At 47.8% G+C, this 68,842-nt stretch overlaps 5 protein-coding genes across 7 annotated transcripts in view; all 5 read right to left on the bottom strand.

The window, feature by feature from the left end:
• Nucleotides 1-3,409, bottom strand: part of LOC129203648 (lymphocyte antigen 6E-like) — a 5,125-nt gene extending 1,716 nt beyond the window's left edge. The window contains exons 1-2 of the mRNA XM_054818455.1: nt 3,358-3,409; nt 1-17 (exon numbers count right to left, since the gene is read on the bottom strand). The exon at nt 1-17 is cut by the window's left edge and continues 103 nt beyond it. Of these exons, the coding sequence (XP_054674430.1) occupies nt 1-17; nt 3,358-3,409 (69 nt within the window). The remainder of the gene's footprint in view (nt 18-3,357) is intronic.
• Nucleotides 3,410-8,152: 4,743 nt separating this feature from the next.
• Nucleotides 8,153-14,026, bottom strand: LOC129203355 (lymphocyte antigen 6E-like). Of its 2 annotated transcripts, none has more exons than XM_054817731.1 (3): nt 13,636-14,026; nt 9,730-9,849; nt 8,153-8,879 (listed from the first exon to the last, which is right to left on the bottom strand). In XM_054817731.1, exons 1-3 carry the CDS (start codon nt 13,685-13,687, stop codon nt 8,671-8,673), a joined length of 381 nt encoding a protein of 126 aa, XP_054673706.1. In that variant the 5' UTR covers nt 13,688-14,026; the 3' UTR covers nt 8,153-8,670. The 2 variants fall into 2 exon arrangements, with proteins under 2 accessions (XP_054673706.1, XP_054673707.1); XM_054817732.1 differs by lacking the exon at nt 13,636-14,026 and adding an exon at nt 10,096-11,575.
• A 3,162-nt stretch (nt 14,027-17,188) lies between these two features.
• Nucleotides 17,189-23,400, bottom strand: LOC129203354 (lymphocyte antigen 6E-like). Of its 2 annotated transcripts, none has more exons than XM_054817729.1 (3): nt 21,389-23,400; nt 18,334-18,453; nt 17,189-17,747 (listed from the first exon to the last, which is right to left on the bottom strand). In XM_054817729.1, exons 1-3 carry the CDS (start codon nt 21,525-21,527, stop codon nt 17,539-17,541), a joined length of 468 nt encoding a protein of 155 aa, XP_054673704.1. In that variant the 5' UTR covers nt 21,528-23,400; the 3' UTR covers nt 17,189-17,538. The 2 variants fall into 2 exon arrangements, with proteins under 2 accessions (XP_054673704.1, XP_054673705.1); XM_054817730.1 differs by having other exon boundaries at nt 17,192-17,747; nt 21,008-23,399.
• A 12,181-nt stretch (nt 23,401-35,581) lies between these two features.
• On the bottom strand, nt 35,582-39,037 carry LOC129202321 (lymphocyte antigen 6E-like). Its single transcript, XM_054814881.1, has 3 exons — nt 38,723-39,037; nt 36,447-36,566; nt 35,582-35,869 (listed from the first exon to the last, which is right to left on the bottom strand). The coding sequence occupies exons 1-3, from the start codon at nt 38,772-38,774 to the stop codon at nt 35,712-35,714; spliced, it is 330 nt and encodes a 109-aa protein (XP_054670856.1). The 5' UTR covers nt 38,775-39,037; the 3' UTR covers nt 35,582-35,711.
• Nucleotides 39,038-43,796: 4,759 nt separating this feature from the next.
• Nucleotides 43,797-68,603, bottom strand: TOP1MT (DNA topoisomerase I mitochondrial). The gene is made up of 17 exons (XM_054814880.1): nt 68,340-68,603; nt 67,045-67,160; nt 64,834-64,955; nt 63,952-64,074; nt 63,249-63,436; nt 62,371-62,515; nt 61,399-61,542; nt 60,677-60,862; nt 59,970-60,038; nt 58,816-58,930; nt 57,440-57,567; nt 56,644-56,738; nt 55,543-55,692; nt 52,625-55,123; nt 45,295-45,596; nt 44,516-44,635; nt 43,797-44,227 (listed from the first exon to the last, which is right to left on the bottom strand). Exons 1-14 carry the CDS (start codon nt 68,435-68,437, stop codon nt 55,021-55,023), a joined length of 1,782 nt encoding a protein of 593 aa, XP_054670855.1. The 5' UTR covers nt 68,438-68,603; the 3' UTR covers nt 43,797-44,227; nt 44,516-44,635; nt 45,295-45,596; nt 52,625-55,020.
• Nucleotides 68,604-68,842: the final 239 nt, after the last annotated feature.

Here is a 68,842-nt window from a genome sequence, read left to right as displayed (position 1 = left end):
GCACATAAATGGGTAAGCTAGGGGGGGAAAAAAAAAAAAAGAAAAACCACATTACATGGTTTAGGAACCACAATACCTACAATCCAGATACCTCCATTTTCCTTGTTATAGCCTGATGAATGCTTGTGTGTGAATGACCAGTGACTTTCTTTATCCCTTGACCCATGGCAGCAATGTTAAATCCCTCTCTGTCTCATATGTCTCTGACTGCGAAGTGTTATTGATCTGTTTGCAGTCTCTGGCAGCAGTAGATGTGAGTGGAATCCAAGGATTTGGGGTCTTTTATGATGGAGATTATTGCCGAGCAATAGCTTCTCTGTCCTGAGAGTCCTGCCACGTGAATTGCCAATTACTGCTCAGTCACTTCTCCTGGGCAAGCCTAAGCAGGGCTAGCCAGGGAGAACTTGAGGATGCCCGGAGCATTTTGAGGAGGTAGACAATGCCCAGTGTCCTACTTCCCTTTCGTCTGGCTCGGAAGGTACTGTCACGTATCCTGTCTTGTGATCAAATGCTACTAACTGAACTGGCCTAACCTCCATCCTAGGAAGTCTGGCGAGGGTAGTCAGATGCTCTGTCAAACTTCTGCATGGTACCGTAAGGTAGAGAATAAATGGGAAGTCTTAACCAAAAGTATGGTTTAAGTGTTAAATGCGGATTTGGTGGGATAATTCATACATCTGCAATGCAGATATAGAAGATAACTGGCAGGAAGGGCAGGCAGCGATGAGATGCCTTGTCTGTCAACAATGTACCACTTGTCCACAAATCCAGAAGGTGGTAGGTAGACCTCTGGAAAGTAATGATAAAAAGGAAGAGCAAAAACACAGTCTGGATGAGAAACCACACCAAAGTGTCTGCAGAACATTCCCCAGCTAGGCAGATTAATTGTTTTATAGGTTTTATGGTGGTTGGGTTCTGAGCTTGTGAAATCACCCGGAGTATGTGTTTTTGTGTATAAGAGAGGGGATGAGTTACTTTAAAAACACAGACGTTTTTGGAAAGGGAAGCAAGCACAGTGCAGAATGCTTGCTAAGTTCCTGGTAAGTCTGGGGACGGTCTGTCAGTATGGGAAGGGCAGAAAGCAACTTGAGGACACATTCCTATGAGTGCAGTTTTTCCCGATAAGAAGTTGGAAGCAAGGAAGTGGAAGGGCAACATAGGTCAGAGAGTCCATTAAATGAGAAGTTCCTGATAGGGAAGGGAAGGGAACGGAAGAGGAAAATTATCACCTGTTGATGCTGAGAGGGCCATAACATTGTGTGGCTTTTTTGCTATGTTCATCACTAGAAAAGCTGAATCTTCATTTCAAGGGTAGAGGAGATGCAATAAGGTTTTACCAACATTTTTGGCACAATCTTGATTGACGTTGTTGTGAGCAAGCCCAGGAAACACAAGCTAGTGAAAATGCAACAGAATAGGTGTGAAGCCAGACGTGAGAACACACTCACAGGGTAGTTCACAACGGTTATTGATCAAACCAGCTGGAGCAGTGCAACTCGTAAGTTCTCCAGAGCTCTGCTGTGGGCTCAGGTCCGTACAGCATCATCCCTAGTGACAGTAGGGATGGGATAGAGGTTGCACATCACATTTTCAGATGATGCCAAGGACAAAACAGCTGAAAACATACTGTAAGTGGAGTTCTAAGTGATTTTGATAGATGGATGTAATAAAAGAACAGAAAAACAGAATGGATGCAGTTCAATAAAGAGAAATATATTACACTAAGATAAAAATTAGCCACTTAAATGTAGGATGAGGAACAACTGGTTGAGTTACAATTAAGAACTGCAGTGTAAACAGCGGGAGTCAACCGTGTCACACTATAGCAATGAAAACAAACGTCACCCAAGGGAGCACAGGCAGCAATGTCATGTGCAAGATATGCAAAGTGGCCTTTCCACTCTGGCAAGGCCTCAGCTGGAACACCGATGACCAAATCTGTATGTGGCACTTCAAAAAATATGTGAAGCATTTGGAGAGAGACCAAAGGAGAGGGAGGAGAAATGGTCAGATACCTTGAAAATATGTCCTCTTAGAAAAGGTTAGAAGCATTTAGTTTGTTTAATAAAAATGATAAAATTCTGAGGAAAGACACAATAACCTTCTTCATGCAAGCAAAAGCATGCTGCAAAGAAGAAAAGAAACCGTTCTACACATCCTATGGTGAAAACACAGGAGAACTGTACAAAAAGAGATTTTAAGAGATGTTGAGACTAACTTTTTAAAGGCATGAGGGTCTGAGCAGTTCCAGGCTCTAGAATCTTCTTTGTTGAAAACATTCAAGGACACATTAGACAAACATCTGCCTGGTTTGGTCCAGCATTAGAGGAGGAAAAGGATCATGACCTTTTAAGATTTCTTCTGAACATAGTATATCTGCAATGGTGAGTTCATGGAAGCAAATGGCAACTGACCTTCAGTGGGCTTTGAGATCAACAGTTTTGATCAAAAGTTGCTTATTAGAGTCTTTAATGGGAGCCCAGATATGTGAGAAGGATCAAATAATGGTTGTCTCCAAGATTTCCTTTGTCCCTTTCTCTTTTTGAGAACTGAATACCCCTTTCCCCACCCCAAAACTGGCCCAAGCTTCTGATCTTCCAGGCATGTTGCAGAACCATCTGACCAAAAAAAAAAAAAAAGTAGGAGTAGGGGGTTGATACATCAGAGAGCAAGAATTAATTAGATGCCTCTTTCTCAACCCCTGCTAGATATGTATCACGGTTTCTGGGAAACCGTCAGGCGTGGGGGAAATATTGGCAATCTGGTCATTATTCCTAATGTGCAAATAGAGATGTAGCAACACATGTATCCATCCCAGAAGAAGGACACACACTCAGAGTACCTCAGACTTCCCTTTGGGAGAAGGGTGCTTCTAACATGACACACGCACAGAAAAGTTCTCTGATTTAATCTATAAAAAGTCTCACTGGTGCATTTCCTAGGGAGCAAGACACATGGCAAACCACGTGGCTTGCTACAATGGAGGAGGCAGCAGTACAGAAAAATCTGTAAAATATTCCAAACCAATATGGATTAAAAAAATATGTTCTGTTATGCTTTCTGACACTTCCAACTTGCATCATTTGGGAACATCCTATGGACCACTACAGGGATATAACCTGGCATCCAGCACTGTACACTTAGAGCTCTATCACTCGGTACTGCCTGCTGGAAAGCAGAATTAGTTTATCAGGATCTTATTTCTGCAGCAAATCATTAATCGAGGTGCAAAAGGAGTTGGTGGCAGCATGGCTGCAGCATTGGAATACTGCAAAGTTGGTGACAGCCCTCTAAATTTTTGCCACACAGAAAGTATTCACCATCTTATCTTAACTAGTAGCAGCATTAGATGCTCACCTTGCTCCACACACAGGACAGCAGCCAGCAAGGTGCCAAGAGTAACCTTCATCTCCACCAGATCCTCTCAGCCGGACTGGGGAGACGTTTGGAGGGCAGGTTATATACCTTTTGAACAGCAGCAGTTTTACAGGTTCCAGATGGCTCGCGGGTGGACATGAAATCAAACCAAGGGTGTGTAATGTGCATGTGGGAGTTCTCCATGCTGGAGCCCATGGAACAGGCTGGCACCTTGGGGAAAAACCCTTTTAGCTTCATATTTCTTGCTCTTCCAGTCGTATGAGTGATGGGAAATGAGGATCTGCTCCCTTCTCCTCCAAGTTTTTTCTTTTCCTTCCTCCCAGCAGAAGCAGCAGCTGCACTGATGAAATAGCGGAGCCCGGAGGCACGGGAAGATAGTCCTAGCAGTGCATTTTTCTAATCCCTTTGGACAGTCAGCGCGTGATGTACCAGGGTTCATACCGTTCATTTTCTTTAATTATTCCACAGTACCAGCAGCTCAGACTCTGAACTGGCCTACGCTAGTTTACCTCCTATAAAATCAGTGTATTTTACACTAAATGAAATTAGCTAATGGTTAATTAAAGAGAAGATTTTCCTCAAATTTTCATCTTAGTCTTCATTTCTTTATCAGTTTTCCATTACCTGTAGTTAATGCCTCTGCTTGCTCTTTTCTTGGTTGTAATTCTCAAATACCTTATACACTTTTTATTTAGTGAAGTTTTGCTTCTATTTCAGGGATCCTTTAGAGGGTCTGCTTTCCTCCACGCCCAACAGTTTCTGGAAATCAGACCTCCATTTACGATACTACAAATTGGCACCCTGGAATTGCTTCTCTACTTTGAAAAAAGCCATTTCTCAAACTGTCTCTTTTTCAATCTTTCCTCTTAAATCAATCCTTTTTCTTCTGTTCTTCGGTGTTGCTCTCTGAATTTCTTGAAATCTTGTTCTGACATTCTGGGAAATAGACCCTAATACAAGATGCATCTTTTAAGAGCTTGAGCTGCCATCTCAGTGGAGCTTCCTCCAAAGTGAAATTAGTCCTGGACAGCAGGTAGCAGAACGTGCTGAAGAAAAAGTTGCCAAAACCCCCTTTTGCTGGCAATTATGAAATAACTTAACAGGCAGTTCCCTAGAAATAGCCACTAGTAGGGTATTTTTGTCTGGTTCTAATATGAATCATTCCAACACTGGAGGATTTCCTTATCCATGTGAGTTTCTGACGCTTTTTCAGGCCCTCCTAAACTGCTCCTAGAATGACATCATCAGGTGGTGATTTCCAGAGTTGTTCAAGCCCGATGTCAAAATAGACATCCCTGCTCTTAGTTTTGGAGGTTTGTGAGGTCAGCAGGGGACATGCTGGTGATGACCAAATCAGGCCTTCTGCTTTGCAGAGGGCAATTTGGTTTACTGAGCAAGTGTGTTATAAACAGCTTGTTCATCATAATTAGTGGGTGTGTCTTGCTGGTGTTTTGCAATAAGGGTAAAAGGAAGCAACCGTTTTTTTCCTTTTTTTTTTGGTCCTATTAATTATCCCATAGACTTCTGTTATGTATATTCCTTTTCCCTTCCTCCATGAATGAAAGAGTGCTCTAATTATTGCCATATCCCCCCCCACGCCCCCCACCCATGTTGACTTTAACAACATCCCTTTGTTCCTACGTGAACCTTCATGCAATAGGACGTTGGCTCAGTGCAAGTCAGCTTCGAAAGAGCAGTGAGGCTAAAACATCCCCAGCGCACAACAAATGTGTACTAAGGAGAGAAATCTGAGTAGGAAACAAGCTCTTCTATGTCAAACAGTTTATCTGAGAGCTGTCCCCAGGACATTAATGTCTTTGCTAGTACCTAGATGTACTGTAATGCTGGAGCATGCCCTCTTCCCAGCATCTGGAGAGAGGTAATTTTGCAGCACAGTGATTGGGTCGCAGTGATTCCTTCTTTCTCAAAAGGAAAGATTACGAAACCCAAAAGCAGTCAGAGGCAACGCTTAAGCAGCCAGCGTGGGGAGGGTGTCTCCTGCTGCCTAACATCACAGCCTTCAGCCTGGAGCAGGCAAGCCGGGGAAGTAAGTGAGAAGTAAGATTGCAAAAATCCCAAGGAAGCTGAATCACCGCTGTAGAGTAGTCTCATCGCTACCCATTCAGGAAAACTAAAATGGACCTCAAAATTGAGCCGTGAGTTGGCTGTAAGACAACAGAGCAGCAGTTAATTTTGAAAAAAGGATGCTTTTGTCACTTTCCAAGGCTTCCAGAAGCTTTTTAGACCCAGTGAAGACCTTGCTTTGATCTTTTGCATCCATCTTGTGTCTTGCTTTGTCATTGATTCAGTGGGTGTTAATCGGATCTGGGCAAATAAGCATAATAAGGGAAGAAATTTCACGTTGTGAGGGAAAAAAACCAAATTATTTGAGGAGAGCAGGAGGCAGGTCCTTCAGAATCAGTGGTGATAGAACACTGAGTGAGGGAAAAGTAGGGCCAAAGTTAAACCACCTCCTCCAGCTGCCTAATTTAGGCAGGGCAAGGTCCCCTTGGCTGATTCATGTCCTGGTGCAGTGACTCAGAGCACTGAAAACTCAGCTCTTAGATAATCCACACAGAGGGCGCCAGCTACCTCCCAGAAGCCATCCAAACTATTTGAGTGAGATGCCCATTTTCTTCCTGAGAGCCCTCCAGGCATCCCAGATGTCTCTGCAGGGCAGCTTGCCACTCTCATGCAAGGAGCATGCAACCACGGGAGCCAACAAATAAGAAACCCTGGGCGGAGGGATGTGGAATTAGGCAGCAGCATCTGCGTGGGAGATGTCATATCAGGATTTCTCAGGAAGGCTGGCAGAGAGGAGTCTCCTCTTACACAACACCCGTTGCCAAGGGAGGGTTCACTAAGGGAACTTTCATGGTTTTGGGACCTCCTGTGCCTGAGGGCAATTGCTGCTCCCACCTCCAGATAAGGACCGTTTTATGTAACTTGAGATGTGGGTCAATCTTTGGCTCACATGTATGGGCTGTGTTGCTGGGCAGTGGGGAATGCAAAACCTGTGGGATCATGGAGAAACCAGGCAAGAGGGAGGCAGGCTGGGGCCCATGGATGGAGCTGCTCCCTTAGGGATGGACCTCCTGGCTTCCCAGTGCTGTTCATAACTTCTCCATGCAACAGCCATAAGCAGACCATGAAACACTCCCCGGCAGAAGCAGGGTCTACTACCATGTGCTTTCACCCCTTTGCCCACACATTTTTATACCTTCCTTCACATGTCAGGTTCCCTCCCAGCCCAAAACGGAGGCACCTGCCAAGTTCAGGTAGCACAAATCATGACCTGATTTTAAGCCTGGGTGCCAAGAGGAGGTCTGTATTCACACGCGCAGCAGGACAAGACCTGGGTTGGTACTAGCCCCAGCTTGGCCTTTGCCTCTGCCAGCCAGCATTGTCCCTAAGAAGTCCTGAACCTGTGGATAGCAAAGGCTGAAGACTACTTCAAATAGTTCAGTTGTTACCACCTTACTGTCTGGGTGTGGGGCAGAGCATGACCATCCACGGCCACAGACCAGTTCTTTGCTCATTGGAGGTGTTCAAAATGTGTGTGCCACTTGAATATCTCTAAATCTGGTAGGAGGGGAAGAAAAGCGAAGAGAGTAGATTGGACAGAAAAATGGAGCCAGCTCAGCTGTGGGATGGCAGTGCAATAGAAACCATGGGGACAACGGAGAGTCTCGTGGCTAAAGACGGAGTATCCTTGGCCAACCTTGCATTTGCACTGAGGAGAAAAAAATGAGCTGAGGGTCTAGCAAGAATATACAGGTTGGAGGCAGGGTAAAGAAGTTAACAAGGAAGGCTGGGAGAGAAAACAGCCAGGGAGTGCATAGCTGGGGGTTGGATATGGATGGAAGGGTGGACGAGAAGGGATGGGGTGAGCTGGAGCCTTGAGACCACATTTTCTTTGCAAACCTGTTATAAAGATCTGGCTGTTTCTGAGTGTTGCTATTCCTCTGCTCTCAGCAAATACCCGGCAGAGTGAGCAAAGCATGTGGCTGCTCTCCCTGTGCAATGAGTCTATGGAGAGAAAACCAGCTGGGTGAGCTGCGCCCAACTAATTATCCTGGGAGATCTTTGTTGGGGTAATCCTAGTGGAGAGGTGCTTCAGCTCAGGAGAAAGCATTTCACCCTCCTGTGACTCACTTCGGAAGGGTTTGAGTGAGCAAATCCCTCATTCCTAGCTAAGATTATCCACAGGGAAGGTCAGTGCAGGGGGAATGAGTTCCTTCAATTTTAACCCCGATAGGAAACTTGACTAGCAAACATAAAAGATTTATTTTGAAAGTTAATATTTTGTTATAGATGAAGCTGAAATTTCCATGGTAGAAACTGCCTGTCTTTTCTGATGATTTTCCTTTAAGCACCATGCGGGATACTTTTTTCCCCTTTCAAAATAATCCGTAATGCTTATAAAGCAATTTCCACTGGAAGATCTTAAATCAGTTTAAAGAAAACTTAATGCTCAAGATCCCTTCATGTTGGGTCCCGCCTTGTCCCCTCTGTTTGCCTGCTGGAGAGCTCAACAGCCATTTCCTTTCAGCCAGCTGACCCAGAAGAGAAATTGAAAGCAAGTTAAATAGAATACAGTTTACTCTGAAATGAAGTCACAAAATGACACGTCTGCCAATGCAGGAAAAAAAAAAAAACAAACAACAAACAAAATCTGGGGAGACGTTTCCTGGGTTTCCTGAAGTGAATGCAAAGCAATTGCAATATATTTCAGCATTATTTCAATTTGACTTGCAGACTAATGTCTCCGCTTTTGTTGCTGCTAACATGGATGCATCCTGCCACTAGACCCAATGTACCATACCACACAGTCACACAATAGAATAAAATAACAATTTATTGTGCCCAGTTTCTGTTTAACAACTGTAATATTAAAGGCTTCCTCAGAGCAAAATAATACAGGGCATAAAATGGTATAAAGGGAAAAAAGGCACAAGAGAATGGCAGGGACAAAATGAAGTGTGTGTGTGTGGGTAATGCATCGAGTTTTATAAAGGCGAATAGTAGGAGAGATGGTGACCGTATGGTGCCCTTCTGCATGTGCAGGACTCCACGTCATGCCTTTCTCTTCCGAACACCATTTTGAGGTAGGGCTGCGCTCTTACGCACTGTCATCAGAGCACAGAAAGAGCAAAGATACTTGCTGATGGGATGTGACCTTTCAGGTAGGAGAAAGAAGACATCACTCACACTATACGGATGAGAGTTTGATCCCTTGCAATGCAAGGCCAAGCAGCTCCTTTACCAACCCCAACCCCCTCCCCAGCCCCTTTAAAAACCCAGCCGGAGGATGCAGGCGAGACTGGCCAAGACGCCCAGAGCTATCATAGTGAAGCTGGTTTTCACACTGCTGGCACCACTGATGTTGCACAAGGAAGTCTCGCAGCAGCTGGTAGCAACACCGGCTATGCCGATATTCAGGTCAATTGTTGGGCAAAATGCAGAACATTTCTTGGTAATACGCTGGCTACGGTCCTTGCCTGAAGTGGGAGAGAGAGAGAGAAAACAGGAGGAAAAGTCAGGTTTTTTATCTTGTATATTTTTTACAGGCTTCAATGATAGACTGGCTGTGCAATACCCAGTGGGGAATATGTTGTTCTGTACTTAATGCTGTTGGTTTTCCCTCGGGCTTGGTCACATTGCATCATTATTTGTGTATATGTGACCTATGGAGACCATCTCCAGGCCTTATGACTCCTCTGCTGTTTTCAGGGCCAGTTGAGTGCAACCTAGAGCAAGAATTTGGCGATCTTTTCTTTACTATGAGGGTGGTGAGGCACTGGAACAGGTTGCCCAGAGAAGCTGTGGATGCCCCTGGCTCCCTGGCAGTGTTCAAGGCCAGGTTGGATGGGGCTTTGGGCAACCTGGTCTGGTGGAGGGTGTCCCCGCCCATGGCAGGGGGTTGGAACTAGATGGGCTTTGAGGTCCCTTCCAACCCAAACCAGTCTGGGATTCTATGAAGATTGCAAGACATCATCGTCACCATGCCTTGAGACTGCTCCTTCCACAGTACCTGACCCTTTCCAATTCCACTACCTTGTGAGCATGTATTTGAGCTTGGAGATGAGACAAGGGGTGTGTGCAGACAAATTCTCTTTTTTTGAATGCCTCCCTTTCCTGAGTGTGTTTAATCAGCAGTGCAGTATTGTTACGATATATTACAACAGAGACGGGCTATGCTGAGTTCCCACCTGCTGCAAGATTTGCTTTCTCTGGGCTGTGATCCTCCTTTATTCTTCCGCCACACCTCATGGTGGGAGGAAGGGTCTTCAGTCAGCCTGACCTGAACCCCCACTTGTTATCAGAGCCTTAAAAAAGCTTCAGACTTACCAAGTCCCGTGGTAGAATAGGTTGTGAGACAGTACTTCTCATGCTCAGAGCATGTGGTTGTACTGAGACAGTTTATGTTGGAATCTGCATCTTTGCATGTGAAACATATCAAGGAGAAAGCTGCAAAAGAAGCACACAACACCCATCAATCCCCTCTAGAAATATCCATAGGAGCATGAAACTCTTTGTGCTGCTCCAGATGGAGCATCTGCCAAGCTCAGCGGCCACAGGCAGACACCTCCTGGGTGTATGAAACTCAGCCCCAGAAACTGTCCTGGACCCAAATTACTTTAAGCTCAGATTCCTGACACTGATGTGGTTTGCTCATTTAGTAACCCTCAAGGGATGTCCCTTCTGGATACTTACTTGAATCCATTTAAACATCTGGCATCCGCAGTGTGCTTTTGGAAAGATCTCCCCAGTCTATTTCCACCTGCAGCATGGAGCTCTTGTGGTTTCTTTCCAACCTGGCTCCTCCAAGCCCCAGTTGCTGGCCACTAGTTCTTGTATGGAAAGAGACCAGCTGATTCCTGTCCACACTCATCCTCTTCAAGTCATCTGAAGAGTCCTGGCCTACATACCCTTCCTCAGACCACACACACCAAGAGTGAACTATTTTAAAAATTTTTTCAAACACAAAAAGGGAGAGACACACCTGAGAGTAACTTCTTTTTTTTTGCTGCATGCCCCCCCAACATATCTCAAATTAGGGACAAGCGACCTAGATCTGTGCTTGCTGGGAAGATGGATGCTTGAGTTTGGCTGATTCATTTTCAGACCATTCTTGGGCAATCCTGGACCTGTAGAAGACAGGGCTCTACAAACCACCCCCTTGGCTGCAGCAGACTCCTTTTTACAGCCGTCTGTGGGCAATGACTGCCTAACACTACAAAATGTGGACATCTGTAAGACCGTGCGTCTGCAAAGCGCTGCGCTAATATGAATGAATGAAAACAGCTTGCACTCAAGTAAGCTAAAGCAGTCATTCATAGCAAAGGGATCCTTGGGGAAGGTTTCTTTCCATGATAAGGGGAATATCCTGCTCATCTGTTTATCTGGAGCAAACACTCCGGCAATAATGTCACCCTTAGACTTATTCTCATTTCCAGGATATCCCTATCTATGGCCAGTTAATACCCGTCTCATTCTTGTACCAACACTCTCCTTTAGCTTTGCCTTCCTTGCTCTTCATCTCCCTCACTCTTCTTCTTTACCCAAGCTTCTTTGCCCTTGTTAGTGCCTTTGCCAGCAATGTCTCAACCTCACTGCTGCCCTTGTTTGACCTTAGACAAGTTCATCTTGCCTAAACAGGCTCTCTGCTCCCTAGTGTCCTACTAGCCGAGACCTGGCCCCAGCTCAGACCGTGACCCCGGTGACCTGGCTCACTGTATTTCATAAGCCACAAAAATGCCTTTTAGGACACTATTCGTCCTTCTCTGTCTCTGTAGGAACTGCCTTCTCTCCCCCACTTCAGCTAACAGCCCCTTCTCCCTTTCCATGGCCACCCAGCACTGACCTTCACTTTCCTCTTGTGGTCTGTAGTCCTCACGGTTCCTACTCTCCCTCTGTTGTCTCCCATTGAAGAGCAGCTAGCAGAGGACACAGAGTCTGGGCAACTGGGCTTGCAGTGACTTAGATCTCATCTCCCTCACCATGCTCAACACCATTATGATTTTAAAAGAGCCTCAAATGTGGCACCCAGCTCGCTCCAACTTGATACCAAGACTATTGCAATTTGCTTCCTACTTTGGTCATGGTCATTTCCATCTCCAGACCCTCTTGGCTGTCCTGCCAGGCTCGCTCTTGCATTCAGTATTCTCCTGACACTGCAGGCTACATTTTTTTTTTTTTTTCCCAAGTCTGGGACCCTCCTTTAGACCATCTGCACTCAAAGTGGTGTGGCTACATTCTCTTTTCTTGTGCAAACTTCAGATAGGCACATTTCTTCTCCACCCCACTGGGAACCACCCTTTCATCCCAGAATAACCATACACTAGAGCAGAGTCCCCAAACTGGGTTTTCCAGACATGTAACCCATTTTATTCTTTAATTAACACAACTGGGTTTTCCAGTCATGTAACTCATTTTATTCCTTAATTAATGCAGCTTCTTTAATCAAGATCATTCCAAGAAAAACTTCCTGAATCTACGCAGGAAAGAGTGGAGCTTATTGCATGCCCAAGTCCTGTTTCATCCCAACCTCCCAAAGCTGCTAATTTCAGAGTCTAGTTGCCCTGAGACCCTTCTAGCCAGGGGAGAGGGCAAGCACCTTTCAGGGGTGATTTTTCCAACCTCTTTTTTTGCTCGGAGGTTTGTCTCTCACTCACATTTACTACAGAGGACTCTTGGAGGTACGTGGGCTCCTAACTGAGTGGCTCAGTTAAGACCCTGAAGTCAGGTGGGATAATTTTGATCCTCTGTCCTGGTAAGAACAACAATTGTTCATGCTACTGAAAACCAATTCTGATTTTATTGTGTCTGTTGAGGTATCTGTTGCAATGAGGGCTGAGCGGGGAAGGGAACAATATTTCTTTAGATGCAAACCTGGGGTTAAACCAGGCTGTGAGGGTTAAACCAGGAGGCTGAGACCTCCTTTGGAGGTCTCCCATCTGTGCCTAGCAAGATGTCTGCTCTAACACAAAAATAACATTCCTCAAGGAAGATTTTTCACGTGAATAATTCGAGACACCTAGGTAAACAACTTACACGTGTAAAGCATTAGCAAATTCAAGTACCGGTGGAAGCAGGATTTACACCATTAAAATCAGTCAGGTTCAGGATTAATTGGAACAGCAACCAGCCTTCTGGCTAGATTACACAGTGAAGCAGTGCTGCGTATGTGTTAATTTTCACCAACTCCTTTGATAAGTTTGCTGTCTCATTACGTGACATCTTTAAAAAAATGTGATTACAGTTGATAAGCTGCAGGAAAGGAACATTTTATTGCCCTCAACTTTCTCAAGTTGAGCACAATGATTTAGCACATGCCAAGTTTAAAGCCTGTGAAGTCCCACAGTAAGAACATTTACAGCCTCAAATTAAGTGTGAGCCTAAATGCTCTGCTAGACCAGGACCAGAATGGCCAGTAATTTGCAGGTAAAGCCCTACAGCAGAAACTGAGAAAGATTCAGTTTGCGATAAGCAAAAGCCCCCCAAGCTGAGGAAATCAACTGTTCCCCTGGAATAGCAGAGCATCTTCCAGAGGCACAGGCAGTGGTCCTTGGCAGAGCCCAGCCAGGCAGAGTTAAAGTTCAGGTTCCCACTGCATCCTTCCCCCCCCAGAAATAAACCATCCGGTTATCAGAATAAGAATGGGACTCTGCATCACCATCCCAGACCTGGGATCAACATTGGCAAAGTTGCACATCAAAGCAACAAGCCGCAAGAAAGAAATGGGAGCCAGAATTGCATCTTCTTGTGGCATGACCGTCTCTACCAATTTAGGTAATGATGATTTGTAACTGCAACCAATAAACAAGCAAGCAAAAACAAAAAAAAAAAAAAATCAGGCTGTAGTTAGTTATATGTCACATTTGCAGCTTTATTGTATATATTGCCCTTTGCCTGTCCAGTTCTGTACATCCCTCAACGACTCCCCCTTCTCACAGAGCTGCACCAAGGGCTCTGAGCTGCCTACACTGAGCCTCTCCAAGGGCTGGGCTGGGACTACACGAATCAGGTGAGGTGGGTATCTCATCCCCCACTTCAGCTTCTCAGCATCCTTCCAGCTTCTGGTGGGGATACATCCCCTGGTTTTTTATCCTGAGGACTGGAATATTCTCTAGAGCCTAATGACCCTTCAGCTTTACCATTCGTGTTGCAAAATCCCCTTGTCATCCTGCAATATCAAAGACATGCCCCAACTCTGAGGGTCTTGCTAGTGCAAAGTGATCCTTGGAGACTCACCACTCTCCGTGCACAAGGCTATGACGAGCAGGACAAGAAGAGAAGTCTTCATCCTTTATAGGTCTTGCAGCCTCCAAAACAAGCAGGACTCACCCAGGGCAGGTTTTATACCTCTGCTGTGTTTGCTTTGCTGCTAGGATAATAACTATAGGGTTGCTGTGTCAGATGGTGGGTAATTAAGAATAACATGTCAGTGCTTATATGTGAAAGTATGCTTAGCTGGAACTCTAAATGGGCGTGTGTTCTCCCCCCACTTCTTTTCCTAGTTGTTTCACAATGCAGCTTGTTGGTTTGGTGTGAAGTATGCAACAGTTTCTAATTCTGGATAAGTGGAGGAAAAGCAAAACACAAAAACAAAACAGTGTCCATTTGAGAAGAGGAATTTTTTTTTTTTTTTTTTTCTTTTCTCCAGGCCAGCTTGGGTCTGAGAGCAGGCTGCATGCTTGAAGATCCTGTCCTCACACACTGTTTTAGTGCATATGGAAACTGATTGAATTTGAAATTGAAATTGGGATTGAAACTTCTACAAAATGTCTCCCAGGATTGTCAATGCAGCTAGATCAGAAGAGCGCTATCCTTCCACTGCGTTTCATAGGGGACCAGACATCATTTTCTGTGGGCTTTTTTAAGACTGCAGTTCGAAATCATAAATGTTTCTGTTCAAAAATTGGATATTTTATATGAGGGAAAATGTTATCTTATTAGAAAATAAATTCCACTGGGCAATGAAAATGGCCACTTAAATTAAAAAATAGAAATAACACCCACCCCCATCACATTGAACAAGCTGTGAATTTTTTCACAAATTACAAAAAATAAATGTCAGGGAGAAAAAAACAAACCAGTTAAAGCATGGAGAATGAGGAATTGCCTGATCAAGGATCTCAACTCATTAAGTCTTGAGAAAAAAAATATAATTATATCCAGCCAAAATTACGTGAAATGCCAAATAGGAGTACTCCACTGGGTTTCCATACGGTGCTCTTTATTCCTCCTTTTTTATCATGTTTCATACTATCTCCCCGTATAAAATCAGAATCTTTCCCATCTTCTGATTGCTGCTGCCTTTTCCTCCCACCGTTGTCTTTCTGCCATCTCGTCATGGGGATGGAGGCAGAGTCCCAGAAATGGTCCAGCTGGATCCCTTTCACGTGACATCCAGAGCTGCGGGAGCAACCTGCGTGCCCCAAGCCTCTGCCAGCGACTCTGCCCCTTGCTGCTCTCCATCTGTTTCATTTCCCTTTTTTCTTAGTCTCAAAGTAGTTCAGATTTCCATCTCCCATTAAATATTTGGGCTTCCAGTATAACCCACCTACAGTCATCATCTCACCAAAAAAAGACGTGCCCAGTTCTTGAGGTGATGTAACTCTTTCCAGCACCTCTAAATTGAACGTATAAATATTGTTAGTATGGAGACCTGCGTGACTAAGGTGAGGAAATTTCTGCTTTCTCAATAGGTAGAGCATGAAACTCAGTTGGAACAGAGGTGGTAATTAACCAACAAAGCTCAAAGGAGGGGCGTTGTTTGGCTTCATAAGGCCAATGCCTTTGTAAGGCACCAGGCAGGAGGAAAACAGAAGCTGTCACCTTCCGTGCCAGGCAGTGCAACCCTCCCTTCTGAAATATTTTATTCTTCCCAATCCAGGAGGGATTTGAAGTGTCTTTCTTGGTAAATCAACTTCTATTACTGACTATTGGAGGTAAGAGCAGAAAAGGGGTCTCTAGTCACAAGGCGATGCCATTCTGCAGCCCGTACATTGCGCTGCAGAGGCAGCCCACATTCAGATTTATTTCAGCCAACAGCATCCATTAACAGGTACAGAAATAGAAGCTCAGCTAGGCACTTTTTTTTTTTTTCCTCTCCCTTGCAGTCTCATCCAAGCAAAAACTAAAATATCTCTTGTCTCCCACAAGCTGCTGAGATTTCGAGATGGCAAGGCTGTATTTCTTAAAGGAGTTATTGCAGGATTTCTGACAGCCAAGATTTTCCATTAGATGGTCCTGCACTCTTCCAACTGGTCCCATATGTCCCTCTGATATTAATGTTACCTTCATCCCTCACCAGCGCTGGGTGAGAGAGATTGAAAACAACCCGTGGGGGTAGAAAAGACACAGATGATCAGGGCACCAGAGGGGCCAAGGCAAAGGAGAAGATAATATCACAGTTTACGACTGATACGAAGTTATGAACTTCAAGAAGATTTTGGAAAGAGTAGCAGGGGATTTAAGTGGGGGTGGAGGATGGGGCGGAAAGACTTATTTCCCTTGACAGAGTTGCTGAGTGGAGAAGGAAGGAGAGTGTTTCGTTCATCTTGTTCTAAACCTAGTTGAAATGGTCATGTGAGAAGGACAAACTTTTTTTTTTTTTTGTGAAAAGATGTAGTTTTCATGAAACAAAAGCTGAAATTTAAAAGTAACTGTGAAACTCAGGTATTTTTACTAAATGTGGATTTTTAAGCTGGCCAAAAGCTTTGAGAATCATTTCAGAAATTATTGCAATTAACATATAGGAAAAGTGATGGGGAGAGTGGTTAAAAAGAAGTGAAAAAACCCCACAAGTTTCTGTTGGTCCCTCAGCACAGAAACGCTACAACACAACCATTCTTCAGTTAGCCCATCTCGTATTTAAACACACACCAGAACACCGTCCTCGCCCAGAAATTAGATCTTTACGGGATGACTAAACGTAATCCCATCTTCACAGCCTTCGACCAGCGCTGCAGTTTCTCCCCGTCGCACAGAAACACATGCACTTTGCAGCCTGTCTTGAGCTCTGGTGGAGCAGGACTCCCCTCAAATCCATCTGGGCTACAAACATGAGGGCTTTTTTCCAGGTGCCACTTCTATACAAGCCCTCCCGAAACACAGTGCTGCACTTGTAAGCTGCTCAGCCAGGAATTCTGCACGGTCCAGCTCCAAGAGCGCATGTGTTTTGCCCGTCTTAGCTATAGCTTTGTTCCTCCAAGAGCTTCAGAGGACCTCCAACCCATTTCCTCCATCCCCAACCCTGGAAATGCAGCAGGAAAGGGAAAGAGCAGAGACGTCCCCACCAGATCAGACACCCATCGCCTCTGCCAGGCTCCTTCTTCCCATTTCCCCTGTCCCTGCAGGGAAGTCATGAGCAATCACTCAGACAACGGCATCTTCTCCAAGCAGGCACGGAGGGTCCCCTTTCTATGAGGACAGGTTCCAGGAGCACCATCCTCATCTTGGACATCTCCAGCATCTTGATGTGGCGCCTTTACCTATTTTAAAAGCTGAAACCAACAAACCGGCAGAGATCACACGAGAACTTTGCAGCATAGCCAGAAGCACAGCCAATACCTGCCAGACCCCCAGTCCTGTGCGTTAGCAGTTACAAAACAATTCTCCCTGTTGCTTGTGATGGGAACAACACAAATATCTTTGACCTTTCCAGATTGACACCTTCATTCGTTAGCGCTGAGTGATCAGGCAGATCATCTGGCTGGTGCTGGATGCATCTGAGTCAATTGAAAAAGGCAACCAGGAGAAGACTCCCAGGTGCTAAAAAGAAGAATTCAATGTGAAGCAGAGATTCAGACTGCAGCCCTTTCTGGCAGGGCTGTTTTCTCAGGCTGATCTTAGTGTGGGTATAGCAAACACACTCTAGAATATCATAAATCTTTATTTTGTCTGACAGTTGTCACACACATGCTATCAAAAGAGCTTTCCCCAGGGAAAATTAGTACAAAACAGCAAATGATACAGGGGAAAAAATAGGAGCTACACTGCCATGCCATTTTGTGGGTGGGATCTGAAGCAATGTCTTGGAAGAAACAGGGTAGCATAGACCCTGTTAGAGACACTTGACAGAGCATGTTGGTTTCTTAGTTGGGGAATACCTTGTAGGTTCTTGGTTGTCACATCTTCTCCCACCCCTCATCACAATCCTGCCCTGATGACACAGATCAAACTGGCCATAATTCCCAGGAACATCACGGCGTAGCTGATTTTTATGCTGTTGGCACCACTGAAATTGCACAGGGAGGTACTACAGCATTTGGTGGAATAAGCCGCCACACCGAAGTTCACGTTCGTCTCAGGACAGTCTGCAGAACATTTCTTGGTGATGCGGTGTCCCACGTCATTTCCTGGATGGAGAATAGACAAGAAAGGAGAGCTGTGATTTAAGATTCTTCTGCAAGAGCTGACCAGAGGAGGATAGGAGGAGGTATATTGCTCTATGCTTAATTTGCATTGCAGCAGTAACAGCTATCAGCAGATTTGGTGAGTGCTGGGTGAGTATCCACACAACCTGGATCAAATGCATGACACTAAAAAGCCATTGAAAGAAATCCACACCATGCTTCCTGTAGAACAGCGAAAAATCACTGCCAATGCATTTTTGGTTTCTAAAACCACATAACTTACATCCAACCCCTTCCATCCTCCATCACAAAGCATGTGTGTGAGCTCTTGCATCAAGCAGCAGGGTCTGCTCGTGAAAATCTGTGTGCTCCAACCAGCCCTGCAACAAGGTGGTGAGGAACATACCCCAGGTGCTGGATCACAGGGCACTGCAGAGGGATTCACACGTTATATTTTGTGATCCTTAAACATCAGTGATCAACAACTACTGCCCTCAAAAAACTATTGCTCATGAGTGTCTCTGGGGAAAAAAAAGAAAGAAAAAGGCAAAAAAAAAACCCCTCTCCTTGATGTGTTGCTGGTACTCACCTAACCCAGCAGAGCTGTATGTGGTTATACAGTATTTCTCATGGTCTTCACACTTGTAGGTTTTAAGACAGTTCCAGTTGGAGTGCTCATTGTCGCACGTGTAGCAAAACAGCGAGGAAACTGGAAAGAGTGCATATGACACACATTAGTGGTTTCCAGCAATGCCCTCCTGGGAAGAAAGCGTCAAAAGCCATGTCCCTTCATGGAAAATAGCAGGTGAAAAGTATGTTACAAACAAGTCTTCATGACAAGTGAAATAAGATGTTGGTTTTGATTAATGAGGCTGAAAAGGCAAACAAGCAGAACAGAACAAGTTTTCTTTCTTTACTTGAGGTTTTCAGTGATTAATCCTGAAAAACAGATTTTTTTTCAGTCTGAGCAGCCCTCTCAGGTGACCTTTCTTTCTCCCCAGGGTCAGCATTGGCCTGGTTGACAGCCAACCTGCAAAAGCAGAGCTCACGATCTGCCCAGCTGGGTCTAGTCTAGTTCTGGCAAGGAGAGGATGAACTGGCACTGTTCTCAGGTGAGAGCTTAGGTTTTTTTAGCATTTTCAGACTGCATCTGCAAAACACTCTATAGACATGAATTAATTAAAGCCTATGACACCCCTGTGTGTTAAATTACTGAGCACAGACCCATATTAAAGGGAGTTCCCTGGGAGAGGTTGATCTGGACAATGGAGAGATTATTTCTACCAGCGCCTGGAACAACATGTTCTCACTGATATTATTAGCAGGGCTGAGCCAGGTCTATTACAAAGTTAGGAGGAGGTAGGATATGTATTTCTGAACAAATCTGAAGTAAATTGAGTCAAACTCCCAGGAAGCCTAGCTGGCCATGCTAGAAACACAGGCACGTTGCCATCTCGTTCCCTGGAGGTGGATTCACAGTTGATGGAATCTGTTTCCCTCCTGTTCAGAGTCCCATGAAACGCTCCTCATTTCTGAGCAGGGGTGGCAGAGGCAGTTGAGCTGCTCTCGGGACAGCTTGCTCCATTGCCACCAGTGGTGGAGAGCTCCTGGTTGAAGGTGACCAAATTGCAAATCAAGGCAGGGGTCCTCCATTAGGCTGAAACATCCCTGGTTCAGTTCCTCCTGGCTTTCTCAATGCAGGGAGGTTCTTATTTCTGCTCAGAATAGCCCCTTTCAATTGAATTTGAACCTGTTTTTCACAAGAAAACTCCTCCCAGGGACTCTCCAAAGCCCAGCTGCTCAGCTGATTCAAATTCATCTCTGAAGTTGAACCTGCCCATGGCGCTTGGTTAGATAATTCCAGAAGCAGTTTTAAAAGAGAATTAAAAGCCATTTTAGGCCATTTTAACTACTCTAGGTAGGAGAAGAAAAAGATCTCCCCTCTGTGATGTGGGGAGCTCAGGTGCCTTGGGTACAACTCTGGAGCCAGCTCTGGGTGCCTCACCGTGTAACTGTTCATCTTGCTCTAAAACCTACCCAGATGGTCTTTTCTAATGCCAGGTGTTGCAAGCACAGGTGTTCTCCATAACAGCAGATAAAATCATCCCTGTTGCATCCTGGTTTTAACTTCTCTTTAGCCTACTATTCAGCGCTTGCTGTTTCTCCATCAGTTGGATAAAGTTAAGACTCTCACCTCTCCTCTGGAGATCCCCCAACATGAGCTGTGGGCTACCCTCCTTTTGCAGACCATGCCAGAGCAATCCAAAACATGGCACCTAGCAAGTGTTGTTGCATTTCACAGACCCTGTAGCTCTCTCTCATCTGCTTTTCTGCCAAATGTCACAAAGGCGTTCAGACCACTTCCTGCTGCAGATGGAGCCGAGCACGTGCGCGAAAGCAACTGAAATGCTCTTGTGTTCACTGACTGATGCAAGGAAAATCCCTCCCAGTCAGGAAACAATAACATCTTAAATCATTATAGCTGTTATAAAGCCTTGCCTGCTCCTGGCCTCCACCCTCCATTAGTTCTAGTTTTGCAAATGCAGCCAGAAATAGCCTTAACGGTGCAAAAAGGCTTGCAGTACTCCTCGGGATTGCAAATACATGCACAGAGCCAATGTTTCCAACTGGATGTTTCTCCACAATTATCTAGTTATATCTGCAACCTCCTTTTGACAGAGGACAAGCACAAAGCATTGCGGATCCCATTATAAACACACTCACAGACATTTAAAAAAGCTCTTCAAACCTATGAGCAAAGAGCTCTTAGGCTTTCAAATATCTGCCAGCAACCTAGTTTCTTAATTGTAATGTCATTGTGGGAAATAAAGTGAAATGCTGACAGAAGATGCGGTGTCAACGCCAGCTCTGTTACCTTTATCAACAACTCCTGAAGTTTCATTCAGGAACAAAAATAAAACCGAAAGGCAAAACTGTGAGCCCAGCTTAATTCCTATTAGCATTTCTCAGTTCACACGTCTGTCTTCAGATGTGAGTGGTCAGAGCTTGTTACTTGAGGGTGTGAGAAACCAGAGCAGTGAGCTCATCTTCTTTGGGCTATGGACATCTCGGCAGAACTCACCCAAAATCTAAGACTCAACCACACTAAATATTGCTTGATGCAGCTGATGCCAAAGAAAAACTGCAATACCAAGATTCAACCAATTGCAAAAAGAGTTGTCAAATCTTCTTGTCCCTGCATTATCTCTATTTTTTTTTTTCCCTGAAATATTCATCCTCTCCCAGCCTCCATATCTCCTTACCTTGCTCAGCACACAGGACTGCCACCAGCAGGACAATCAGAAAAGCCTTCATGATCGTCGTGCCCTCAGAGACTGAACAATGTGGCAAGGTGCACCACGGGAAGGTTTTATACTGGGACTGCGTTTACTTTGACTTCCTTTGATTACAGTAATTTGAGGTTTGGGGAGTGACAGCACATAAGATGTGATCAGTGATGGGTGTGTTTGTGCGTAGGAATTTATTACGAGGCTCCAGGTAGCAATTTCTTTTATATCTCATTCAGATCCAATCTTTTTTTTTTTTTTTTTTTTTTCCCCCCAAGGTCTACTCCTGCTGACCATGTCTGCATTGCTAATTTGGGGAACAATTTATCTGACTCAAACACAGGAGTCTTTTCTTACTCTGTTGGGCTGAACTGTGCAAAACTTGGAGCAAAGCAGAGGCAGCTGTGCTTGTCCGGGGTGGCTCATCGTTTGCAAGATCATAGCTGTCACCTGGCATCCTCCATCCTTTCTGTCTGCCATGATATGAGAGCTTCATATCTGTGGGAAGTGGGAGAGGAGGCAAAAAAGAGGATTTTCGCTGGATTGTCTGCAGTCATTCAGAATGACCTCACTTGTACTAAGAAAAGTGCTTTAAGCAGAAAACCAGCTTGTATCATCCCTGCAGTGACACTATTTGTGCCTGGAGACTGTCACTCAGCGGCTCCCATGGGCCAGGCGGGGATGGGATCTGATGCTTTTGTTTTGCTCTCCTTCTCTGTCCTCCAGAAGCATCCAAGGTTTCCAAGCGATGATGTTTGTTGCTACCTGTAGACCAACTCTGGACTCTGTCAGGTTTTTCCAGTCTCTCATGACCTTTCCAGTCCTTCCAGGTTCCCCCTTTCTGCTCCCACAACCGCTTTGCCACCTCTTGCCAAATGACTGAGGATGCAGCAGAGACAGAAAGTGCGTGGAAACGGCTGCAGGAGTTAAACTATGAGTGGGAGTGAAAATTACTGAGAAATGAAACAAGTCCTGGTCAAGAAGACATCTCAGCAGACCAGGACCCTTTGTCTTTAGAGAGAGAAATGACCATGGGTAGTTCAGAGTCAAGGTTTGTAAGGTCACAAATGATGTGGAAACAGAATAAACAACATCCAATTGCTCTTGCTTTTCCCCAAATTTCTCCCCAAGGACCTGGTTCATAGGCTCTTCCTCTGATCACCTGTCTGTAAGATCCTGGGCAGATGTCCCCATGCTCAACCTCTGTGACAAGTCTTCTGCTTCCAGTCATTCTTCCTTTGCCCAGTTCTTCCTTTTCTACAGCAGCTTTGGCCCCCAACGATTTCTGTCTGTGCCTGTGCCCAGAGCAGGGTGGACAGGATGAGCATCCAGTTTTCAAAGTCTTCCACTGTGTTCCCTGGATTTGCCCTGACCTTGAGCATGAATCTTTAATTACCTCCTCTTTTAACAAGGATGCGAGAGACCCACGTGACAGCTAATGTAGCAACGACACTTCGGAAATAATCTGTGAAAAAGCCACACTCGCTGAACGAGACTTTGTATAAATTCATGCATGAATGACATCAGACAGGAAATGTGATCTGCTAGAGCATGGGGGTTTCCCATCCCGCTCAGGGGGTTAGGGTGAGGTTAACTTTTTATTTCTCTGCACGGTAATCAGGGAGTAACGACAATTACTCTAGAGGTTCAAACAAATCACAAATTTACTTAAAACTCAGCGGAACTACAAAAGAGAGAGGCTTGGCAAAAGGTATAACAATACTCAAAACTTAGCAGAACTGTGAAAGGTAATGGTTTAGCAAAACTTATCATAGAATCAGAGAATCACAAAATGGTTAGGGTTGGAAGGGACCTTAAAGATCATCTAGTTCCAACCCCCCTGCTGCGGGCAGGGATGCAAACTTGTGACAATATTACCCTAATGTGCCAAAAATTAAGTTAGAGACAAAGAGAGGAAAAGAAAGAGAGAAAGAAAGAGAGAGAAAAGAGAAAAGATATCACCACCCTTGGATCCAGCAATGTTCTCTGCTCGTAGTTGTAGTCTTCAGGTGGTGGGCGCGCGCCGAAAACTTATGTTTCCCCTTTTTATAACCCAATGTGCTCACCCCATAGGCGGGGGTCTGTCATCACTGCGCAGGTTCAGTATGTGCTCAGCAATGTTCAGAAATGTTCTGGAAATGAGTTGGTGGGTTGTGGGGGTCCTGGGGGTCTCACTGCCCTGCCCCCACCCTTCAGGGCTGACCAAGTGAGTGGTGATCCGTCACAGGCACATGGTGCACAGGGCACAGATGGTCATTGTTTACGTGTTTCAGGAATAGAGGAGTGGTCTCACAAGACATTATCCTGCCTCCGCAGGCTCCATTCTTGGTCAACACTCCCTGGTCATCATCAGCCCATCCCTGTCCATGTCAAGATGGGTGTTTGCGACATCCACTTGTTATCAGGGCCTTACAGGGGGGAAATAGTTGGCATTAGTCCATGTGGGTTTTTTACGTATAATAGCCAGGCTTCTCTCAGCCAGCTGGAGAAATGGAAACCAAAACTTCATTCCCTTCCATCCACATCACAAATCCAAACATGAAACGGAATTATTGCACTGAATTCAGTTCATCTTGGAGCCAACCGAGCAGAAAAATGCAGCTCCTCAGCAGGAGGAAGGGAGCAATGCATGAACACAGCAACACAATAAGAAAGAAGAAAGGCTTTGAAATTAAAACAAATAAATGAACAGTAAATAAATGACACTGTTAAAGCAAAGTGCAGCTGAATAGAGAATCTGCAAGTGAGAAATGAGCTATAGGAAGTGGAAATGTGAGAAAGCATTTAAATAGATTAGAGAGAGGGAAGGTTAATAATAATAAACAAGATTAATATTTCACCCAGAACTGGAAAGAGAAAAGGAGGGAGCTGAGAAATATTAGCACAAAACAAAATAAATCAAACAAACACACAAAGCTTGGGGGGAAATAATTAAAGACAGGCAAAGTGAGGGTAAAGAAATAAGATGGGATGGGAGGGAAGTATCGATGCTTCACCATTTCTCCTATGGTGGCGTTACTTAGCGCCACGCAAAATGTACATGTTGTGATGTGCAGACACTGTTCAGGTATTAACCACAACCTTTCAAGGTCTGAGGAGCGTTTTCTACAGCTCCACAAATCCCAGTTTAACCAGCCACTGGAGTCAGACTGCAGGGTCTCCTGTGGCACCTGGATGGGGAAGGCATCTGGGGCATCACCTGGCCCCTATCCCTCTGTCCCTGAAAGAGAAGACTGAAAAAGCTTTGGGGATCAGGCTGGGGTCTGGCCAGGTCCCAAAACCAGGCTATTCTTGTGTGCTGTTGATATTTCAGTCACGCTCAGGGCCAACGCAAGGGCTCTGGGCTCCAACCAGCACCACGGAGGTGGAGTGGGGGACGGGGCTCTTTTGAAGCAGAGCATCCCACTTTTTTCAAGGAAGGGAAGAAGAAAGCTGGAAGAAAAGCCAGGGAAAAGACAACTGGGGTAGTGGGAAGTGCGGATGGTGTCAGGAGACTTCAGGGAATGCAGCATGGAGGTGTTCAATCTACTTTCCCAGGGATATTAAAAAAAAAGAGAGAGGAGGGCAGCAGGGTGAATCTTGCTGCAGAAATTGGGCTAGGTGGGTGTTAACGAAGGGTATTAAACAGTTAACAGAGCCTGCAAGCTTTAAGGAAGAAACCTTAACCCACTTTGAGGTTGGCAGCCGACAGCATGTGTTTGTGCCAGACCTTGGGAGCGCATTGTGCAAGGCCTGTCCCTTTTGTGTAACTGGAGCCAGACAAAGTGTGTTTTCAACCCGTGATGGAACAGCGAGGTGGAGCAAACTGCCAGGTCCGGGGATGTTTTAATGTCAGCTCTCCCCACTTTCTCCCTTTTTCTTTCTAGAGAGCGGCTCAAATCTCAGCTCTCCTCCGTGGTGCATGGAGGAAACTCTCTGTTTCAGCTCAGGGTTGTAAACTGCAGGCTCAACATGGAAAGGAGAGGCCATGGGATAAGGTGAGAAGGCAGCAGCCATGGGTAGTGCTCCCAGTGTCCCTGAGTCATGTCCCTGGTCTGGTCATGTCCTCTCCTCTTTCCTTGGCAGGTCAGGGAAGGCTGGGTTGCAATGGCAACAGGGTTAGGTGAAGGGTTGGAAGGGAGGAGATCATGGGATCCGGAAACCCCAGGAAAAAAGGAAGACCTGCATGTGGTATTTTGCCTTTTCCACCTAAGGCCTGACTGTTGCAGGCAGCCTGCTCCGTTCTTCCCTTTCCCAAAGCGCATCTGGGTCTGTAGCTGAGTTGGTAGGCTCCAAACAGCAGGACAGAGCTCCTCAGGTCAGATAACAGCCAGCAAACCTGCAGCTAGGAAGGACAGGGGTATTCCAGATCCACCATGTCTGCCTGAAATACAAGGTCGTCTGGGTAGACTTCCATCTCAGCATGACAGCTGTGGTGGTCACCAGGAGCCTTGCTATCGGTCACAATGGGTGAGGAACCTGAGTCCTTTGGGGCCACATCTACCAGTCAACAGGGAACCAAAGCCATTTTGCCACATCCCCTTAACCTCCAAGGTCCTAAGAGATAATTGAGTCCCATCAGCTTGGAGGCTTATGGGGAGATATCAAACAACACCATCATGCATGGAGTCAACCACCGTGATTGACATGTCCGCCAATGCCCTGCCTGAAGGGCCAAATCCAGACTAGCTCACCAAACAGGGCACAAGCCCAGCCCCACGCCATCCATGCCATCAGATCATCAACATGGCTTGGGCACACCCCAACCAGCATTGTCTCAAATAGTGCTCTGACATGGGGCTGCTCCTTGGAAGCAATTTGGCTGTAACCACCCTGTTTGCAGAGGAAAGAGGTTAGACTTATGGACATGAATCATCATTCTTGGATCCAGGGCCAAGGTTTATTATTCTGTGGTGGCATCTCTTCAGCCAGGAGGGGATATATTGGAAACCTGCAGAGTCTGAAGGAAAAAGGGCAGTGAGGAAGGGTGGTTGGGAGGAGGAAGAAGAGGTGAGAAAGAAAAACCCATTACCCTCTTGAGATTCCCCCAAAAGAATTAATGCCAGTCCTCACCAAGGAAAATGTCACTGGCCACAACTGTGTTTGGGGAGAAATGGTCCTTATAGGTTTATTTAAGTTTGCACTTGTAACACAGCTCAGTTGATAATTCCCAAAACTGTCACTGCTTTTTCACTGTAAGTGGGAATTTCCCCTTGTCTGAGGTCCAGCCCTCCTCATCCTCTTTCATGACATGAGCAGACAACACGCAGGCACTAAAAGGGAACCGTCCCCTGTGCCGCATGTTCATGCTGGTCCTGACAAGCGACGCTCCGGTCTTTCTTTGGAAATCTTGGGCTGGAACAAGCATCTGAGCTATGCCAGTACAAACACCTATGAAAGGCCGATCAAATCCTTTGCTGCAGAAGATTTTGGCCAACATCTACAGGAAGAAAAGTAGGTGACAGCTCTTATGTTTGTCTTCACAAGTGTCTTTCTGATCACTGTGGGGTTTTTGTGTTTGTTTGTTTTGTGGTTTTTTAAATTGAACTTTAAATTCCTGGAGTTACATGGTGGTGTAGAGAGCAGTTATTTGAACCTGCCAGGCCAGTGATATGCAAGAAAAACTCATAAAGGACACAACTGTGGTAGCACTTGGCCTTGTGAGAGCCTCCACAGCCATCCACAGGGACACCAAGAAAGCCTTAGTCTAGTTATCTATTTTACTTCTGTAAGAAAAAAAATTTTCCATGTCTACTCATTATAAAGGGTAGACATGCACACCTCGCCCCAGAAGGCAAAGAAACAGTCATGGGTTTAAAAATTGCATTTTTATTTTTTATTATTTTTTTTTAATTTGCTTTAGGTTCTTGACTCATCTTTTGCATGATGGGTATTTCAGGCCTGGAAGTGATCTTCTGTGCTGAAACCCAATAGCTGAAATTTCCAAGGTTAGGTGAAAGCTGAGAGTAAAATGAGAAAAACACATTTCTCTCTGTCTATGGAAAAGCTGTGACGAGCTCCATAGACAACCTCTCTACTCTTAATTTGTTTTAGGGGCTCTGGGTCTGATTTTTTTTCCAAGTAGACCCCAGCTGAGAGTGGAAAAACTCATCACGAGTGGAAAAACTCAGCACATGCGTGGGAAGATCAGGATGCTCCTGTTTCTCTCCTGACCCACTCCTGCTGACCCAGCCAGGTACAGCATCAAAACCCCAGTTGCGTGGTGAGAACAAGAGCTTGGGCCATCCCTCGTTACGTCTAGAAACTTGTCACACCTCAAGTAATAGCTGAAACCTCCGCAACTGCAGCCAAGGAGGGGAAGGAGACCAGGGCTGTCCCTGGAGGAGGAGAGCCCACGGCAGGCAGAGGAGCTGCAGATCAAGGAATTATCCTGGCTGAAACAATCCCAGCCTGACGGGTGTGTTCAGCAGGGCAGAGAAACAAACAGTACGACATCTGGGAATGCGATCGTATCCCTCACTGGGCAAGCAGAAGGGTATTTTCCCAGGAGGGCTAGCCAAAAATTCAAGTCTGTGTTTGGTTGTTTCGTTGGGGTTTTTTTTTAATTATTATTATCTTGGAAAAGCATGGTTTTGCTGGGGTGCATTTGCACTGGTGGTCGAGCAGAAGGAGGGAAAGGCATTGGTCCACCTCAAGAGCATCTCTGCACACTGCAGCTGGGCTTTGGCTCCTCTCACCCCATCCCCACTGCTTGTGGGGTATGGTGAGAGCAGCTCACATGCCGTGATCGATCCCATCCACCAGCAGCCCAGCCCCCTCCGAACCCAGCTTGCCAACCACTCAGCTCAAACAAGGGCTTGTAAACCTCACAGATGACAGCCTGGGAGGGGCATGGGAACCAAAAGCCACCCACGCTGATACAGGGAGCAATACCAGGGTGGAAAAGCCACCCTGGCTTTGCAGACACCCTCCTACTTGCCACAGAAAGGGTATGGTAGGAACAACTCACCCCATCTTGATTGCACACGCTGTATACCAGCTTTCACCCACTCCCAACTTGTTAAAATGTCAGGAAAAAGACAACCATGCCTTGAAGGGACTTTAAAATGTTTCAGCAAAGGCTCCCAAAGCCTCCAAATTGAGTCTGAGTGAGGAGAGGCATGCCCAAAGTCACAGGCGTGGGAGAGCGGTGACTTTTGCTCCACAGCCTGCAGCAGCTGTGGTCGCTGCTCCTGCCAGCTTGGCTTTACAACCCAACCACTGCTGCAGGAGCAGAGCAGGGGACAGGAAACAGCCTCTCTAATAGGAAAAGAGGCCCACGAAGATTTCCTTCCTCTGAAAGCAAAATCAAGGAACGTGCCCTCCCATTTCTGGGCTGTAAACACAGCGTTTGGCGTCAAACCCTGGTTTTGCTCACAGTCGCCATCTCCTGTCTCCCCACGTGGAGGAAAACCCACTTTTGTTCAATATCTGAAAGGGAGATAGGATGAAGGAAGTGCCAACAGAAACAAATCTGGGGTGGGCTTAGCACCAGGAGACCTGTTCTGCCGCCAAAACCTTAACCCCTGTCCTCCAGGCGTGGCTCATAGCAGGCATAACAGGGCATCTCTGACACGTACACAGCACCAAGTAATGCCACTAGTGTCACTTCCACAGCCAAAATCCAGCCATGACATCACCGGCGCCCTCACTGCCACCTGGTCCTGGTGGTGGGATGGATCCTGCCCACCCACTTCAACCTCATTTCCCTGGGGAAGGGTGGACAGGAAAGAGAGGATGCAACACGCCATCCTGAACAAGCAATCCTTCCACGTGCCAGAGTCAGGCATTGCTTCCTTTGGGTTTCTCACGCCAGTTGTAGAGCACGGTGGGGTCCTGGACAGACCCGCAAAGAACTATGATAACAAAAAAGATCTGTAAGCCTACTTCTGCACCAGTAAATAAGTCAAGGATAGGGCACAGGCTCGCACAATTGCCCACTATCGACACTTAGCCATGCCAAGAAACACCTCCCAGACCACGCTCAGGAGACATCCCAGGGCCAAGGGGCCACTTGGATGTGACCACCCTGTTTTGGGGATGGAAAGGGTGCCACAAGCATGCTATACTGCGTGGCCCCAGGGCTGGAGCCCTGTACTGTTTACCTGTCTGGATGGAGCCTCTCCCTGTAGCATTTAGCCTCAGGAGCTTGGTTTCACCTCCTGCCAACGCCTTCGGTGCAGCATTTAGCATGGAGGGTCTGGAGTGGGAGGTGAGATGATTACCTGCGGGGAGGCTGCTGTGACAGCCTCCGACCCAGCTCCCTCTTGCTCCAAATAAGAGGAAGGGTCCATATGGGCAGGACCATTTCAGTAATGCCTGGGAGATGCTGAGAACCACTCCTGCTGGTTTCCTTGGCAGCAGGACAGCATCTCGGGCAGCACTGCGTTTCTGCCACCACGCCTTGGCAATGGTGGGTATTTTTGGAAAGGAAATATGGTCAGACCTAAAAATTCATCAAGCTCTGCTTGCCCTGAATCCTTCAGCCCCGCAGCAGGCAGCAAACCTTGGGGAGAACATATGTCTCCAGATACATCCAGCCCAGCAGCAAGGTCCACGTGCCCAGGGAAAGCTTTGCACCGCTCTAAGCATGGGGAAAGGAGACACAGAGCAGCCTGGGGAGGTTTTCCTGCTGTGGGGAGGGAGTAAAGCACCACCCTCCCTTCTCACCACTGCTGACATCCAGCTGGGAGCTAGGTGATGAGCGGACAATCCAGTTTCCCAGCTTTTGCAGGGCAGGGCACATCCTCAAGCCGCCTCCTTGCTCTCCTGTCTGCTGAGCATGGTCTGTGCTGTGCTCAGCCCTCCTTCTTACCCACGCCAGTGCTGGGGACAAGGGCAGCCCGCCTGCTGCAGGGAGAGGCAGGTCAGCAGCAGCGTGTAGCCCTCCTGCTGCCTTTAAATGCTTTCTGAGCACACGGGGCTTTGCATCTCAACCTGGCATTGGGCTCATTCCAGGGACCAAGTCTTGGCCCTGGAGCTCCTCTGTTTCAACTTTCATGAGCCTCAAAATTGAAGAAGGGGTCCTGGACCCCATCTGACCTGCTGAGCAGCCTCAGCCCGTCATGAGACCTGTCACCTTGCTGACAACAACTCAGGCAGTGACCAAGCGGCCAATGCACCGTGCAATGCCCACACCCTTACCTTCACCTCTGTGTCTACAACCATCCATTGCAAAAGCTCCTGTGTGATGGGGAAGTGGGAGAGAGATGTCTTTCTGTGCTGTTTGCATGCCCAGCTCCTAACAGAGCTCCTAACAAAAGCTCCTCAGCTCCACAGTGAGTCAAAGAACAGCATTTCTGGAGGAGTGAGTGACGTGGGAGCAGCTCTGGCTTTGCCACGACAGGTTTCTGCATCGCATTATGGAGAGGATGAGTGTTCACACCGTTTACAGCAGCACAGCGCTGCAGGGGCCTGGGAGAGGCAAGCTCTGTGGACAGACATCTGCAGTGAGTGGGCAGGTGACCCTTCCTGGTCCCAGTGTAAGGACATCCCTGGACCAGCTGGGCAAAGCATCACCAAGATACTGAGTGCTGAGATGCAAAGAACCCTCCAGGTCAGGGCGAGAAGCCCTGCGTTGTTAATTCCATCTTAATTACATGAATCAGAGACACCAAACGACTCTCCTGAGGTCAGACATGGGGAAGTGGTGGTAGAGCTTGTTTTGAAGTCTCACCTACACCACCTTCTCCCCAAAGACCTTCACGGACTTCTTCCCTTCTCTACTTTCATACGGTTGCTTAATGCATCAAGCAGTGAGTTGAAGACAGGGTTAAAACCCACGGGTGAGGAGGAAAAAGGTGGAATTTCCATTATCTGTGTGCATGGGAGGTTGCAGGTGCCAGTCTTTCTTTTTTGGCTGTGACCATTTATGGGAGGGACGGAGGGAATTAGCAGAATTTAGTATTAGAGGGGCGGGAAGACGTTCAAGGAGTCATTGCAAAGAGGGAACATGTAGGAAAATCAGAAAGAGAGGACAGAGTCACCCATAATGGGACAGAAAGGTGCAACCCCATCCGATTTGATCCCCTCTTCACTCCCCAGGACCTCATAGGTGCCAAGAAAATAAGGTTCCCTGCACGCTGCCCAGGCCCAGCCCAACATCAGCCTAGCAATCTGAGGGACTCCCAAGCGCACCGCACCTGTAGGAGAGGGAGGGGCAGAGGGTCGCACCCCACTTCCAAACAACCCCTGGCCACAGGCTCTGGATTGAAACCTGACAGGGCTTGGTACCAGCTTTTGGGGTCTGGATGCAAATACCCCCTCTTCTAGCACAGGCACCCCAGGAGCTGATATGGGATGCACCAGAATTATCCTGCACATCCAAACCAAGGCATGTCCCCAGCGTGGGAGTGAGCAGACACTGGAGGATGGCCAGGGCTCACCATCACTGAGCAGAGCTCAGCGTGGTTGGCATCTGCAGCTCAATCCTGCAGCCGTCCTTCCCTGGGCTGTTTCCAGCCGAACCATCTCATCCCTCGCACGGCTGCTGTTTCTCCCCCTGGAAATTGCTCCAGCATCACAGGCTTTCTGCAGGCGGATAGCATTTTGTGGCCTGTCCGGTGCCGCACAGAGGCACCAGCTCCCTCTCGTGGGCTTAGTCTGTCACTCTGTGCTGGAAACCGTCCAGGATTTCCCAGGAAAATGGGTTTTTGTTGTTGTTCCCTGCCCCCCCCACCCCAATATGGAATATTCATTAGTGCACCAGACATGAAAGTTTTATGGAAATGTGCCAACTTCCATCAAGTTTCCTTTCGTAGGCGGGGTTTTTTTGACAGTTTTGCCACTCCTTTTTATTTTTTTTTTTATTTCTCTCACTGAGGCTGGGATTCAAAGCAACTAATTTAGGCATGTAAATGGTAGGTCTCTCTGATTCACTTGCCTTGGGCCTCTTAAAAGATTTGGGGGTCTCCACTGAGCCCCTTAACCCCCGTCTTCAATGCTAAGGAGGGGGAGTCACCCCAGAAGTGCCTAGCTCTCTGCAACTCGGGGTGCAGGCACAGGCTGAGGCATCCAGGATTTAGATACATCAATGAAGGCCACAGCATGAGTCCCCGAAGGCCATTTCAGTTAGCAATGCTTGAAACCCAGTATGGTTTATGAAGTCAAAAGTCAAGAAAGAAAAGGAGAATAAAAAAAAAAAAATCTCTTTTCATTTGTACCGCAAACAAAAACGTGGCTTGACCCCAAACATTGCTTGGGAAATCCTGCAATTTCAGCTTCTGGCTTTGGTTTGGAAAACTCCTGCTTTCTCCAAATAGCTGGAATTTCCCCCCAATCCCCCACCCACCGAGTTGAATTTCCCTCAGCATTTCCACCAAAGTCCCCAGCAGAGAGGTGTCACGAGTCCAGAGAGGTGTTTGTCCATCCTGCAGCACACCCCAGTACCTGCTGGGGACAGCCAGGTCCCTTCCCCCCCTCTCCCTCCTCCCCAGGTTGCATGACCCAGCAGGTCTCACCAGCATCCCGACGATGCTGGCCACCCCACAAACAAAACATAGACCTCACCCCCTGCCCTGAGCCCTGCGGAGAATTAGGCAACACATCAGGGGATGATGCGCTTCAGAAAGGTGGTTTGGTGTTTTCCTGCCTGGCGTGATGCTCATCTCAGTGGCGTGGGTGGCCGTGGTGCAGATGGGGTGGCTGCTGGTCACAGGAGGCTTGGCTGCCTTCATCTGCCATCCCCACCCATGGGCACCCCTGCCCAGGGCACCGCTGCTCCCGTTTTTGCAAGGTTTGATGGCTCCGTCCCCCTTCCAGCCTCCTCTAGCCTTGCCTACATGCACAGCGCGGCGCGGGGCTAAATTTATCGCGTGAGTTTGGCTGCTCGAGGCTGTAAGCTGGTAGCTTTGACAGAGGAGGGGAAGGGTGAGAACCACACACAGCGAGTCCGACTGTCCTACGGCATGGAGATGAAGGAGTCACGTCACAACTCCCCCTGACATCCATCCGATGAGTCCTTTAGGTATTTAAACTGCTAGTTATTATCCGCAAACAGGCATTTATTATACCATTTGTAATTGTTTGTTGCTTCATCTCAATGCTGCATGTGCCTGCCAGCTCCAGCCACTGAAAGGACTCTGTGTTTGCTTTGTGCTGCTGCTTCTAAAAGTGCCATGCTTGAGCACGTCTTTCTCCACAAGCCTTTCTCCATGCCTTGCACCGAGGTCTGTTAAGCCCCTTTTGGAGGACAACAGCCCTTTCTCCCCTCTCTCCCCACGTCTGGCTGGTTGGGTCTCTCCCCAAATGCCTGCAATAACACTGTGCCAAGTCTCTGTAGCATCTTTCTCCAACACCCTGGACCATCTCCAGCTGAGTCATCTCTTCTGCACTGTGCAGTGCACCGAACCGCTCAGGTGTTGCACCTGAGCCCTACCTTGTGCTGGGGAGAGCAGAAGAGCTCCTTCACCTCTCTCCCACCTCTCCCATCACCATCACATCTTTGAATGGGGTCAGAGAAGCTCCATGCAGTCTGCAGTGATGGTGACAACTAGTTCATTTCCACCCAATGCACAACCCCTTTCTGTTTAGGGTCCTCCAAGCACCTTTCAAACCCAAGGGGTGAATGCTGCCTTGCGCAACAACACAGCAAGGGCCACAGGCTCGGGGTAATTTTCTGGACATCCTCATCCATGTGCTAATGACTGCCATCTCTCTGTGGTCCCAATTGGCCCTAATTCCTGGTCAAAATTAGTGGTTAGGAATCACACCCACTTCTTCTTCCTCCCCACGCATCTTAGGTGTATTGGAGGGGAGCAATTGCCACCGGGGTAGCTTTGCACCATGGAAGGAGGGCAGTTTTCAATGTCTTTGAGCTGCATTGCCCTTTGGGCAAGGGAAATAAGCCTTTGCTCTTCAACTACGCCCAGGATGATTTATTTCCCCTTATATTAACCATGGGATACAAGAATGCTTTTCTGCAGCAAAGGCAGACCAAACCAAGCAGAAAACAGCTTCAAAGCAGCAAAAAAAAATACCCGACTGTGTTTTCCTGCAGGCTGTGGGGGACTCTGTCTCCACTACTGCAGGACGTGTAAATCCAACACAATGAAATATTAATTATTAGAGTGTGTCCAACTGGGATTCCTCAGTGCTTTCAGAGAGCTAAATAATTCTGGCGCACAGGAAAAAAAACCACACAAGTCCCTTTTTTTTTAATGAGAAAATATTGTGTGAGGAGTAAATTAGAGCTTTTGAGCATTCAGGCTGAGGGACAGGAGGGGGCTTAGATTACTTCAGGGTGAAAAATGCAAATTACTAAATAAGGTATGAAAGAGATCGTGGTCTAATGAAGAGGTAAAGGGAGGTGCATCACCCAGCGTGGCTCCTTCGGCACGGAGATCTGCCCTCGCAGCATGGCGCAACTGTGAGAAGGAGGGGGTAAAGGAAAGTAGAAGTCGATTAATAAAAGAGAGCATGCATCTCTGAAGACTCCCGTTATGCAGCACTTCAGAAGAAGGCATTCATCCAGAGCAGCCACGGGCACCAGGTCAAGGCAGACGCGCTCGACACAGCTCAAAGCCCCTTTTGTCCCCCTTGTTTACAAGGGCTGGGTTCGAATCACAGCACAGAGCGTCATCCCTTGGCTGAGCAATGTTTTGCAGAATTGGGAGCCCAGGCTGACCTGAGTTTAAGCATTTCCATGCTCTTGCCAGAACAAAACTCTTCCAAAAAGTGCTGCTTGGGAGGAGGGAGAGGCATTCAGCAGCACCTCTGGCAATGAAAAATCTCTGAGCTCTCACCATTGTTCATTTTTTTCAGCTTCCTTTTACCCTCATTTCTCTGCAGCCTCTGGAAACATCTACATGAAATATCTGGCCTCTCTGAAATCTGTATTCTTCTCTAACCAACCCCTCCACTGTTCTTCACCAGCTCGCCCAAAATGCTGCAAATACTTTTCATTACCCTGCAGTTGCTTTGGGGGATGTCTGAGGGACGGGTAGATGAACGGCTTGCTGGAAGACACATTGCCAAGCAGTAAGTCCAGGGCAGTGCTCACCCTGGATAAGGTCACTTGGCTCGAACAACAGCCACAAACAAGCAAGGCAACACTAAGAAAGGGGTGACCAAAGACAGCTGCTGCAAATGGAGGTGGGGACAAAGACTGCAGATAAGCAGATGCACACAGATGTGCACAGATGTGCAGGCTATGCAGAAAAGCACGGGGTGCAAGGGAGGAGAGTTGTGGTTAGCACCTACTGCAGGCTCAGGATTTTATACACAGGACTGCCCTTTCCCCCTCCCCAGCAGCATCCCTGTGAGTTTGCACAGTTTCCCTTCTGAGCGGGCACGGAGGGGTTGTTATTTTTGCCCACCCCCCTCCCTGATTCTGGAAGATGTGTGGCTCCCAGCTGCACCTGAGATCAGGTAAGATTGCAGGACAAACCCCTCTAGAGATTTGCAGGACATGCAGAAGCAGCATCTCCCTCCCCCAGGCTGCAGGGGACATACCGTGGCCGCTTCTCCATGAAGCCGCCAGGGCGACAGAGCTCAGGCATGAGAAGCAAGTGAGAAGCTACAGGTTGGGAGGCAACACAGAGCAGGAGTTGGTGACAATAATACTTTATCTACTCTGCAGCATGCTTGGTGTCCATACCTTCCTGGGGTAATCTGACCATGCTCTTCAGGCCTTCAGGAGCCCCTTCCTCCCACCACCGCTGAGCAGGTGAAGAAGGAGACTGGCACAGGACTACCTGCCATCTCAATCCCGAGCTAGCCTGGGTCCCGGGCATGCACTCAGGTTGCACAAGAAGGTTTGACAGCAATATGAGGTGTAGGAAGCCAAGCCCAGGCTGAAGTTGTGATGTGGGCAGGTCTCAGAGCACTTCTTGGTGATCCTTTTCCACAAAGACAAAAAGCCTTGACCAAAGAAGAGAGAGCAGCATTAGCAATGAGAGTTTGAGGAGTGCTCCTTGATCTTGTACAGGAGGGAGATGGGCTAATGAGTCCCACTGTCCCCCATAGCCCCAAGGACCAGCACAACCAATGACACCCACCCCAATCCCACCACAGCCCAATAATTGCTGGTGACCAGCTACACAAGGTATTCAATATCCCTTCTGGGCATCTGGCACCTCCCAGCATGGACCCTCATGTCAAGGCTTTCTTAGGTGTGCAATGGCATCCATGAGACAATGTTCATGCCTGGATTGAAAACACATTTCCAGATTTTTCTGCTTGAAGGAAATAATTTTGTTCCCCTCTATATCTCTCTAGACCTTCTCGTCCACCCTGGCCACCTGTTTCTTTTCATCTCCTTGTCTAATGAAAGTTCAAATTTATTTCTTCTTCCTCTGAAGGATCCTCTCTTTGTCCTTCCTCTTCTCTCAGTGCTTCCCCATGACTCCTCAGCCCATCCATCAACAAAGCACAACCATAACAAAACCCTACATCCCATTCCTGAATCCCTATCAGAGGATACAGAGCCAGCACATACCAATTCCTACTGAGGCAACATTGGTCACACAGTACTCATCCTTGTCCGAGCACTTCTCAGCCTTCAGACATCTCCAGTTGCTTTGTTCCCAGTCACAGGTATAGCAATACAGGGCATTTGCTGCAGGAGGAGACAGAGGATATGGAAGATGGAGACATAATACTGCTAGTCCCAGCAGCAAAAATTACCACCTGCTTTCCATTGAGTAACAAGTGCACAAGGTGCAGGTCTGCTGAAAATGATGGGGCTGCAAGAGTCGGACCCAACCTGTTCTGCCATCCACACACTTGCACTTTTACACCCAACACATGCGCTCGGGTACACACATCTGTGCATACACGCACCAATAGTCTGAGGTCCCCAGTACAAGAAGGACGTGGAGCTGTTGGGGAGAGTCCAGAGGAGGCCACAAAGATGATCAGAGGGCTGGAGCACCTCTCCTGTGAGGACAAGCTGAGAGAGTTGGGGTTGTTCAGCCTGGGGAAGAGAAGGCTGCAGGTAGACCTTAGAGCACCTTCCAGTACCTAAAGGGGCTCCAGGAGATCTGGAGAGGGACTGTTGACAAGGGCAGGGAGTGACAGAATAAGGGGGAATGGCCTTAAGCTGAAGGAGGGTCGATTTAGATTAGATGTTAGGAAAAAATTCTTCCCTGTGAGGGTGGTGAGGCACTGGAACAGGTTGCCTAGAGAAGTTGTGGATGCCCCATCCCTGGAAGTGTTCAAGGCCAGGTTGGATGGGGCTTTGGGCAACCTGGTGGAGTGGAGGGTGTCCCTGCCCATGGCAGGGGGTTTGTAATCATATTGTCTTTAAGGTCCTTTCCAACCCAAACCATTCTATGATTGTATACGTCTGCCCTTCCTGCCCTGCACTCACAGTAATAGCACGATGGGCCAAGGGTGCTGGGTTTGATGTGATGCAGGGAGCTGGGAAGGACAGGCTCTTCTGTAAGAGCCTGCAGGGGTGTCCCAAGGCTTGGGGTCACCCTTTCTAGTTGCTGCAGACACTACAACGTAGACTATAGCCTAACTGGGGAGTAAGCATTGGCAGTTGAATAGGGTTAATTGGGACCTCCATAGCCTAAAGAAGTCAGTCTCCCAAGCCTGTGTCTTTGGGTGGGACTTCAATGCCCTCAAACATATATCCATTACCTGGGTTAAAAAAAAATAAAAGGCGAGAAGGGCTTTTAACTCTTTGCTGTGTGAATTCAGCCCTAAGACACGTCCAGTCTGACACTCCATTTTTACTGCCTAGGCTATTTAATGCGGATTAGGGCAGTCTTCGTTTTGGCACTGAAGACAATCTCTCTGTCCCCCAGGCCTTGTTAACACTTGGAAATTTGTCAGAATCACTATTCTGGTAAGTGAACAAAGCTAAATAGCAGAAAGGTATTCTTAGGCCACAATGAGACAGAAATAACTATTCCAAAAAAATTATTTTTCTGCACCAGACAATGTGGCAAATTTCCAAGCGCTGGCAAACCCTGTTCCTCGTTACAAAATGAGGATAACATTTATTCTCTCTGGTTGCTTAACTGTCTTGCCTATAGAGCCTGTAAGATCATATACTTTAAGAGGGCTCTGATTTCATTTGCAATCTCTCTGTGAAATAAAATACATAATCTAAAATGCAAATAAAACACAAATATACATCTCCACCCAATATCCCAGCATAAGGCTGCTTAACCCATTTAGTCCACAACCCAACTTCTCCCTAATTCCCCAACTTTGTCCAAAAATCTCTGAAATCAGCAAGCTTCTCAGGTCTGAGATGAGCAGAGATCAGGGGCGTTTGGCAGGCAGCTGCACAAAGCGAGATGTTGTAGGTCTGGTCCTGTCCCACTGCTGCTGTTAGAAACAGCGTCACTGACTACAGCAGGAACCAAGTGCACAGAGTTGTTGATGTATTGTGCTATCGTAGGCTGAAGCGCTTCTTCATCGAGATTTAGAAATAACCACAGCCTTGCATCATCTCAACAGACAAATTCACTGGAAAGTCTCTTAACAAAGGCAGAACAGTGGCAACTGCTTCCTTTTTTTCTGTGTTGCTTTCATAAGAATCCAGTAGCGCACGAGTCTATAACGAAATTTCCCTGCAGAAAATAAACCTTTCACGCATCCAGGCTGACACTACAGAGAGGAAACGCACTGTGTCCTCCACCTGAACCACTGCAAGAGCTAAGGCACCCTCTCTTGTGATTTCTTTCCCTGGCTACGAGGCCTCCCTGACTTTAAAGCACGCAACTATTCTTCGTCTAGTAGCGAACTGTGATACCTCACCTTGATCTGCACATAGGATCAAAGCCACCACGGCAAGGAGAGAGGCCTTCATCTTCTCTCAGTCGTCTCCACAGCCCAGGAAAAGCACCCTCACCTGGGGACAGGATATATATCTTCCCTGCGTTTGGACCGAGTGATGATGAAGACAACAATTTTGAAAGAGTGGGCAGGGATCATGCATTATTTGAGAGGCTAGGAATGCATGTGGGTTGTTTTCTCACCTCGGCATTGCCTTCAGGCTGGTCTGATGGGTCCGGAGAGGAGTGAAAGCACTAAGGCAATTCATTCCATTTATTGCTTTTAATACTTTAATTTACCTATGGTCGGGCTAGCAGTGCTACTGATGTCTGAGTGGGGTTTTTTTTGTACCGTTTAGCTTCAATCTGATCATCACATCTGTGGGCAGGTAGTTCAGTGAAGGCAGCTACTCAAAGCAAAATGATAATAAGTGGCATAAATTAATGGCTTCATCTGGGTGGATTATTGCCAAGTGAATTTCCAGTGTTAGACCTGGAGAACTCCCAATATCTACAGCCAGGGTAGATCTAGATTTATATTCACGGTTGGCAATCTAAACAGGAAATGTCTCATAGTCTCCTGTTTGCCTATAAAAGCTGCTGGTTATGTACAAAGTCCTAAATGCTCTGCCTCCTGCTTTTGAGAGCAGCTGCAGCAAGAGAACAATGCCTTTGGGGTTCAAATGCAGGAACAGGGACCCCGGAGGCTGGTTTGCAGCTTTGCAACACCTGAGCAAAGGGTAAAAACATCTTTGCCCCTCTTCTCTATGGAACATCCAATTCAAAGTCCTGCTAGATACCAGTCAGCTATAATGTTCTCAAACTTAACGATTTCTCTGTGTGCTTACAATTTGGGTGGAGCTGGAGCTGATCATTTCAGCCCTTCTGGGGCCTCCATTTGATTGCCTGTCCCACTTCTGCTTCAAAGGAAAGAGTTATCAGGAAGTTTGCTGCTGGATATCAGCAGACATCATGAGTCACCGCACGGCCGGCCACCAAAGAACAGAAAGGACAAAGCAGGAGCAACCCCTTTGAATAAAGCTGCTTGGGCAATCAACCACCTGTTCAGTCCTTCCTTCTCCACCCTACAAGACTCAGTCTGCAACAAAGAGAACAGAAACTCAGCTGTAGCTACACAGCCTGGGGTTTGCAAGATGGAGATGAAGAAGGAGAAGCAGCAGAAGGTCAGGAAACGTGGAAGAGATTAGATGGATGAGAGGAGGGCTAATATGACTGGGGGCCAACATTAGTTTCTGGGCAGGAGATCAGTCAGATGAGCAAGTGTCCCTCAAGCAGTGGTCATGCTCATCAGGGACATTTAGAGCATCTGATGGGACTAATCATTGCTCATCACAGTGAAGGCATAGCCAGAGGAAGTTCAAAGGGACACCGAAACCCATAACATCTTCCTTTTCAAGAAAAAAAAAAAGGAAGGAGGATTATTTGGGCGAGGTTTTTTTTGTTGATTTGCAGATATTTTTGAGGTTTCTGACACTGGTGTTAAACCACTAGGTCTGCCAACACAGCTGACATAAAGCAGGATCAACAGGATGGTGAAGTCAGCCCTGATAACCCAATGAGCACTAACCATACCTTTTCAATGGACGTACACCTTCTGGGCGTGGAGAGGATAAGCCACGTGGCTTGCCAAACAGATGAAATTCTGCCAGACTCAGGGACTGCATGCCACCGTGGATGCCGCAGAAGGTGTGTCAGTCCTCCCAGATGTCACGAGGCAGCAACCGAAGAGCTAGACCTTATTCCAGGGAATAAGGATTGCCCTGCGTGATTCACTGCGTGGTGTCCTCCTGCAGGGATGACTCTTTGGGGGAGTCTGAAAATCAGCCTGGGAAGCCAAGGCTCCGTGTCCTGCAGCAGCGGGAGCATCCTGGCAAAACTCTGCACTGATAAAACAGTTTGCTTCAACCAGATTTGACTGGTTTTTTTTGAGGAGGAAGGGAAAAATAATTGTGTTACTCTTCGGCATGATTAGCAAGGTGAATTCTTGATTTATTTTTTTTTAAACAAAGAAATGTGTCTGACTCAGTTTATTCCCTCACTTCCAAGGACCGATGGCGTGAATGGCTCCTCTCTGACACAGAGCTGGAGAGGAGTCACCTGGTTCAGGGATTCAAATCTGCTCCTCGCTGACAGCAGGAAGATGATCTGCAAGGCCACAGGAAGTGGTCCACCACTGGTCCACTGGCAGGAGTGGTTTGATGGACAAGGGTGATGATGGACAAGGGTACGTGATGGGCCGCTTGGCATTTTAATGGTTACCAGTGGCCCATTGAGCCAGATAGTTGGGAAGTTACCATCCTGGCCTCAGGTATGTCTGATGCATATGTGTGATGTGTGGGACTGCCATGGCTGGCATTTCCTCAGAGGCACATGGGACACTGAGGATGGTGGTGTCACCCTGGGTGGCTGACACATGGAAACTGCATGACTGCAGCATGGAAGGCAGCTGGGTCAGGACAGAAAGCTGCAAAAGAGGTGTCCCAGTATCCAGCATTGAAGAGCAGAAATGAGGCTACAGCTATAGCAGTAAATTAAATATGTACAGGATGGAGGCCAAGAGATGGACATCAGCGGAGCCTCTGGTGAATAGGCCTTCTTTTATGTTATCCTCTCTGTTCTTTTCCAGACATTGCATGGGGCAACGGTGGTTGGTCATAGACTCGTAGAATGGTTTGGGTTGGAAGGGACCTCAGAGATCATCTAGTTCCAACTCCTCTGCCAAGGGCCTGAACACCCTCCACTAGACCAGGTTGCCCAAAGCCCCTGGGTCCATGTTAAAACCTTGCCAGGGAATGTGCTAACAATTAGTGATTAATTAAATGTTGTGGACCAGGGATGTTCCTAGGAACTGTTTATTTCCCTAGCTTAGGTTCAGCCTTGGAGATTAGACCCTTGGCAGGCATGTGAATCACATCCTTCAGGATGAGAGCCTGGTCTCTGATTTTACTCTTGGCTGTGTCACACTGCACTACACAACCATGTTGGAGCCGGTTAGTAAACACAGCTTTGTTTGGCTGCCTTCTGCAATGTTCTGAGTCTTCCTGGATGTAGAACAGAGATCAGAAATCAATGAACGCAAGGGATCTGCTCATCTTCTGGGAACCTCATACTGGGATCTTCTCACAAAAGGCCTCGGAACAAGTGTCCACACATGGAACCACAGCGACAAGGAGGATCAGAACCATCATGGCTTGGTCTCATGGGATCTCTCCCTTTTATTTGCCCTGAAGTTCTTAACTATTCAGCTTCCCGGTGGTCAGAGCAAAACATCTGCCTCATCACTTCTTAGATGGCATCTCAGAAGGTTCCCAAATATTTTCATCTATCCCAGCATTATCCCAGTCTGTACCTATTGCCATTTCCCACCCAGTTGCTAGTACGCCAGGGGCTGCCAGGGGTTGCAGGACAGAAGAGGTTCTCAACACCAGGTATGATTGCATCACCAGGGACTTTTTAGCCCTGGATAAAACGCATTGAAGCAATTGCAGAATCTGTCTCTGTCTTGTTCCCCATACTTCATTCTGGGTGGGGTTGAGGGGGAGGAAGAGGCCAGGTCAACATGGTGCCACTTGTTGGTTTTGGCATTGAAGACTACAGTTTGAAGCACACATTGCCCTGGAAGAAAGGGCAGCTGTGCGTGTTGAGCACCTGCTGGGTGAGGGAAAGCTCCAGCTCTTCCCATCCTTGGGTCCAATAACAGTGGTTGAATAGTGATTTTCTTCTGGCTGTTTCCCTCCATCTTTTTCCTCTTCCCTGGGGATTTACTTGTGCTTGGTCCCGCAAGGCTCATTCTCTGTCTCCTTCCTGGTTGTGACCTCTCCTAAATCAGGACAGCAAGGTGGGTTCTCATCACCACCCCCCCGACACAGACCTTCACAGATGTTTCATTACCTAACTCCTAGGGAAGCCAAAGGGAGCTCAAAGCTAATCCCACCCATGGGTTTACTGCAAACTAACATGGGTTTAAACCCTTTGCATGCCACATTGCTGAAGGACTCGAACCTTGTGGCTGCTCCTACCCAACCTCCAACGCACTCCCCATTCCTGGGTGCTGTGAAGGTGGCCAGGTACTGGCTGTGGGAGTTCCACCATGGGACAGAGATACTTAGGTTCAACAGCACAGCATGTGCAGCCTGAGGCCAAGTCACACTAAGGTGTTGAAATCCTTCTGAGAACCTGCCCTTTGGCTTCCTCTCTTTCAAGCAGGGCAGGGAAATGGTGCCCCAGGGGCATCCTAAGTCTCTGTTTACCAGTATTACCCGATTTTATGGTGCTTCTGGGATTCCTGCATTGCCCAAATCCCGGCTCGGTCTGGATTAAGTTATGTACAGGATCATACCTGTACTTGGGGGCATTAATAGGGGTATCTGGCAGTGATGTCCAGGTGTCACAAGCTCCAGAGGAGGTCACCACCCTTCCAGCTGCCCTGGGGCTGGAACCACACTGTAGAAGAGCTGTTGTGGAAGCAGCTACCTCTATATCAATGATATATGGAGATCCCATGCACAGTTTCAAGGGCTGTCCCACAGTTGTCCACACTGTTTAATTGCTAGCATGATCCTCAGTACGGTTTTGGCCTGACCAACTAGGACCATCCCTGACAATTCCAGATCTACTTTCCAATTGGTATTTTGGATTCATCCACCTTATTTTGGAGGAAGAGAGCTCAGCTATACAGACCCCAGGGCTAGGAACTGACACAGGACATATCATTTGCTAATATACCTTCCCCACAGTCCCAGACCTTCTCAGGACCAGAGTGTTGACAGCATACTAGAACAATACCATTGGAGATGCAAATTCATTATTTTTCCAGACCTTTTTCTATAAACCTTCAGAAATTTCTGCCTGGCTGAAACAATAAGAGACACACTCCCGTCTGGGGCTGTGCTGATCGGAATTGTATCCTCCTCCTACTCACCTCCATTTGTTTAGCAGTCTGTAATTGCATGAACAACCTGACCATGCTGCTTGCAAAACCGCAGCCTTGCTGTGAGTCAGCACTCAACAAAAAAAGAGAATAAATAATAAACATCTTGGATTTTTTTATTTTTTTTTTAATGATGGCCACAGAGCCCTGTTGCATGAGAAGCTATAAAATAATAACTGAGGGATCTCTTCTCCATCAAGCTCAAGCTAGCTTCAGACTGGCATTTCTGTGCCGGAACATCAGATGTTCAGAAGATGTTCTGGGGACAGATGAGAAAAATGACTGCAGGTGCTGGGGGACCAGGATGGGTTAAGAAGCTTGAAGGGGTTATTCAATGGGGACCTCATCACAGTCCAGTCCAGAGAAGGGTGCTGGTAACACTGACCACAACTGCAGTTCCTAGCACCGCTACGGGAGGTCTCATCCCATGTGCCTCATTTTGATTGCAGTTGTCCCGATTGCAACAGCTGTAAGCGTTTCAAAACACATCACAGTTTGAAATGCAGGTTTTGCTGATCAACTTCTGTTCGTGAGTGCCTGGATAAAAAGTCAAACAAAACCAGTCCATGAATCTTTCTTCCAAGGGCAAATCCTGACTTTACTGTGTACAGTGTGCGAGATCACCCAAGTCTATATGTGTTCATTTAACTACCCTCTGCCTCGCTATTCAAGCGCAGAAACAATTGGGCTGTAACCCAGCACTATTCAAGTTTTTCCAAAGCTCCCCGAAAGGGGGAAAGGACACAGACCCACTGAGAGCAGGGCTGAGACACACAGGAGTGTTGGGCGGTCACAGCCCAGGCACTTCATAGCAGTGGGACTCACCTGCACCTATCTTCTCAACTATAGTCACGCAGGCTGTCTCATTTTTGGTACGTAATGAAGATTTCAGGCACTGATCGTTGCTGGTCTGGTTGGTGCAGGTGTAGCACATCAGCGAATTGACTACAGGGAGGGGAACATAAATGATTTGCATGAGATCAAAGCAAGAAATCCCTTCCCAGCTGGACCCGTTCCCATCCTCACGCAGGCCACAGAACATAGAATAAGACATAGAGGATTTGGCTAAGCCAGTTCTACCCTTTTTACTATCTCACACCCAAAATTGCCAAAGACACGCTTCCCAGTAAAAAAACCCTCCTTCCAGGGGAGTGGGCAGCAGAGGCTTTCTTTCTAGTTGATATTCAAATACCCCATTACAGCATTTAGTGAATGGTCACAGAGCCAGAAGAGCAGTGAAGGTTGCACTCAATATTTAGCTCAAAGCTTGACTGCACACCCATCCAAGAAGTGTAGCGTTAGCTGCAGATCTCAAGATGTCATCAGGTTTGCAGAAAAAACCCAAAGCATGATGAGAATAGGGGAGGGTGACAGATTTTGGCTTGCTCTGAGGGCAGCTCAAGTGCTGTAGGGTATCTGCAGCACAAGTCTTGTGACAGCATGGAGAGGCAAAGCTGATCATGCAGACCAGCTCCTTATCCATCACTATCTACTGACTTCTTAAAGACCACTGGACATAGAAGTTATGGATGTGGCTTCTCCCCAGAAAAATGCCATCTCTGTCCATCCCAGCCCAAGCCTCGCAATCATCCTGAACAACTCACCAATGTCTACACAGAGGACAACAGCCACAAACACCATCAGGAGAGCCCTCATCTCCGTTTGCTTTTCTCTGCCTGCATGGTCTTCAGGGGAAGCAGTTCCCAATCCTGTGTGGAGTTCTAGTCGGGAGGGCAACAGATGCAAAGGCTGGTGGTCCTCAGCTGATACAGGTCAATCCACCTGTCACACGGTGTGTGCAGCCCAGACCAGGGGGCTGACACCTACTTGCAGAGCCTTGCAGTAGCCCAGTGATCGCATCTGCTGTCCAAGTTCTGTGCGTTGCCTTTGCCCAAGCACACGTTATCTAATATCTCAAAAGAAGACAAAAGGAAAGCAGTTGCTACTGATAGCAGTGGTTCCTCTTTGAAAGATGACAGGACATGACATAAAAGGTAGGTGGTGACCAGCCTAGGAGGAAGCAAGGCCACCAGAAGGGGGTTGGGGACTCTTGGACTTGTATGGTGTGCATTGGTCCTAGAGAAAAGGGGATACGTATGCTGGGCCCACCATGGAGGAGACAGTCTTTGAGGACCAGGACAAATGCTGCAGCTAACCCAGTGGCTGCCTCCCCTCCATCTTCATTCAGGGTCAAGCCTGGAGCCTTGGGTTAGCACTGGGAAGGCTTGTTCCCCCTGCAGCTATGCGGATTTCCCTCTCGTGACTTAGCCCCAAGCGCTGCTCTACCAGCTCTGTTACTACAACTCTAAGCTTGGTGTGGTGCAAAGAAGATCAGGGGAGCCCAAGAGAATGCGAGAAAGACCAGGAGAAAGATGCCATGCTACTGCTACAGCCTCAAAATCTCATCTTATCAGCAAAGAGAAAGCACACCATGCTTATGTGTATAGATATCATTAGTATAATTGAAATCTTGTGTCTCATCCAAGAATGATTGTTGGTCTAGCTACTGTAGGAAAACAAAGAATAATCCTACTCAGAATGATATTATTAAAATTATTACACACTCTTAGAGGTTTCTACCCCTTTTCTTGCTCACCCTTCACACTCTCGGGGGTTTCATACTGGTGACATTATGGTGAGCCATCAGTATCTGGAGCCCCACACCAGGAAAAATAAGATGTTCATGTCGATGGTTCCTTCTTCCTCTTCCTAGGATTCACTCAGAGTAATTTCAATTATGCTTAGTAACTTTTTTTTTTTAAACATGCTTTTTTCATCAGCGTGCACCTATGTGTTACATCTCGATTTACTATATGCAGTACCTTTTATATATGTTGGGTACTACTTTTGTACTGTTTGTTACCCCTAAAACCAGCCTGGTCCAGCTCCAGGTCTATATTATATCAGGTCTGAGTGGTTTATAGCCGTGGGGTCTCCAGTTCCGGCCCAGGACCCATTTCATCACCCGATACCTACACTCCTCTGCACCACATCCCACATCTCCACTTCTCAAGACCTTTGCTGTTGTACGAAGCCTGCATTTCTCTACACTATGTCCTCGAGTCAGTCATAAATACCTCATTCTACGTTGCTCGTTACTGCTATCTATATAAACCTACAGCTGCACTATGCAAAGACAGACAAAAATAAAACAGATTAGCCACAGCCACTTGGTCAATTAGAAAAATTGCTCTTCCCACTCAGCTAAGGTAAAATAAAAAAAGCCTCAGGCAGGTCAAGACAAGCACAGTCAGAGCAAACCTAACAAGCCTCAATTCTGAGGTCTTGCAAACTCAGTGGAAAGCTTACAGCCTGTTACTAGCGATGGCAATACCAAATTAAAGTGCTAACGGATAACAATCCATCTTGTCTTAGACTCTCAAAGGGAAAAACATGGACTGAGCTATTTTGTTTTATTTATAGAATTATAATGCCTGTTTATTTATTTTTAGTTTTCCAGCACACAGAAAGGCACTATGAGGACAACCCAGCACAGCCCCATGTAGAAGCTCTTTCAAAAGTGATAATATAAAACAGGAGGAAGGAGGAAATAAAAAAAAGGGGGGAGGGAGAGAGAAGAGACCAAAAAACCTATTTGCACAGCGAGGGAGCCAGGGATTGTGCAACCACAGTCACGCTGCTTGCTAAAGGTGCCACGCGGCAAAGTCAACCCAACCCAACTGGCTGTAGGGAAAATGAAACTAAATCAAACATAAGTAACAGCAATAAAGGAGGACATCACGAAAGGAGTCTTGACTGAACCACAGCCTGTTACGACACAGACCGCATGCGAAATTGAGAAGATGCTCGGCTCTTTGCCGGCATCACCAAGACCCATCGCGTGCTCACGTGGCAGACATCACTACTACATCAGGACAAAGCTGGGGTTGGTGACCCCCCATGAAAGACACAGGCATGAAGCAGAAGGCTGGACGAGACATGAGGTTGTAGCCATCCAATACAGGCTCCCAAGGGAGAAGAGAAGCCTAATACAAAAAAAAAAGAAAAAAAACCTGGGATTGTGCCATGCACCTCGGTTAGGAAGAGGCCAGACCCGTTAGGTCACCTCCGCTCATTGCCTTCAAAATCTCACCACTCCTGGAAAGGCAGCCAGCAGAATTTGCTTTTGCAGGCACTTGAGGTCATCCCATCCCTATTTTTGTGAGGAATCCCCCAGAAACAGGGACAGTGCTGTGTCCAAGGATGTACAGGAGAGGGGATGGTGGATATTTAACCCCCTCCAGGTCCTGTTTCTGACAAAAGCGGGGTTTGCAACAGCAGGAATGAACTATGGGAAGTCAGAAACTGACTTTCTGCCTGAGGGACTCCCAAAAATGAAACATGAGCCCTAATTAAAGCTGGTTGCATTAATTGCCACCCCATTCTCTTCCACTTTAGCAAGCTAAGCCTTCAGGAGTTGGAGTCCAGCTATAGCTTGAGAAATAGATGGAAGAAATTACACAGAGCAGATTTAAAAAAACAAAACCAAAGAGCTCATTCATGTGTAGATGACCTCTGAGAAGGGATTAGAGAATTCCTTGCTTGACCCACCTTGGCAGATAAATAATCTGCCCTGTTTACAAGAGAAGGGGTGGTCTGTATGCAATCCACCAAACAAGAAACACGGCCTTTTTTTTTTTTTTTTTTTTTTTTTTTTAGAGGCATCAGCTATCTGCCTCACCATCCCTGCAGCAATACGGGGGAACCACTAGAAGCTACCTGAGTTTGCAGAGACCTCGCATCACGCTCTTCTGGGGCTCATGGCAGCAGAAGGAATTTATGAGGCCTCCTGCAGCTGCGAAAGCAGTTATTCAAAGGCTTATTTCTGAGTCAAGCCAATCACTCATAATTGCAGCTTAATCCAGACTTGGATTAAGAAAATTAATTAATTAATTTATTGGAATTACTCATGCTCCATCTTGCAGTGGCTCAGGATTAAGGTCTAGAGAAGCCAGTCTCAGAGCTTAGGACAAGCTTACCTGAGCTGAGCTCTTCCCAATTCTTTATTTTCTTTTGAATAACACATGTTCTCAGCTAGCCAAAAATATCACTACTACGGCTAAAAAGAAGCTGTAGGAAGAATCAGTCTATGTGTCATCTACTCATTCACTGTGGGACACCCAAGACGGGCAGCCATCCATCCAGTAGAGTTTTATCCTTGCCTTGGAAGCTCTCTTTCTGCCCCTTATTAGACTCTCCTTCATTTTATCACAGGGATCCAATTTCTCATAGGTTAATTGTCTGCTTTTCTTTGCAGACACTCTCCTTGGCATCAGCAGCACTGCATTTACAAACATATGACAAGGGCTAGTGTCTGTCCAATTTGAGCTTATTTTACAGCAGTCTGAGCTTGGCTGATGCTTGATGGACACAGAGTACAACTGTGTAAACCCAGGGAGCTCCTTAAGCACATTTTATTTATGCCAAACCACTGATGTGACCTTCTCTCCTGCTAAACCACATGTGAAAAGGAAATGTGTCCCTTCGTTGTGGTCAGAGACAGAGGGTCTGAAGCACAGGATTGACAGTCTAAACTTAAATGTTGTTCTACCTTGTTCCTCTCATATCAACAAAAGCATTCACTTTTAAAGTTTCTGTTCTATTTTTCCCTTTTTTATTTTCCATTTTTGCAATATCAGGTCTCAAGGGAAGGAAGGAGGGGAGGAAAAACCCTCTGGAAACCCTTCACATTTCTCTTCCTCACATCCCCAAAGGGGTTTCCCCACCTCTCACATGTCTGCTAGACTACAGCTGTTTTGTTTTCCCCTTAATCTGATCACTCACCAGGGAGCAGATGCAGAGCATAAGCAGCAGTTCAACAGCAAACCCTCCTCACTGAGGAGTTTTCATCACACCCACTTCCCTCTCTGCATCAATTAAGATGAATCAGCCAAAAGCCCATCTCTCCGAAACACCTACGGGTGAGCAAAGGCCCTCTCATTAAGCAGATGAAAGAGCAGCTAAGCAGCTTTGATGGCTGCCCTTCCTCTGATCACCCGCCAGGACCTCTTCTCCTCCCTACGCAGCCCTGATGGGCAGGGGAGCAGTACTGCCAACCCCAACCACTATGGAAAGCAACTCTAGGAATCAGGAGGCTGATACACGTTTTTTTCCATCAATGAGGATCAATAATCTGTTGGCCACCTATCAAGAGCTCAACTCTTCCGCAGGAGAAAGCACAGCGTGGGAAGGTTGCCGATGAGCGTGGCTTGGTCCAAGGGCTTTAGTGCCTGCAAAAGATGCCAACGTGCAGGCTTTATGTTCCCATCTCTCCAGGATGCTGATGCAGAAGCAGCAGGCATGGATGGAGCCCCACCAGACTCCAGCTGCTCAAACAACTTCCTATGCAGGGAGAGGTATTGCTCATACACACCCCCAAGCTATAGGTTGAGATGGTTCTGCCTCCTTCAGCTCCTACCCCATTCCTCCAAGGCTCAGCAGGCTGGTGTTCAGTGGAAGGTGAAGTTCAAAGAAGCTCATGAAGTTCAAGGAAGTCTCAGATGTGGGGCTGAATGACCCCACGCAACAGAGCAGGCTGGAGGAGAGCAGGATAAGGGGGATTAGTTGTTGCCTTCAGCTATTTTATGGGTGGTGGCTATGGAGAGGCTTGGAGGTGCACAGGAAAAGGGCAAGCAGCTGGTTACAAGAGGCAACAAGGGAAATTCCAACCAGATATAAAAAAAGAAAAAAAAAGTTTGCCAGGGCAGCAATTAACTGCTAAAACAGAGACCCTGAGATGTGGTGGAAGAATCTCCCTCCCTGGAAATTTTGAAGTTTGGCTGGAGAAGCCCTTGAGCAACCCAAAGTTGGCCCTCCTTTGAGCAGGACATTGGACTGAGTCCTCCAGAGACCCCTCCCAAGCTCAGCATTTCTGGGAAGAGGCTGGGCATGGGCAGCAGATGCTAAAGCAAGACAAGAGGAACTTCTCATTACCTCCTACCACCCAGAGGTTTATCTTATCAAACAGCCACAGTATCAGTGCTGTCCTCGTGCCATCTCACAGTGCAGAACATCCCCAGCCTGAAGGCAGGGAGACAAACTGAAGGTTTTTGTTTTGTTTTTTTAAGAATCATTATGTAACTGGAGCAGCCCTAAGCCCATCCCAGTATCAGCATGAGCAGCCAGCTTTGTTCCTGTAAGTTTGCCTTGAAGTCTCCTCCCAATCAATATAAACAGGCTTTTATGAAAAGCACAACAGTAACCCAACAAGTTACAGGGGAAGATACCACTTCTGGTTTTGCCTGAAAACAGATCTTCCCTTTTTGCATTTTTTTTTCTTCTTTAAAATAAAAAAAAAAAAGGAAGTAATTGCAAAGGAAAAACACTAAACTTTTTGACTGTGCATTTCACTAGTCAAATACTGGGAAAAAGTGCTAGTATCTTGACTTTTGTGATTGGGCTACCACGTGTCTTAGGCATCAGACTTAAGTGCCTACAGAGAATGCAATTCATTGGAGAAGCTGAGTTGAAAACATCCTTGGAAGGGCCAAGGTAGGTAGGTAGGCAGGCTTCAACTGACCATGCCAATATTGCTTGGAGTCACCAAATAAGCCCAAACCATTGAGCTAGAAGGGGATCCTACTCTCATAGATGTCTTTGAGAGGCCATGATCCTGCTCTGTAACCGTGGGATAGTGGCCGTGAAACAGAAACTATAGAATCAGGTTGAGATAATTAATTTGTAACCAAGGTAATAGGTAATGAAGCTAACTGACCATGGCAAGGTACAGTGCTGCTATGTTCCATGTACAGTCCCTACCAAACTGAACAATAGGTTCGGAGATATTAATCTTATGAAGTAAGTTGCTATGGACAGGTGCACCTACAACAATGATACTGCGCATGCCTGCAAGAAGAGGGTCACCCAGCAGACACAGGTACACAACCACTGATGACCACGAGACACCCCTTGAGGGCCACCGACTCAAATCACCGAGCATGTGTGACGGGGAGGAGAATATGGAAATGGATTCTAAGAAGTGATTATCATACGACTGCCTTTTCTGAGAAAAACAATGAATATGTATGTTTTGATCCTACATAACCTGTGTGTTGGTGATCACCTGGCATGCACGTTGGGTGGAGCTATCCCCCGTGCATCCAGCGCTGCAATAAAGAATGCCTGCCTTTTAACACTACATTGGTGTTATGAGGTTTATTCCTGGGTTTCAGTGACAGCTCCACAGCGTCCTGAGCAGTGGAAAATCCCTGTCAGATTGGGCATTAGGCCAGACTGCTGCTTCGTGCCACCGTGATGTCAATGGCAAGTAGCTCAACTTCTCCAACCTGTATCTCACTTGCTTATGGCTAAGAGCCAGGAAGACACTCCCCAGACTCATCAGCCTCTCTTTAAAGCTTAGCTGTTTCCAACACATAGTGTTCCTCACCCCAGTATGGGTTATGTGATACCTGGCAAGACATATGAACTCTCCACCTTGCTTTTGCTTCATACCTCCCAGGCACTTAGGCATCCAACCTTAATTTCACTGAGCTTTTTTTGACAGAAGTGGTCAAGCCCCATAGAACCGGCTCATAAGGCAATACAAACCAGGGTAACACCCTTTGAGGAAAAGATCCTTCATTTAAGCTCCCCCAGAATAGCTAATAATTGCTGTTTAGCTGACACTGGCAGATCTTTGCAGCCCTGACTTCCAGAGCATCTGAGCATGGCCCTCCTTGTTTGCTGCAGCACAAGAGGCAAACACAAAGCCTCCAGCTTTATTAGCTGAGCTCTCACTGGAGTTGAACCACCTCAATTTTGCTCTAAGCATGGCATTTTGGAGAAAAGCAGGATGCTTTGATAGAGACAGGAAAGCTGTTGAGGAAAGCATTGCTCTGTAAGCATGAAATGTTGCCAGCGCCCACTTTGTGGGTCTACCACCCCAGCAAAAACAGGGTGAGAATGGACAGACCATCTAGGACAGCAATTACCCACCCCTTTCTGCCCCATTAACTCAGCAGGGGATCATAGCACTGATGGGAACCTGCTGGAGGAGAAGCCAAGGACCGAGTGACTCATTTCACTCCAAAGTTGCAGTAGGATTTGCTTTCTGGGGTGATTTTTCCCCACTACTCCCCCAGAAGCCATTCATACTGCTGCAGCTGCTCTTACTAATGCAGATCCTTTCTCACATGGTGCTTGAGACACTTTTTCCTCTAGGAAATACTTAAAAAAAAAAAAAGGAGTTATTGGTTCAATGGAAACACCAACAGTGCTCACCTACTTGCATCTTGCTCTTTTTCTGCTACTGGAAAACAGCAGCACCCTTTCACTACGGGCTTGGCTAGAATTACTCCCTTATTTGGGATGGAACAAGCTTTCCACCACAGTTAGTGGAGAATATTCACTTTAACCTTTTTTGAAAGCCAGAAAGCATTTTAGCAGGGTGTGCAGAAAGACATGCCCATCCATTGGGACCAAACTGGTTAGCTCTGTTTCAGAGGTACAGATCCAACACAGGGGTCAAGGCATGCTTGGCAGCTCCTGCCTGTTGTTTGTGCAGCTGAGCTGATAACTGGTCTAGCTTTGCCAGAAAAATAAGTCTTGCCACCATTCAGATTGATTTAGATCCCTGTTTGAGGAGGCAGTTGCCTTGTTAAAACCAACATGAGCTCCTGGAGCTTGGAGAGAGCATCCGGTTAGAGTTTTATAAACTGTCACCTCTCAGCCAAGTGGTGGAGCACACCCCAGTGCAGATACAGGATAAAACAGCGTTGGCTTCACCCATGCATTTCCCCCCCTCATGTTTGTCACAACTCTGATAACATGCAGCAATTCAATTTTGGTGGCTCAGTTTTACATACGGACACTTAGGGACCACGTAAAAATGTTTTTTTCTTTTTTTTTTTTTGAAGTCTGCAGGCAGGCTCTTTGCTTGAAGGCAAAGGATTTCCTACCAAGCCTAATCCCCTGCAGACAACTGAGCATACACAGACCCCATTACAGAGACAGAGCCCTGGCTCAGAGCTCTGCACATCAGCTCACAGCAGAACTGCGTCTTGGATGAGTTGCAAAAAGCCTCCAGTCACAGATACTCAGAAAAAAAAAAATCACTTTCAGTTTTAATGAAATGCATTTGAAGTACCTGACTTCCAACCAAAATAGCAATAGTTTAAACACAAGAACAAGCGGCTGTAAGTGAACACATGGGAAGCACCAAGAGCTTTGGACTACAGCAACCTGAACATCAGCCCCGAGATGCCAGAAGGCTTTGCTGCCAATGCAACAGCTTGCTTACACCTGAGATTCGCTGGCACGTAGGCTAACCGTTGCCAGGTACATGCTGATATCGCTTATTTTTTTCCTCTGAAAAGCAGCCAGTTCGGCAGCAAGCACCAGCAGCGTATGCTATCAGTCCCTGCCTGCTCCATGGGGCAGGAGCAGACTGGGGAGGATGCAACCTGATGACAAAGCTGGCATCCCAACACAGACACAGCTCCATCAGCATCGGTACCGCTCCCCAGCACGCTTCACACCCCACCGGAGCCTGGTCCAGCCCAGCATCATCCTTTCCTATTGCTAAATCTGTGGCTGGGTAGTTTAGTTTCTGCTACTGATACAGCGAGCCGAGCCAGAGCCAACTGAAGGAAATAGGGGAAAGGAAATATGGCCCCGAATGAGATGTCCTCTCCCAGACCAATCATTGAACGCATAGGGGTGATTAAAGTACGCTTCACTCATGCCAAGGTGATTTTCAGCCCTCCAACGTGAGGCCAGCACCTCCCCCTCCTTTTCCTGCCATTCGCTCCCTCCCACAACATTTTTTCATTGTGTTTGTGCAATTGCGTAATTTTTTCCTCTCCTGGAGGTGAAAGGGCACAAAATACCCTCACGTGTAAAACCCTGAGATTTTTCCCTTCCTCTCAGTGCATCCCTGACCCAAGCCCAGGTCTCATACTGCAGCTGCCTGTTCCGGCGCTGTCATTGCCTGGTGTTTCCCCATCAAGCCAATTCAGAGAGTCTGAAAAGGGCATCACAGCTCCACTACATCAAGGAGATAGGATTAGATCTAATCTTGTTTATCAGCACAATTAAGGCGCTCATTCAATCTTCTTCCCAGACTCTGGAGGAAGAAAGAAAAGATCCAAAGCACTTGGCAACTCCGAAGAGGAATTAAAAGTTCACAGAGTCACTGCAGTCAGGATTGGTGTCACAACTAGCAATACCTGTTCCAGCTAGAAACCCAGTGTTTTGTATACTAAAAAGGCACAAAATACCCGTATCAAACTTGTTCATTAGATAACTCCCCAGCCCCACCCCTGCAACGGCATGTAAAAAGAGCCTTGCAACAGCACCAAATGAGCACCACTTAACACAAAAGGCACTTTTTCTCAGAATTCAAAGTCCTCGTCGGCCATGTCGATCGCCCAGGCAAATTTCTCCCTCTGCGTCTTGTTGTAGATCTTCTCGATGGGCACGCCAAACTTCTTGCACCTGCACAGACCACAGGACAGCCGTGGAGATGTGCTAGCCATCCTGCTCTGCTCCCACCACAGTGGTCCTCTCCACTCAGGGTGCAGCATCTTTCACCCTTACAAACTCCTTAGCCCCAAGCTCCTTAAGAAATTAATTTTGCATGTCTATGAGCAACAGCACAAAGTGCCCCCTTCATGCTCTGAACCCACAAGGAACATCCTGTAAACCATTGTTTGTAGCAAGGGAACAGTTAGCTTTGGATTTTGCTGACGTCCCCCCAGCACCTCCAGGGGTTGGGCAGGTTTCTCTGGGCGGAAACAAAATTTGTTCCTTTCCCCAAAAGGCTCAGGAGTGTGTTTATCCCCCTCCCCAGAAAGTACTAGGTGATCTTCACATGTATGAAGGGAGATTTGCCCCATAGCATGCCCAAGGCTTACCAAGCTATGCTAATCCTGGGGTCCAGGTAATTCAGCTTGGATGTGCCCAGAGCTATCTGCTTGTTCTCCTCCTTATCCGTGGCCTGGACGTTCAACTTGGCCAGTTGCTCTTCCAGCCGCTTCAACAGCTTCTTTTTCTTCTCCAGATTGCTGAGGGCAAAGGAAGAGCAACCCAGACAGCATGTTAAAGGGGAAAAGAAGCAGCAGAGGTGAAATACAGAGCAGTTCTGGTGTGCTGCTGCCTGGGAGCAGGACAGGAAGCCAGCAAGCTTCAGCTCAGAGCAGCCTCTACACTCACCATAAGTCCTATAAGGCTTGAGCCTAGAAATACTCCAGAATGGCACAGTGGAAGATGCCATTCAGCACGAACCCATTTCTCAAGTACGTTGACCTCATAAGACACTTCTTAAAATAGAATTACTGTTACCAAAGTGGGGCAAGCACAGAAGCCAGCACCCAAAGACCACCTCCTCAAATCCAGGCTCCATGAGCAATGACCATCCAACAACCCGCTCTGCATCTCAGCAACACAAAGCATGGGCAGAAAACAAGAAACCCAAGAGTAAAACATGAAATACAAGCCTCATTTCTCTCCTCGAGCTTTGTCCTGTCTCTGGGCAGGAAGTTGTATCTGGGCTCTGGGAGGGGGCACAAATTTGGACAGACCTCATGCAATGACTACTGCAGAGATCATGACAGGACACAATCCCCCGCTCAAGCATCCCACGAGAAAACCAAGCATCAGGGCTGGTCTGTGCATCCCCAGCTTCAACCCCAAGCCAGGCATCCTTCGCACCATGGCATTTGTAGGATAACTCCAAGCCAGCAGCTTGGATTGAAGTCCAAGTATGCAGAGACATGTGCCCTATCACAAAGAAATACTCCTGAAGGAGCTCTTTGCAATCCTACAGTTGCAAGAAACCTTTCACAAGGCCTCCACCCATCTGCCAGGCTGCCATGGGACAGGAGGCACCTGGTACCCAACGTGGGCATTTCAGTTCTGATGAGATGCACGTAGGGCATTGGACTGCACCATCCCCATGCATGGGCCCTTTTGTAGGGGGATGTCTGTGCAAAGAGGATGGTAAGGAAGTCACTCACGCTTCTGCTTTGGCATCTTTTGTCTCTTCAAACTCATCTTCAGCTTTTTTCAGCTCTTGCTGGGCTTCCTCCACCTGTTGCTTCTTGGCATCAATCTGTGAAGGTAAATACAAAGTCAGCCCATACTCTCCTCACTGGAGGTCTCATCTGCCTCCCTCTTTCCCTTTCCTTTGCCACACTGCTCCTCAACTTCCCACCAGCCCTATTCCAGCTCCTGCTGGAGCTCAAGCTTTTCTTAGTGTCTTGCAAAAGATCCTCACAGCACTGATGCAAGAAACATTTGCAGCTCTTATCTGTTCTTGTGCAACTGCCTGAGACTGACTGGCTCGTGACAGTGCTGGAGCCCTCTGCAAAGTCCCAAGCTCACCAGCAGAGTGTGAACAAAAGCTGAGGACAGTTAAAAGTAGTAATTTGAGGTATTTCCATAGCAGACCCATGAAATTTCAGCTGGCCCTCCTGCAAACAGCCAGATGGGAAAGCCAATTTCCCTGGTCCTGAGCCAACTGTGTTGAAGCTGTGCCATCACAAGAGGCACCCAGCTTAGTCTGAAGATACCAAGTGATTAAAAAACCCAAAAGTCAAACTCTGTGCCAAGTGTGCTTCATCCAGAATTTCAGCTTACCCCATCCATCCCCACCCCTGGGTTTCTGATGTCTCTGCACTGATCCTGGTTCATTCCCTGCCATGCCCGATCAACATGAGCTCTTCAGGTACCAGGTTATTCACCCTCCCTCTACCCCAAAAACAAAAATCAGCAGTGAGATCAGGTCTGGGCACTCTGTTTGGTCTGTTTCACCTTAGTCTGGAGGTTTTGCATTGACTTCTCAAAGGTTTTCGGTGTAGACCTCTGATGGTTGCACAGGATGGCCACAGCTCGGTTAGCTCGGTTGTAGGAGAGTAGCTTTCCTGCAACATTGTCTTCAGCTAGAAATAAACAGAAGCATTACTATATCCCCTTTCTAGGAGTTGGAGAAGGCAAGAAACAGACCAGAAGCACAACAATTTGTTTGCCTTTACCATCATTTCTAAAGGGAAGAGCAATACTGGTTGTCAAACTTGAAAGACACTTAAGCATCACTGAATCTGATACTGGGCCTTATCACCCCCATTTATCCAAGGCAGGCAAAAATAATCATAGAATGGTTTGGGTTGGAAGGGACCTTAAAGCCCATCTAGTTCCAACCCCCTGCCAAGGGCAGGGACACCCTCCACTCCACCAGGTTGCCCAAAGCCCCATCCAACCTGGCCTTGAACACTTCCAGGGAGCCAAGGGCAGCCACAGCTTCTCTGGGCAACCTGTTCCAGTGCCTTACCACCCTCACAGGGAAGAATTTCTTCCTTATATCTAATCTAAATCTCCCTTCCTTCAGCTTAAGGCCATTTTCCCTTGTTCTGTCACTCCCTGCCCTTGTCACCAGTCCATCTCCAGCTTTCCTGGAGCCCCTTTAAGGACTGGAAGGTGCTCTAAGGTCTCCCCGCAGCCTTCTCTTCTCCAGGCTGAACAACCCCAACTCTCTCAGCTTGATTTCATAGCAGAGGTGCTCCAGCCCTCGCATCATCATTGTGGCCTCCTCTGGACTCGCTCCAACAGCTCCGTGTCCTTCTTTTCCTGGGGACCCCAGAGCTGGATGCAGTACTGCAGGAGGGTCTCACCAGAGCAAAGTAGAGGGGCAGAATCCCCTCCCTGAACCTGCTGGTCATGCTGCTGGGGATGCAGCCCAGGACACGGTTGGCTTTCTGTGCTCCAAGCGCACATTCCTGGCTCATGTTGAGCTTCTCATCAACCAACAGCCCCAAGTCATTCTCAGGGCTGCTCTCAACCCATTCTCCACCCACTCTGTAGTTTTGCTTGGGATTGCCCCGCCCCATGTGCGGGTTGCATAATGCAACCAACAAGCAATACAAGGAAGGGGGTGGGGGGGGTGGGGAAATACTCCCATCTTGTCTATCAGTTAGTCAGACTGTCACTGAGTGGGTAACAATTACTCACTTGGCATGGTTCCCAACCTGCTGCACATCCCCTATGTTACATACTACCCTACAACATGGTGCATGACCTGCCAAGGAGGGGCAGGCAGTTCTAGGGACCCCAAGGCAATGGATGGACACCGCTGAGCCCACTGCCCTCGCACAATGCAGCTGGTGATACCACCAACACTGTCAGTAACTCACAGTTAGTGAGTGCCTTGAGCTGCTCCTGCAGGGTGATGGAGGCATTGTAGGTCCTGAACACTTTGGCACTCAAACCATCCATCAGACTCTGGAGGTGTCTGTTCAAGATGGATGTCTGGAGGAAGGAAGATAGGACAAAGTGGGAGGGGAAGGAAAAAAGAGCAAGCAGAAGCTAGGACAATAAAGCACTTGGGTTTTAGGCAATCATCTTCTGCCTAAACAATCAAATTAGGTATTAAGTCTCCTGTGGCTTTCAGATCTACTTGTTGGATCAGGTTCTCATTCACCAAAAACTGGCACAAATTCCACCTAAACCCACAAAAAATTTCTCTGGAACTCAACAATTTCTGCCCATCTATGTCCAGGAGGACACATCCCACCTCCTGTATCACACCTGATATCTGTTCTACAGAGCACACGGGGCTGCAGTTGGACTGGAAGCAGAAGATGCTAAGAGGAGTCATCTGGGGTTTGGAAGAAGCCTTACTCATACCAAGAAAGCCTGTCACAGGTAAATCCTATATAACCAGAGAAGAGCAGCCTCTTCAGAGGAAGGATGCACAAGTGGCTTTGTGGAGGAGGAGCATGGGTGGCAGCACCCCATGTCCCGTACTGGGATAAGGGAGGGAGGAGTTTTTTGCAGGGAAGTAGCTCAGGAGGGAAGGGTGCTGCACATCCCTCCAGCATCTCTGTGCTCCGTCAGCCTCGCACGCTTCTGCTGAGCCCCGACGAGGTACAAAAGCATCAAGCAGCTGAGGTTTGACACCTCCAGCAATGCGCAGAGCAGTCCTCTCCAGGCTAACAAAAAGCCCAAGCATGTAAGTTGGGGGGGGGGGAGCAGAAAGCCACCTCCTTAGCGGGGACATGGGTTACTTGTGGGTGCAGGCAGCCAATGCCAAACCTGTATTCAGGGAAGCAGAGATGCTACGAGCACAGAAAGAGGATGGGAAAAAATAATCACATCATCCCAACAGGGTGTTCAAACAGTTACAGTGGTGTCTCTGGAGGGGGGAGAGTTAAAACCAGGGTGAGGGATGACACTGATGTAGCACCACAGTCTTGGTGCTTGCAGGCTGGACAGGGGTGTCATGGGTTTGCTTCTACTCCCTCTGGGCCATCCGTGCCATTTAAAGAACATAGAGGTGACAACTCACATTGAGCCTGTCAAAGAGGTCATCTCCAGGGTCCTTGTTCTTCATGAACAGCTCCAGGTTCTTGAACACCTAAAGAGGAGGAAAAGATGGCCCCAGCCACAAACAAGGAGCAAATCAGTCCCAAATATCTCCCTCATCTCCACCTGCCTCCTCACCCAGATATACTCAATTCAGACTCAGGTAGCGCACATCCTACACCACCAACCACCTTCTCAACTTCAAGGGCTGCCACTGGGACCCTCAAAGGCACTGGTGCCACAGGCTGTTCCCCCCTTCCCCCATCTCTGCTAACCCTGGCACTTCAGTTTCCCCACAAACACCATTAAAATCAACTATCCTATGGGCAAAGCAAAAAATAAAATATCAATTAGGACAGCTCAAGTCCTAAAGCCCATTAGTCAACTGACAATGCTCCAGCAAGAGCCAGCACTTCTCTCTCATGGTTCATAGGCTAGAACAACCTTGAAAGTCATATCCCAAGCTTCCTCCCCTTCTCCAGGCCAGGGTCAGCATGTGTGCCCTTGTCACCCAGCACCATTGCATCTCATACACATGCTGCCACCGTGGCTTTAAAGCACAGGAAGCTTCTTTGCAATGGATTTCAGATGCACATTTGGGACTGATGACCACTGAGAGAACGAAGCCCCCCAGCTAACCCTGCACCAAATTGCCATGCTGGCCACTGTCTCCATTTCTGCCCCACTCACCAGCTTCTCCACCGACACTTTGTTGTAGTAACGAATCGAATCTTTCCCAAGGAAGTCGAACTCCACCACATGCTCCTGCCCATCCAGCTTGGGGTGCAGCTTGATGTGCTCCACACGCAGGGAGCAGCAACCAACTGTGTCTGCAGTCTCCCCTTCCTCCTTCTCATTGCCAGCTCGCAGGGCCAGCTGGAAGGAGAGAGCAAGTCATGCATCCTGGCCCACCACAGTCCCCCTTTACAAGGTTATTAAAGTGGATGTGGACACGAAGAGGAAGAGAAAGAAAAAGAAAAAAAAAAAAAAGAGAAAGCTTTCTCAGGCCAGTGCTTCAACTAAATGGCTGCTGGTACCCTGATGGAAACCAAGCAGTGACTGCCTCCAGTAGGAGATTATTTCCCTGCTCTAAGAAATCCTAAAATATCCCCCCAAAATAAAGTTATCCAGCTATCCAGTGGGGCCTTGGCCATCACACAGACACACACATGCAGGTAAAATCCATGACAGTGCAGTCCCTGCACTGCCACACAACTGCATCCTCACATGAGCATCAGCAGATAGAAGGAGTCACCATCCTTCACGATCACTGCCAGACTCCTCATGTGAGCAACCCTGGCTAGTACAACCAGCAGACACCAAAAAACTACAGGGTGGGGTGGATCAGGTAAGCCAAATCCCAACCTCCACATAGATAGGGGACCTGGGGGCCAGCGTGAGGCTGCAGATACCTTATCAATGAAGTAGAGGGCCACTGCTCTTTGCCGCTTCTTCATCTCCTTGGACTTCCAATCGGCTCGGTACTGAGCACGGATTTTGTGGACAACATCCTTTAAGCGACGGGCTACCTCATACTTCTGCCAGTCCTTCTCCCCCTAGAAAGGGAAACCGAGACACTTCCACCCAGTGCCCCACGTTCCTTCCACCCCTACCAGTCAAACGCTGTTCTAGGAACACCTCCAGCAACTAAATACTGCTCAAACCCCGTTGTTTTCTTGAGAAAAATTCCATTAAGTGGAAAAATCAGAGAAGAAACAGCTCATCCAGGGTTTCCGTGCCTCTGCTGTGCTGGACTGAGGATCCTGTCCAAGTCCGAGCGGCTCATAGTGTCCTCCACCAGCTAGCAGCCAGCACACAGCAAGCGAGGAGCCAAGTGGTGAAACACTGCATGGCCACAGCCACTGCTGCTTGGACACCACCAACGTGGAATGACACAAAGCACTTGCTCAGTTGTCCCCAACTTGCACACAGTTTCCTTATTTGCTCTGAGGACTGGAAATAGCTTTAAGTCACCTTTCCCTCCCCACAGCATTCACTCCCTCTCTCCCATGGCACTACAGATGGTGATCCCACCTCCCCCTACCCTCCATTTACTGGCATAAGCTAATTCAACCCTAGAGACTCTGGTCCCTGCGGACCCTCTCAGCCCCTGCCTGGCTTTCAACAGCCTTCCCTGGACACACATGAGCACCACAGCACAGGGATGGCTCCGCCAGTAGCCATCCATCCCCTGGAATAGGCTTGACGCTTAACACTCATCTCTGTCCTTTTCCCCTCACCCCCCAGTGGGGTACCAATTAATTTAGTTTTCCCCATTTTTGTTGATGCACCACATATCTGCTTTCCCCAATCTTTCCACCTGGAAAAAAAAGCCAGTGGCCCAAAAGGCAACAGCTCTGCCTAAACAGCTGCATCACCCCAACCTTCAGCTTGGAGCTAGGGTTCAGCATGATGTACTTCAAAGTGTTCTGGATGTTTTCTGTCCATGAGGCCAGCCAGGTAACCGTGTTGTCGAAGCGCACCTCCTTCCACTTGTGCCCTTCTGGTGGCTCAGGGATCTTGGAGTCCCTGTGGGTAAAGCAGGGTTAGAGCCCTCAAACCGTGAAGAAGAAATAGGTCATCAGCTCAACTGCTTCTTCAGAGTGAGCCAAGGATGGTCGACACATGGTAAGTTTACTTATAGAAAACATACAGCCCTCCCAAAATTGCTCAACATGATCAGGTCTTTATCGCTTGGATGCTGCGGGCAAACAGAACTAGTTGGGCTGGTGGGGAGTGTTTTGAATCAAGGCCACAAGGTCCTCATATGGGTGGTTTAAGACCAATCCAACTCACATAACTTAAAGGACAAACACTCTTAACTCAATCACTGCTTTTTCTCCCTCCATTGAGTATCCTGGTTCTTCCAGCCAGTAGAAGCGACTCAAAAATGAGGAGGAATGGCTCATTTGGAAGAGGAGTACAGGAGAAGGAGTACAGAGTTGTTCCTTCTTCAAAGGGGCACTGGAGCGTTTGCAGTTGTCAGGTGAACAGTGTGGGCACCAGTGAGATGGGAGCTGCTGACCAGCTTCCTGGCCACTGTATGTCCACAACGAAACTAGAAGTCAGACCTAACTGCAAAGCAGACATCTGGAGGTGACCAGGAAGCAACAGAAGGGCTCCAGTGAGTTCAAGCCTGAGGGTGTGCAAAGCAGTGATTGTAGGAGATAACAGCACAGCAAAACCCCACAGCAACTCAAGGCAGAGATATGCTGTTTATCCCAGTCCCAAAAGCAGCTCAGCTCTTCCCATGGCAACTCACTTGCTGCAGTTGATGACAACATCTTCTGGCATGATCCTCTTCTTCAGCATGCCCATTTTGGGGTGGTCACCACGTCCACGGAACAGCCCCGGCGGCTCAGTTTTGAAGTTGCCTATCTTCTCCCGGTGCCCATCAAGGATGCAGTATCCATACTCCTCCTGGATCTTATCTGCCTCCTCCTTCAGTTTCTGAAATGAGCACCATCCCACAGGATGAAAACAAAACCCCGTGACTTGTGCCTGCCCATCTCTACCCTCCTTTCCCTGGAGAAAGCAAGGCTGGAAAGGCAGAGCTCAAAGGGTGGGAGGAAGAGGCAAGCATGCGTCTAAGTCCCTTCCTAACAAATGGCTCATCTCCACCCACTTTGTAAACCCTCATGGTGATGATGTCCCCACATGAGATGCTGATGGAGTAAAGCCTGTGCACCACCAGCAAGGTCCACCATCTTTTGGACAGGGCAGGACCCTAAATCATGATCTGAAGATGACTAGTACCCTGAAAAGCCATGAAACATGCAGCCTCTGCAGATAAACTTAGCAAAGAGAGATGTGATGGTCACAGAGAGATTGAGCTGGTCCAAAGGCTAAAAAGGTCCCAGAGCAGGGCATAACACCAGGAAAAGAGACAAGCAGGAGCTGACATACCTCAAGCTGGTCCCAGAACAGATCAGCCAGCCCCAGATGTCATAGGAAACAGTCCTCACCTGCTTCTCCTCTTTGGAGAGTGCTTTCCGTGCCTCACTTTTGTCCACAAAGTACTTATGGATCTCCCTGAAGTCACACTTGTCCAGGTCTTTGATTATGTTCTGCTCCTTCAAGGTCATCTCCTGAGCAAGAGATTGAGAGGGGCTGGGTAAAGCCGGGAGGCAAAACCAACTCTGCACAGAGCTGCTGCTTATGCCTCTCCTTCACAGAAAAGGACATGGAGACCCACATGCTAGTTCTTCAGAAAAATCAGGAGGAAGCAGCCACCCTAGCCACATCCACCCAAGACAAAGTTGCCATGGCAGGAGGCCAGGCTGTGTCTGGACACCTGAGCCTGCATCCACAGAGAAGCAAAGCACAGCCAGCTCTGGGATGGAGCAACCTCTAACCTCTGCTGCAGGAACAAGTGATCTCCAAGCATGACTGCGAGCAGCTTGCAGGGACTGCAGAAGCAGCACCAAAGGTATCTGCGGGGCACGTAGACTTGCCCTAGTAGGCATCTTGCTTTTATTTGGGGACTGAGCTGTGGTGCTGTGGGACCATGAGGTTAATTCTTCAGAGGGACACATGCCCCAAACCATTTGGGAAGCTGTTTGCAAGACCCAGCACCTGCTTTCTTAGATAGCATCACTAAAACTCAGAGGGAGAACAAATGCCAACGTGAAGCCCTCGAGGATGCTGCAGACAGCAAGCCCCAGCCCAAACCCACAAGCAGCAAGGAAATAAGTCATGTAATTTAGAATCTCATGATTATAAATAAAGAACTAAGCCACCAAAAAAGCCTCTTCCCCTCCATCCCACACCACAGCCTAGGGTCTGCCTGGGGATGGTGGGTTTAATGCAGAGGACGGACAGTAAGGAAGCCCTCACAGGGAAGGTACCTTCCTCCAGTCATTGAAGAAGTTGTTCTGGAAGATCTCCTTGGTTGTGTATTCATGATCGAGCATTTTGGCATAGAAAGTGGCGATTTCCTCCGTGGCCAGGCTCAGCTTTAGGGGTTTGCCTAGGAAGGGAGAGGACCTTTAGCATCAGTTATGGGGACAGCCCAACCTCAGAGCCCCAGGCAGTTGTTTGGCTAGTCTCCATGCTCACAATGCCAAAACAGGGTAAGGGGTGAGAACAGACACTGGCAGGACACTCAGCCTCGCCCGAGGATGAATACCCAGAGCACTTGGCACAGCAGGACACTGCTGCAGCCCATCTGCAATCACACACTTCATCTTCCTTTTCAGGAGAGGAAATTGTGATTGATGTCAAAGTCACTAAGCCACCATGCGATGATGAGTTCTAAACTTCTAGCTCTGCAGAACAACACAGAGGTTTGTTTTCCAACTATGATCACTTCCAGAACTATGCTGGATAGCCGGGATCCCCCTGGGAGATGTTTCATCTCAAGACCTTTCCCATGCAGATGGAGCAATGATAGGAAGATCAAAGACAAGACTTGTGCAACAGATACAGGCGCAACAGCCTCTCAGGGTTGTCCAGTGGATGTCGGATCATTTCTCGGAGGCAAAGCCCCCATCTTCTCCTGATCTCTTTGGCTAGAGCAGTCAAGTGAAGCCAAGGAACAACTTGACTCTTCCTAGGGAACCAATACTTTGAAATAGCTTTTCTAGGCAAGCTGCAGGAAAAGAACCCTGCAGATCTCCAGGGAATGGTTCAATCTTACCTGTGCCAGACACTCTGGTTTTTGGGGTTCCTGATCTCCAGCTGAACCGCAGGACATGTAGGGCTGCTGTGAGGCTGTGACCCACCAACAACCTACATATGCCAGCTCAGCCACAGTCCATCCCTACTCAGGGCTGTTCCCTGGACACAAACGTTTTCATCCAGGAGTGGTGACACCTTTAGGAAATGAGCCCAGACACCCAAGATCCCAGGCCAAAGCCATCAGCCCAAACGCACACACACATAGGTCTTCACCAGCTCAGAGGCCGCAGAGAAGGTCCAAACCCCATGCAAGGATTAAATACAGCTGCCAGGGTTCCTCCTCAGAGACAGAAGTCTGACAGCCACATCGATGTCCCAGCAGTGCCCTCTGGTGACAGCATTGCCAGACCCCTTATTTCCCCAAATTGGTATTTTTTTTTTCCTCGTGTAAAAAACCCACAGAGCATATGAAGCTCCAGTGAGGGGGCTTAGGACAACCAAGACCCCATGGGGCTGCAGTCCCCTCCCATCTCCAGCATCTCTTGGAGAAGTCCCAAGGTCCTTCTTGCCACCCTTCACCTGATCTATCAGAAAACTGTTCAGGGATGAAGCTGAGAGTCGGGAAGAAAAGAGAGCCCAGGAGGCATGGTAGGAAATCAAGGAGGACAGCAGAGACCTGGATCCATCATGTCAATCTCGGCCCCTCACCGATGCACTGAGTTGCTCTAAGGAGATCCGTGGTAGACCTGGGGTCAACTTTGGGAGCCATGACCAGGAGCTCAGAGCAGCCCAGTCAAACCCTGCAATGTCTTGGAGGGGAAGTGATGTGTCAGTCACTGAGGTCGTGGGACACGCAGACTGCAGCTCTCAAAACCAAAATCACGTTTTCCCAGCTTGCAGGGAAACCATGCATGAGCCAACTTAAAGCTCAAACCCAAAAGGCATCTTAATGAGAAAAAAATTGTTCTTTTTTTTTCCCTCCAGTCCGTCTTCACAAGAGGTATGCAAGGAGTTCAGGCAACAGCAACAAGATGCATTGCTTCCCCTCGAGAAGCTTAGGGTCCAACCCCACCACTGCACATCTTGCAGCCAGGAGAGACTGTGAGCAGAGGTAGAACCATGCGTGGATCTGGGACTTGCATTACAGCATCCTAAAACCAGCTGCAGGCAGCCACACAGGAGCCCTCACCCTGTCCCAGGGTGCTCTGCATGGAGGGGATGCGTGAAGCACCCTACAACTGTCAGGGGCTCCTTAGCCCCCCAATCACCCCATGACTCCTACCAGTGCAAAGCCCTGCAAGCTGTAACCCATGGTTCAGGCTTTACCCAAAGGGATATTTAGGTCCTTTAATAATTTATGGTCTGCAATACTTCCCCCCCCACCACACAAGATATCAACACTTCAGCTGGCCCCAGGTCCCCTCCCAAGGTGGACATACCATCGTAATAGAACTGCACGTCATCTGGCAGCGGCTCATAGAGGGGTGCGAAGTAAGGTCCTCGGTGCTCCAGTTGTGTCCACTTTACCCCATCTTCTTTCTTCTCCTCTTCCCACCTGGAAGAGATGCACAGGGACTCATGAGAGCACCTCCACCCTAGGGTCTGGGACCTTCTCCCAAGGTCACACCAGGAAGATGCTCTGTGAGCAGCAAGGGTTGCCATAAAACCTGAGTGAAACCCTGTTGTCTCCGCTACTGCCTGTTTCCCCACGCTTTCAAACAAGGAAGACTGCAGTGCAACCCAGGGAAACACATCTTGAGGAAGGGGACACACTTGGTGCGGTGGACGTGGAGGAATGCAGTGGGAGAGCAAAAGGATGGATGGGTCAGCCAAATCCACGGGGACAGGCACAGAGACCCCATCGCTGAGCAAAAAAGGTTCTTTGGTGTGAACTGAGCAGACTTCAAGGGCTAAAACACTCCCCCCTTCCCCCCCCAGACCTCACTGCATTTTTTTTTTTTAAAAAAAGCACACAAAAAAGGCTCATATGCTTGTTCCAGAGGAGGAGCTCACACCACCCCATGTTCATGGCTAGGAGACCACCACCCCATACTACTTATACCTATGGTCTTAATGCAAATAAAATCTTAAAGCACCTCTCCTCCCTGCAGAGCAATTAGGATTTTAAAGTCACCATGAGCCTTAGCTGAGAAACAACGATTTAAAAAAAAAAAAACCCCCACACATAACCAAACTTTAAAATTAAAAAAAAGTAGAAAAATAATGAAGACACCCACCCTGAAGAGCAGAGGAATAACATTAAAAAAAGATAACCTAGGTCAGGGGCACAAGAAGCCTGCCAGAAAAGTTTGCTGATGGCAGCACATGGGACAGGGAAGAGATCTGCTCCCTCGGCTCAGCGCCTATCTGCCCATTAACCCCGGCATCTCCAGGAAAACAAGGATTGCTGGGAAAACACAGCAAGATTTCACCCTGGGGAAGAAAAACCCCTGTGTTTTATGCTCAGCGGCGCACCGGAAGTATTTCTGGCCTTTCTCCTCCCCACAGGAAGCGGAGTGGAATAAATCAGTTGCATCAAAAGGTGCATTGTGCCAGGAAAATATAGGGAAAAAAAAAGATACTAAAGAAAAATCAGCATGTTACAGAAAATTTGGCTGAACATCTCTCAGAGACAGGCAGTCACAAGGGCGGTTTGCAGGGTGCTGCAGGGGCTCTGTCTCTCCTCCCAAACCTACACGATCCCCCACCTCAGTAGATCATCGCCTGCACTCACCTGCTGCAGCCCCCCGAGCCTGGACGGAGGCAGAAGGGGTTGAGCTGGGGGTGACGGACCCTATGGCCAAGCAACGAGGAGGAGAGATGCCGGTACATGCCACCGACCACTCGCGGATACAGCGAGGCTGATGGATGCCCGGGTCACCCCGGGCATCCTGCCCCACCACCCTGTTACGTGCCGGGGCATGGTGGTGCTGGTGCCCAAGGAATCGCCATGACCAGCCACCACGATGTCCAAGCAGTCCAGGTTGTGGCGCTCCCCACGTGCCCGGGCAGCGCAGCCTTATGGGAAATGTAGTCCCGCACGTGTTTTGGGGAAAAAAACACTGCTGCAAATTGAGCTGATGCTACATACCAGCCTCTCACCTCCACACCAGGCTCCAGCCCCCCCCCCCCCCCCCCCCAAAAACAAGACATTACTTGGCAAAAAAGCTGCTTAGTCCCATTTTTCATACCACCCTGTGCCCCCCAAGAGCTGTCCCAAAGGTCCAGCCACCCATG

Source organism: Grus americana, chromosome 2 (assembly GCF_028858705.1).
Source record: "Grus americana isolate bGruAme1 chromosome 2, bGruAme1.mat, whole genome shotgun sequence".
NCBI lineage: Eukaryota > Metazoa > Chordata > Aves > Gruiformes > Gruidae > Grus > Grus americana.
Note: the sequence above shows the minus strand (reverse complement) of the source record. Positions and strands in the feature narration are given on the sequence as shown.

Coding starts and splice junctions, on each gene's coding strand:
- LOC129203354 (XM_054817729.1), bottom strand. CDS start 21,527: ATGAAGCTCTCATATCATGGCAGACAGAAAGGATGGAGGATGCCAGGT. Junction 18,454..21,388: donor GCACAGTTCAGCCCAACAGA/GTAAGAAAAGAC, acceptor CACTCTTTCCAG/TTTCCTCGCTGTTTTGCTAC. Junction 17,748..18,333: donor ATACAGCTCTGCTGGGTTAG/GTGAGTACCAGC, acceptor TTCTCCATCCAG/GAAATGACGTGGGACACCGC.
- TOP1MT (XM_054814880.1), bottom strand. CDS start 68,437: ATGTACCGGCATCTCTCCTCCTCGTTGCTTGGCCATAGGGTCCGTCAC. Junction 55,693..56,643: donor AAAGATGCCAAAGCAGAAGC/GTGAGTGACTTC, acceptor CTTTGCCCTCAG/CAATCTGGAGAAGAAAAAGA. Junction 55,124..55,542: donor CCCAGGATTAGCATAGCTTG/GTAAGCCTTGGG, acceptor TGGTCTGTGCAG/GTGCAAGAAGTTTGGCGTGC.
- LOC129203355 (XM_054817731.1), bottom strand. CDS start 13,687: ATGAAGACTTCTCTTCTTGTCCTGCTCGTCATAGCCTTGTGCACGGAG. Junction 9,850..13,635: donor AGCCTTGTGCACGGAGAGTG/GTGAGTCTCCAA, acceptor CTTCTTTTGCAG/CTTTCTCCTTGATATGTTTC. Junction 8,880..9,729: donor CTATTCTACCACGGGACTTG/GTAAGTCTGAAG, acceptor CTCCCACTTCAG/GCAAGGACCGTAGCCAGCGT.
- LOC129202321 (XM_054814881.1), bottom strand. CDS start 38,774: ATGAAGGCCTCTCTCCTTGCCGTGGTGGCTTTGATCCTATGTGCAGAT. Junction 36,567..38,722: donor GATCCTATGTGCAGATCAAG/GTGAGGTATCAC, acceptor CTCCTCCTGCAG/CAAATGCCCTGTATTGCTAT. Junction 35,870..36,446: donor TGTTGCCTCAGTAGGAATTG/GTATGTGCTGGC, acceptor TCTTTGGTCAAG/GCTTTTTGTCTTTGTGGAAA.